This window comes from Arachis stenosperma, chromosome 7 (assembly GCF_014773155.1).
Source record: "Arachis stenosperma cultivar V10309 chromosome 7, arast.V10309.gnm1.PFL2, whole genome shotgun sequence".
NCBI lineage: Eukaryota > Viridiplantae > Streptophyta > Magnoliopsida > Fabales > Fabaceae > Arachis > Arachis stenosperma.
This window is the reverse complement of record NC_080383.1, coordinates 2,124,485-2,184,920: the sequence shown is the minus strand read 5'-3', so window position 1 is coordinate 2,184,920 and position 60,436 is coordinate 2,124,485. Positions and strand designations below refer to the sequence as shown.

Here is a 60,436-nt window from a genome sequence, read left to right as displayed (position 1 = left end):
CAATCTGATTACAACTTGTAAAGTGCTAACCCAACTTACAAGGGGATTCCCACAGAATCATGATACACAACATAGATGAACAAAGGACCTCTAAGACATCTATGGCTTTTTTTCTTTTAATTTTGCTCTCTCTGCCTTTTTCCGCTTTATGGCTTTTTCATACAAACCTCACTTGTTTGCCTTTTTCCATGAGACTCAAGACATGACAAAATTAAACAGAAAAATTACAAAACAAAGAACATTAAAGGAGAAGAGAAAACTATTAGCTCAGGTAGCTCTGAGAACTCTGTGCCTTGCACTCTCAAATTTTCTCCTTGCTTCAAACAGTGATTGTCCACCCTTATTATAGAAGAGGGGAGCCTCCACTTATTGAAGCCAAAACCGAACCAACTTCTTCCTCCTTCAACAAACCGGTTCGGCCACACAAAGAGAGAAGAGATAACTAACATGCAATTACCTCTAGTCCTTCCTTGATCATCACTCTTCATCAATCCGAGCTCTCCATCCTTGGCTTCCTCTCCAAGATGGATTTCTGGCCCTTGATGCTTCATGATGATAATGACTTCATCTGCTTTAATCTCTGCCTTCAACCATCACTTCGCCACTCTAGCTACTCCCTGTGGTGGTTGAGCAGAATCAAAGACAAGCCATGCTTCAAGAATCTCCCTTGCTGGCCGAATCTTCATCTTCCTTTTCTGAGCATGAAGAGCTCGAGATTACCTCACCAAATCTAACCACATTTGGTGAAAATCTCAGCCACAGCTCATTTTTATTTTAGTATGTTTTCTTGCCATCATTAGCTTGATGGTCTTGACGCATGCAACTTCTTCTTTTTCTTTGTTGATGAGCATTGCTTCCATGGTTCTCTGGACAATGACCGAAGAAAGAAGAAGAAAGAGATGAGAGAGAAAAGAGAATCTGAAGAAAAGCAATTCAAAGTGGTTAAACTAATTAATTGAAAGTAGCTTGCTTTTACTTCCCTTAGAGTGGCGTGCATAGTCATAATAGCCATCAATCAATTCAGCTGAATTTTTCTCTCTCATATTCCCCATGCATTAGTTAACAATGTAATAGATTTTGAAATCCATCACATGGTTAAAGGCTTGGTTCCGTTGGAAGCACTTTGCTTTCATTTTTCCTTGGTTTCGGACCAAGTTTGGAACCATACATCACAAATGAGATTTGGGCTTATAGCTTTGAAATTAAAACTGGCCCATTTGGTTAACATTTGCTTTCCTGATGAAATTTTTGTTTCGGATCAAGCATAGGAAGCAAACATGGGCTTATAGCATTAAAACTTATTCTCGGCCCAATATAACTAGCTTTAATCACAAACTCATTTGGACACTCAAAGCTGAACCAATAATGCAACAGTTGGGCTTTGTTAATTTTCTTTTGTTTCAGCCCAACACAAAATCTGCACAACAAAATTATTAATTAAGCACATATGAATTAGGATCAAATTAATAATTTTGTATTTAAATATTTTAATAATGTTTGTTCATCATCAAAATTAAATAAGAGTTTTCCAAACTCATCAGATGTGTTCTTAACTTTTGCCTTTAATTATTGAAGTAAAAGAAAAATAATAATATACTTTGAAATCTGGTATCAAATTAATTAACAATTAAGCACTTCTTATTTGTTATTTTATTTCATCATAATTGAGTAGCATTGACTTAATTTTAAAAGTTATCTCAAAAGATAATCAAAAGAATACTAAATTTATATTCTAAACTATTTAAATCTAATAGATTTTAGCGAAAAATACTTTTCTTTGCACATGAAATGAGTTTTCTTAAACTTAGTTAATAAAGAAATATGCTCCTTTTATTTAAAACAAAGTTTCTCTTATATATGTTTGTTTGAGTGGAAAATGGAAGGAAAGAAAATGGAGGAAAGAAAATGGGAAAGAAAATGATTATTTTTTATTGTTTGGTTGAAGAGGAAAATTGAGGGGAAAGAAAATGGATTGAAAAAAAAGTGGTAGGGCCCACCAATTTTTTTTCTATCCAACATTGGAAAGAAAATGAAGAGAAAACTAATATTTCTCTCTCTACTTCCAATACTACCCCTTCACTTTTTTCAATATATATTATAATATAGGAGTAAAATTGTCTTTTTATAACATTTTTTTCTTCTTATTTTCCTTCCAACCAAACACATCTAAAGAAAATAAAAATCCACTCAATTTCTTTCCTTTCCTTTCTTTCCTTTCTATTTTCTTTCTCTCTATTTCTTTCTTTTCAACCAAACATAAAGATTTATATTTTGAAATTGAGGGATGGAACAGCTATAAAGATAGGAAATCTAGTACACTAAAGATATATATGAAAAAGAAAAGTAGACTAAATAATTAAAATAAATGAGAAGATAACCTTAGCTGACTGACCAAGCGTTTTGCCCATAAATTTACGTTAATAAGATATATGTTTGTTTGGTGTTTGCTGTGTTTCTTCCAAGGCCTAAGGAACAAATTAACACGGGATGTTATATATATACAACCTGAAAGCAAGGTCTATATATAATACAAAATGTTATGTGTGGAAATTCATGGGGACAGGAAATATAAAAGACTTCTAAAACAAAAGAGGCACCATCAAGAGCGAGGTCCATGAAAATGAATGGAAACTACTTATGAAAATAGCGTCATAGATGGGTTAGAACTTAGAATAATTTCATTTCTTTAGCATTTGAATGAGTCAAATGAGAAAAAAGAGTTGGAGTGAGAGGCTTCTATGGTTTTGTTTCTTTGTTCCTATGTGTCATGGAGTGGGAAGCTTGATTTTTTTTTTCCCCTTAGAATTATTAATTATACTCACTGTAACACGCCAATTTGGATAACAAAGAAGCAAAATATACCGAAAGTTATATTGGGAAAGTGTGTAAATCGATGCTGGAACTGCAAGAATGCAGAAGGAGTTGAAAGAAACAGTTTGCTAAAATAGCTTGAATAGCAAGAAAACTGAAATTGCAATTGTGTGTTTTTATTATAGAATATATTGACCTCTCTATACATAAGAGTTGAGTATTTATACAAGAGTAAGTAGATGTTAAGTGAGCTGGCACATAACTAAAGTCTGCTAACTAACTTAACGGCTAATAACAGTAATTCAAGATTCAACACAAGATTCTATTTTGGCCAGTTCACATTGGTTCTCTACCGACCCTCTCAAAGAATGCTGAGGATAATGACTTGGGGAGTATATCTGCTGTTTGAGAATCAGCAGGTATGTGAACTATGTGCAATTGTCCTTTTTAATATAACATAGTCAAGTATATAGGTAACAACATACTCAAGAAACATACAACAATATAATTAACAACTACAACCACAAGCCATAAGATCAGAGTATATATTCTGTTATGTTTCCAAGTCATCACAAATGCATGCAAGTGTGATATATATCTCTTATGCTTTCCCTTTCTATCAACCAAAAACATCAAGTTAGTATCTAGCTTTATTGGCAAACCTGCTTCTTATTTTTCTTTTTTCTTGTTCAACTTCTCATCTCTATAATATACTAACATCTCTTTCTATAGCAATTAGCTTCTCTGCTTTCAGCTGATGGGTTAGTTTATATTAAATAAAGAGATTAGTAAAGAACTTGACAAGTGTGTGCTTGGTTAGGAGTTGGGCACTAAAAACAGTAGAATTAAGTGAAAGAGGTGGAAACTAACTTGTAGTGTTGTTGAATTTGCATGAAAACAGAAAAATATAATATATAGGGGAGACAATTGTACACTACTTTAAAAACATAATTTACTTGCAACATCATCATATATATGTAGCAACACTCTTACAAATTATAAAACAAGATTTGCAGAAATTTAAAAAAAAGAAAAGAAAATTACAATCACAAAATATATATATATATATACAAAGACACAACAGCAATAACCAACATCTGAAACAAATTTCCCATGCAACAATGAACTTGAGAGTGGCCCCAAGAAGAAGAAGAAGTTGTGGCCATTAAGTTGTTCTTGCACGCCGATTTCCACGCCTCCTTCTTTTGATTCTTTTGCCTCCAAACATGATCACAAGCCATTGAGGCTTTCCAATTGAGAAAACATAAAATCCCAAGCCAATTCCAAGCACCATTCCACATGCATATCCTATTGCCACTGGTTTCCAACCAAACCCAAATTTGTCTTCAGCCTCAGAAGAAGGTGGATATTGTTGCAAGGGGACATTGTTGTTGCATTGAACTGACAATGGCAATCCACATAGCCCCATGTTTCCCTCATAGGAATTGTTTGAAAATGTATCAAACTGTTTTCCTCTGGGTATTGGTCCCACCAACTGGTTTTGGGAAAGATTCAAGACTTCAAGAAAGTTCAGATTTGCCAATTCAGTAGGAATATCCCCAGTAAGCATATTTGAGGAAAGATCCAATGATTCAAGATTTGTCAAATTTCCCAAAGAGTGTGGAATATTACCAACAAGTCTGTTATGAGAAAGATTGAGGCCTATGAGTCCATGAAGCTCCCCAAAATCATCTGGAATCTCTCCTTCAAATTTGTTCTCTGACAAATCTATATTTACAAAGGTTGTTGGAATTTTGGCAAAAGGGGTATTGGTTCCTTTCACTGTTGCAATTACGGAATTATCATATTCTGGAAGAATGTTGCCCACTATAGCTCCAAAACTAGTGTCAATATAATCTACCAACCTGCGTTGCACTTCATCACCCACAATTTTCATGGCTTGAAAATTTTGTATGTATGCTTTTGGTAATGAGCCGCTTAAGTTATTACATGATATGTCAAAAATAATCAAAATTGGAAATATATTTTCAGATTTCAAATTGGCAATGGGACCATACAACTTATTGCCTCGTAAGACCAGTATTTCCAAAGTTGATAAATTTTGGAGCCAATTGGGAAATGTATCTTCAAATTGATTATTACCGAGATCTAAATCCACAAGATTTATGGAATTGGACAAAGATTTCGGCAATAAACCTTTGAACTGGTTGCCATTGAGATTCAGTGTTTCAAGTTGATCAAGATGCTTAAAAATATCTGGCAAAGTGTCATGAAGGTTATTCATTTGTAGATCCAAATCCGTAAGGTATGAGCAATTGGCAAGGCACTGTGGAAATGTTCCTGTGAATCTGTTGTGGGACAAGTTGATAACTTCCAAAGAGGTTGTATTACAAAAGAAGGAAGAAATGTCATCATCCATCAAGTTGAAGCTAAGATCAAGGTATTGAAATTGATGCCATGGGAATTGATGACCTATTGAAGTGAACATGTTGTGTGAGAGTTTCAAATGAAATAATGAGTCTATATCATGTATCCATTTGGGTACCTTTCCTTCAAGTTTATTATTGCACAATTCAAGAAATTCCAATTGTGGAAATTTTCCTGAGAACTTTGACCAACCAATGATATTGTTAGAAAATAACTGTAGTGCTTGTAAATTAAAAAAAGTATAATTAATACTTGTTTCAGATTCTAGCAATAATGAATTGCAACCTGAAAGAGAAAGATACTCCAATTTTCGGAGCTTAGAAAAGAGTTGAAAGTGAACAGTACCACTCCAATTGTCTGAGGACAAGCACAAATATGTAAGATTTACAAAATGAAAAATTGATTCTAGAATGTTTTTTTGAAGCTTATTGCCACACAAGAATAGATGTTCTAAGGAATAAGATGTGATTTCACTGCTTATGTGCCCTACGAATCGATTATTTGATAAATCCAAAGCTCTCAAAGACTTGAGGGATAAAATTGATGGCGGAATTGTCCCATTTAATAAGTTGTCTTCTAGGAATAATTCAATGAGATTTGAAAAGGCTACTTGTTTGGGTAGTGGCCCTTCAATTTGATTAGAAGAACAATCTAATTGAGAAAGTTGAGTTAAGGTAAACAATGAAGATGGCAACTTCCCTTGGAATTTATTATTATTAAGAAAGAGAGTTTGCAAGTTGGTTAGCCTATCAAACACATTTGGAATTTGACCACTAAGCTCATTAGCTGAAAGATCGAGGTGAGTGAGACGGTGAAGGTTTAAAAGTGATGACGGGATTGAACCATTGAGTTGATTATACGCCAAATTCAAGAAAGTGAGGTATGTTCGATTAGAGAATGATGAAGAGATAGGCCCTTGGATACCACAACCTGAAAGATCCAAGATACTAAGAGAAGCGGTACAACTCAACTCGGAAAGATGGACTGACAATTCATTCTCTGATAGAATGAGCTGTTGAAGATTGGGTAAACAGAATATGTCACTTGTCAATGAACCCCTTATTCGAGTATAAGAAAGACTGAGAGTAACCAAAGTGGAAGACAAGTTGGCGATCAAAGACAGAGGATTTGGTGTTGGACCAATTAAAGTCATATCTGTTTGATCCAATACAATCTCTCTTAAACATGTTGTGTTTTGCAGGAACCTCTTCCAAGTGGTTTCTTTCCACTTTAAACCATAATTAAAAGAGAGATCAAGTGATTGTAATTTGTAAAGGTGTGAGATTTGGGAAGGAATATCACCTTTGAATTCACAATAAGATAAATTCAAGTGTGTGAGACTCACAAACCCACCAAACTGAGATGACAACTGAGAATTATAGAAATAATTGTAAGCAAAATTGAGTGTTTGGAGATGAGTAAGATGGAAAAGTGTACTGTTAGGATGGATTATACCTACAAGTCCACTGCAACTTAGATCGAGGCCAATCACGTGACCAGACAGAGAATCACACGTGACACCCATCCATGAACAACAATCTGTCCCATTCGCCCACATCCTCATCTTTGGATAAATATAGGGGCAGCGATTAACATAATAATTATCCTCATAAAAGGTAGTGTTAGTAATGAGTTGAGTCCTCAAGTGAAGCAAGGCAGAACTCTCTTCTGGATGGCATGAATGAGAAGCCAAACATGCAAAGTGGAACAGCATAAATATGTGCACACACACCCCCACTCTAACAACCACCAACATCATTATTGATTATTCCTTGATGCTTTTATACGACTCAGATCATAAATCAAGATCTGTCATCTATGTATTTATAGCCAAATTGGAATCACAACTATCTACCCGAACCCATCATATGTATGATTTCGATTTTAAAAACTACCGCCACCAAATAATAATATGCATACTGTCCCAATCTGTCAATGTCCAATAAGACCAAATCAAAGTCTAATAAATAGTTTTGTTCTAATGTCAGATTTAGATATATGTAGTTCTCAACTGAGATAGAATATTATTAATCTGCCTTGGTTAAAGCAATAATGGTATTTCATATTCACTCCAACCATCAAATTTTATAAACCATTATTGCTTTATCATTGTTGCTTAAACCATTGACTACCTTCATATAATACTTACATTTATAGGTACACTATTTTACTTCTTTACGCGATTTTTGACCCAATTATATATGACTGTTTCTACCATTTTCAGTGATTATATTAAGTTATTAACATAATATAATAGACAAACATTTCTTTATATATACAGCATCGCTTTGTCACAATCAACAATATATGCCATAATGCCAAAGGCTATTCAAAACGAACATTTTTTTTTTCCATCCCTTCAACAACGAACGCAATCCCGAGTCTTCCCCATTCCCCAAGCAATCGGTGATGTAAGATTTGTTGTCAACAATATAATAATGCTAGTTCTTTTCATAATCTTGGTTGAGCATTTCTGTGATACTTCAATCATGAAAATGAAAAAAAAAAGAAATGTTTGAAAGAAATATAACTAGAGCAATGTTGGGAAAAACACACTCTTCTAAAACATTAAGAAGGCAGAACCACGTTTTATTGCAAACAGCTGCTTCTTACTTTGCTATTTTCTTGTTCAATTTCTCATCTTTATAATATCTATTTTTGTAACAATTATCTTCTTTATTTTGAGCTTTGATGGCCAAGTTTAAATTAAAATAAAGAAATAGATTACTTAAAATATTGACAAATATGTGGTTGGTTAGGAGTTAGAACACACTAAACAGTAGAATGAAGCAAAAAATGTTGATGTCAACTAGTGTTGTTGGAAATGCACGAAAACAGAAAATATATACTATATTAGAGATATACTTCCAACATCATGTATAGTATATGTAACAACACACTTACAAATATGTAAGAAATAGCAAGTATAAAGTATAAATATCACCAAGACTTGCATACAACACATAATGTAAACAACAGAAATAACCAGATTACAGCCTCAAACAACATATAAAAAGACACAACACCACATGACACAAAATTATTATTGCACATTTACATTACAACCATAAGCTGAAACAGAGTGATTCTTGCACGCCGATTTCCACGCCTCCTTCTTTTGCCTCCAAAGATGACCACAAGCCATTGAGGCTTTCCAATTGAGAAAACACAAAATCCCAACCCAATTCCAAGCACCATTCCAAATGCATATCCTATTGCCACTGGTTTCCAATCAAACCCAAATTTGTCCTCAGCCTCAGAAGATGGATATTGTGGCAAAGGGACATTGTTGTTGCATTGAATTGACAATGGCAATCCACATAGCCCCATGTTTCCCTCATAGGAATCGTTTGAAAATGTATCAAACTGTTTTCCTCTGGGTATTGGTCCCACCAATTGATTTTGGGAAAGATTCAAGACTTCAAGAAAGTTCAGATTTGTCAATTCAGTAGGAATATTCCCAGTAAGCATATTTGAGGAGAGATCCAATGATTCCAGATTCGTCAAATTTCCCAAATAGTGGGGAATATGACCAACAAGTCTATTATGTGAAAGATTGAGATTTTTGAGTATATGAAGCTCTCCAATAACATCTGGAATCTCTCCTTCAAATTTGTTTCCTGACAAATCTATATTTACAAAGTCTCTGGGAATTTTTGAAAAAGTTGTACTAACTCCTTTAATTATTGAAGTCATAGAATGATCTTTTTCTACTTCAATAATTCCGCCTCCCTCAAGCCAACCAGTGTGAATGTAATAATGCGAACTAAGCACTTCATTATCCACAATCTTCATGGCTTGAAAATTTTGTATGTATGCTTTTGGTAATGAGCCACTAAAGTTATTGCATGATATGTCAAAAACAATCAAACTTTGAAACATATTTTCAGACTTCAAATTTGCAATGGTACCATACAACTTATTGCCTTGCAAGACTAGTATCTCCAAACCTGATATATTCTGAAGCCAATAGGGAAATGTATCTTCAAATTCATTATTACCAAGATTTAATTCCTGAAGATCCATGGAATTGGACAAAGATTTTGGCAATAAACCTTTGAGCTGGTTGCAATTGAGAATCAGTGTCCCCAGCTGAAGACCATTTAAAGTATCTGGAAAATTGCCATGAAGTTTGTTCTTTTGTAGATCCAAATGCTCAAGGGTTGAACTATTGGCAAGGCACTGTGGAAATGTTCCTATGAATTGGTTGTAGGACAAGTTGATATCACTCAGAAATGTTGCATTGCAAAAGAAGGAAGAAATGTCGTCATCCATCAAGTTGAAACTAAGATCAAGGTCTTCAAGTTCATACCATGAGAATTGACCCATTGATGACAACAAGTTATTTGATAGAATCAAATGATGTAATGAATCTATACCATGTATCCATTGAGGAACTTTTCCTTCAAGTTTACTATTGGATAATTCAAGAAACTCTAATTCTGAAAAGTTTCCAGAGAATGTTGAATAACCAATAATATTGTTTGAACGCAACTGTAGTGCCTGCAAATTGGAGAAAGTGTAATTAACACTTGTTTCAGAACCTAGCACTAATGAATTGCAGCCAGAAAGGGAAAGATGGCTCAACTTTTGGAGTTTAGAGAAGGGTGAAAAGTGGACAGTATCACTCCAGTTGTGTGGTGATAAGCACAAATTTGAAAGGTTTACAAGATCAAAAATTGATTCTGGAAAGTTTCCTTGGAACTCATTGTTGCACAAGTCTAGATACTCCAAGGAATATGATTTAACTTCATTTATATACCCTGTGAATCGATTATTTGATAGATCCAAAGATCTCAAAGACTTGAGTGATAAAGCCCACCAAGGAATTGTCCCATTTAACAAGTTGTCATGTAGGATTAAGTGGGTGAGATTTGAAAAGGCTACTGTATCAGGTAGTGACCCCTCAATTTTATTTTCAGAACAGTCGAACACAGAGAGTTGACTTAAGGTAAATAATGAGAATGGCAACTTTCCTTCAAAATTGTTCCCCCGCAGAAACAAAGTTTGCAAGTTGGTTAGCCTATCAAACATATTTGGAATTTGTCCACTAAGATTATTGTATGAAAGATCCAAGTAAACAAGATGATGAAGGTTAGAAAATGATGATGGGATTAAACCACTGAGTTTACTCCCTGAAAGATCCAAGTAAACAAGATGATGAAGGTTTGAAAGTGATGACGGGATTAAACCACTGAGTTCTTCCCCTGAAAGATCTAAATGAGTGAGGTGCTGAAGGTTTGAAATTGATGACGGAATTGAACCGTTGAAGAAATTCCTCCTCAAAATCAAGGAAGTAAGATGTGTTAGACTAAAGAATGATGAAGGGATAGGCCCTTCAAAACCCCATTCTGAAAGATCCAAAGTAAGAAGAGAAGTGTTACAATTCAACTTTGGAACATGGAACTGAATGCCATCATTATTGTCACTTAGATTGAGGTGTTGAAGATTTGGTAAACAGAATATATCACTTGTCAAAGACCCACTTAATTGAGTATGAGTAAGACTAAGAGTAACCAAAGTGGAAGACAAGTTGGCAATCAAAGACAAAGGACTTGGTGTTGGACCAATTGAAGACATGTCTGTATCATCCAATACAACCTCTCTCAAAGATGTTGTGTTTTGCAGCAACCTCTTCCAAGTGGTTTCTTTCAAAGATAAAGCATAATTCCAAGAGAGATCAAGTGATTGTAATTTAGAAAGATGTGAGATTTGAGAAGGAATATCACCTTCAAACCAACAATGTGACAAATTCAAGTGTGTGAGACTCACAAGTTGACCAAACTGAGATGACAATTGAGAATCATAGAAATGATTGTAAGCAAGGTTGAGTGTATGGAGATGAGTAAGCTTGAAAAGAGTGCTGTTAGGATCAATATTACCTACAAGTCTTCTGCAACTGAGATCAAGGCCAATCACGTGACCAGACACAGAATGACACGTGACACCCATCCATGAGCAACAATCTGTCCCATTTTGCCATGCCCTCGTCTTTGGATCAGCATGGAGGCAGAGACATTCAGCATACTGATCACATGAGAAGTGTTCATCAAAATTATTGAGTTCGGTCTTGAAGTGAAGCAAAGCAGAACTCTCATCGAGATGGCATGAATGTGAAGACAAACATGCAAAATGGAACATCATAAACATGTGCAAACACAACATCACTCTAAGAACCAACAACATGGAATAACCCATTGATTATTGATTGAAGCTTTTGCTTATTTAATTTTGTGTATATATTGGTATGTCAATCATCAACCAAGGCCCATCTATTTATAGCCATCTAATTATATTGGAATTAATGGATGTTCGTATATTATATATTAAATCTCATTGTTTTTATTGTCTCATATCATCATAATAATAAGCTTAGGTCATAACATTTCCGTGCTTAAAGTACTTAATCATACACAAGATGGACGACTTAAATTTAGACTTTAAAACTAGGTTCTTTTTTTTTTCTTGGTGTCTAAACTTGATTCTTTTATAAGTATATGTACGTACACTATTTTACGTAGCGAATTTTTTACCCACTTATTATATATATGGCTATTTCTTTTTCAGTCATTATATTGACCCAATATAATATACAAACTATTCTGTTACACTTTAATCATGAAAATGAACTTAGCTTGATACATTACTATCAATTATGATGTAATTTTTAGGAGAACATACAATAATCTAAATTTAAATGCTTTGTTTATTGAGTAAATAGTCAAATTAGTCCTTAAAAAATTACTCGTCTTCAAATTGGTGCCCAAAATTTTTTTTAATCAAATTCATCATTTAAAAATTTTAAATAAGTCATGTTAGTCCTTCCGTCACTTTATTTGTTGATGGTGTCAAAATTTACTAACATAACAAGTGACATTCCAACACATACCTAGAAGTCTTAATTGACTATTAACACAATTAGTTTATAAAATTAGATAAAATCAACCCCAAATTTAGAGATTCCAATGCCTCAAGTTCTCTCCACAATTATGTTTTGATTTGATCTAATTTTATAAATTTATTATGTTAATAGTCAATTAAGACTCCTAAGTGTGTATTGGAGTGTCACTTAATGTTTTATGTTAGCAAATTTTGATACTATCAACAAATAAAGTTATGGAGGGATTAACATGACTAATTTAAAATCTTTAAAGAACGAATTTGATTAAAAAAAAAATTTCAGAGACTAATTTAGAGAACAAGTGATTTTTCAGAGACTAATTTGACGATTTACTCTTTATTCATTCATTCGTATTATTTCAAAACTAAAATGAAAAAAAAAAAAGAAATGTTTGGAAGGAAAATAATGTGATCAAAGTTAAGCAATTTCACTGAACCCGTCTATCACTTGCGTACAGCCGTACATTGTTTGTCTATAAAGTCTTTCTTTAGCCGTGTTGTTAATGTTTTGCCTTTAATTATTGAAGTAAAAGAAAAATAATAATATACTTTAAAAATCTGATATCAAATTAACAATTAGGAGAAGCACTTTTTATTAGTTGTTTTATTTAGTCATAATTAAGTAATATTGACTTAATTTTAAAAGTTATATCACAAGAATAAAGACTAATAAATTTATATTCTTAATAATTCAATTTAAATCTAATAAATTTTAGAAAAAAAAAACGCTTTTACATGATGAAATCAGTCTTGTTAAAATTGATTAGTTAAATAAAAAAAAATGCTCCTTCCATTTTAAAATATAAGTTTCTCTTAGTTTGACTGACCAAACGTCTTTTGTCCATGAATTCACGTCAATAGTTTATATGTAAATGATTGGAAATTACATATGGAAATAGCGTCATGGATGGGTGTTGAAAAATAATTTCATTTCACTAGTCTTTGAATGGAGTCAAATGAGAAAGAAGAGTTGGAGTGACTTGTGAATTGTGAGAGATCTTATATGGAATGAGAGTATCAATTCATCAATACAATCTGTTTTGAAAAAAACACATGATTTGTTATTAAAGGGAAATGAAATCATTTATGACAAAAATTAGTTTTAATGCAATTTTTCTTATATTGTAATTATCTACTACAATATTTAATTATGTAATAATAAGAAAGATATATTGGAAATATTCTTTGAATCAAACAAAATAAATTGTGAAGATTTTGGTATTGTTATTATTATCTGTTAATATATTATCAGTTCTTGCTGAGTTTAGCTGGTGTATAATTCGTCCATCGATGAATGTCTTCAAGCTTCTCGTCGGAATGAGTTATACGTCGGCAAGGAGAGAACAAGGGAGTGGGTACCTGCAAAAGACACTCCGACGCTCAAGTCAGTAAGTGTTTAAGAGGTATATAATAATTCTATGAATATAGAATGTAAGACATGAAATGAAAGTTATCATGTGTTATGTTGTGTTTATAATAATTCTATGAATATAGAATGTATTCTTGAAATTAGATATAGAATGTTCTTTTTATAGGCATAAAATTGATGAATAGAATTGACGTTATGACCGTTTGGTCATTAAGATAGAAATGATGGTCATTAAGTCGGTAATGAAAGTGTCAGTTACAAGCAAAAGAATAAATGATAGTTAACGCCGAGTTATAACTCATAATGCATAATAAAGACTGAGTTATAAGGTGACGGATCACAGCCCCTAAGCTTTGTCCGCCGATCATATGATTCAGGCTAAGTTTAGAAAATAAAATGAGTTATAACTCGTTAAAAGATGAGTGAATAATGATATGGTGAGCCCCCAAGCTTAGTCGGGTTATTATGTCGGCACTTATTCAAAAAATAATTGAGTGATAAGAGTCATTCAATCAAGATAGTTGTGTGGGGGATACTTTTCCGCTTAAGAACAATTTTAGCATTTGATTGTATATGAACTGAAAAGTTCAGAGATAGATATCCATTGACGGAATCAATTGTATGATCCGATGATATAATGGTTAATTGTCTTGGGAATTTTCCAGCCCACAACAACTTATTGATAAATTTCTCGCTCAAAGCAATTAGTTATTGAATATTTATAATTTATAGTGAAGGTTTGACATGAATAAGATAAATTGAGAAAATGAATAGGTATAAAGTCGGAACATATATTGAATAATATATATTGTAAAAGTAAAATAGTTCAAAGTAATATATATATATATATACCTTGAAAGTTGATAATTGTAGAGAAGAAGACGACATATATGAATGTCATACATGCCAAATGTGAATATCTAAATTTTGTTTTGTAGGACATGCTTTAATTTGATAATAAAGCAATAAGATAACAGTTATTGAATTATACATTTAGTATAATGTTTCTAGCAGTTACAGTATGACGAGTAAAGGGTATTTACAAATTTGATTAAATAATATTATTAATATTATTAATATTATTATTAATATTATTAATATTATTAATATTAATAAACGGTTACTAACCGTTTTGTACCATTTGGTTGAAGGGACACAACCTTTTAAGAATTGTGTATGTTCAAAACATTGTGTCTATTGGCTAAAGGGACACAACTCTTTAAGAGTTGTATATGTTCAAAACATTGTATCTATTGGCAATAGAAATGACACAACCATTTGTATACGTAACTAATCATAATTGCTACGTGCAATATGTATAAATAAGTCCTTGTCCACTATTTCAGATATGAAGTACTAAGCGTACAATTTACACTACTATTAAGAGATTTTTTTTGTTCAAGAGAGTTGAGAATTTCTTACTATTGCTAATTAAGAAATTCTTAGGTTTCATTGTATCGTGGGAGAGTATTGTCATCAACCCTATAGCAACTAAGTGTGGGGACAAATATCTCTCTAAAGAAAGCGATCTAATCGTGCCTTGAAACCACTACACAAATATAAGATTTTGTCATCTTACCATCTTCATATACCCAACAATTTTAGAGAGATATTATTTGAAGATGGCACAAGATCAAAACACCACGTTCAAGGTCATGAATCAAGAGTTTGTCAAGTTAGATCGCTTTGATGGAATAAACTTCAACCATTGGAAGGACAAGATGATGTTCCTTCTTTCGGTTCTCAATCTTGCATATGTGATTGACCGAAAAACTCCACCAATTGCCAATGCTGCTGGAAGTTCCACAATGGAAGAGGAAGAAAAGATTGTTGAATTGAAGAAGAAACATGATGCAGATACTATTGTATGTTGAGGTCATATGTTAATTCAATCACCATTAGAGATTTGGAAATCTCTGGAAGAAAAGTACAATACCGAACGACAAGGAACAAATAAGTTTATTATGATGAAATATTTTGAATTTATTATGAATGATACTATGCCTATCATGGATCAAATTCATGAATTACAAATCCTTGTAAGTAGACTTCGTGATCTACAAGTGGTGATCCCTGAATCATTACAAGTTGGAGCAATTATTTCAAAATTGCCTTCATCTTAGAATGGTTATAGGAAGAAACTTTTACATCTTGGTGAGGACTTCACAATTGAGAAATTACTAAGGCATATACGTATAGAGGAGGAAACTCGAAAACGTGATGCTGTGTATCTTTCTCAAAGTTCTAAAGTGAATCATATTGGTGAAAACAACACCAATAAGAAGAAAAGAAAGTTCTCTAAAGATTCAAAGCAAGATAAAAAGAGACAAAGAGAGTGTTATCATTGTCACAAGAAAGGACACTATATCAAAGAATGTAGACTTCTGAAAAGGGAAGCACCAAAGACCAACTTAGTGGAAGAGAAGGATCTAATTGCTATGGTTGTAGAAAAAGTACAAAACATGCATATTGGCATGGTTACCGAAGTCAACATAGCAACACAAGGAAAATCACTTGAGTGGTGGTTAGATTCTGGGGCTACTGTTCACGTTTGCAATGATCGCAACCAATTCAAAACATATGAAGAAGTGAACAATAGAGAAGTCTTGATGGGCAATGACAACTCAGCCAAAGTTTGTGGTCAAGGAAGTGTGGAATTAAATTTTACATCTGGAAAGAAATTAAGTTTAATAAATGTACTTCATGTTCCAGATTTGAGAAAAAATTTAGTTTCTGTTAGTCTCTTGTGTAAGAAAGGATTCAAAGTTGTAATGGAATCCGATAAAGTGATCTTGCTTAAGAATGATGTATTCATAGGAAAAGGATATTGTACTGAAGGCATGTTTAAACTTAGTATTAATAAAATGAATGTTTCCTTGTATGTTGTTGATTCTTGTGATTTATGGCATAGTAGATTAGCACACTTAAATTACAAATCAATTGAATATATGCAAAAGAATAATTATATTGATCTTAGTAACAAGGATTTTAGTAAGAAATGTGATATTTGCATACAATCTAAAATTACTAAGAAACCTTTTCCTAAGGTTGAAAGAAATACACATTTATTAGAATTGATTCATAGTGATATTTGTGAGCTAAATGGCAATATTACTAGAGGAGGAAAAAGATACTTTATAACCTTCATTGATGATTGTTCTAGATTTACTTATGTGTATTTGCTTAGAAATAAAGACGAAGCTTTTGAAATGTTTAAGAAATATAAAATGGAAGTAGAAAATATGCATGATAAGAAAATAAAAGTTCTTCGTAGAGATCGAGGTGGAGAATATTTTTCTAATGAATTTGATCACTTTTGTGAATTACATGGTATTGTGCATGAATCTTCCGCTCCATATACTCCGCAACAAAATGGTTTGGCGGAAAGAAAGAACCGTACCTTAGTGGATATGGTTAATTCAATGTTACTAAATGCAAAATTGCCTTACAATTTGTGGGGTGAAGCATTATTGACATCATGTCATATCCATAATAGGATACCATCAAGACATAGAAAGGTTTCTCCTTATGAAATTTGGAAAGGAAGAAAACCTAATTTAAATTATCTTAAAGTGTGGGGGTGTTTAGCCTTTTATCGAGTTCCTGATCAAAAGTGAACCAAATTGGGGCCAAGAACCATAAAAGGCACTTTTATAGGATATGCTCAAAATTCTAAAGCATATAGAATATTAGACTTAGTGTCTAATGTAGTTGTTGAATCAAGAGAAGTAGAATTTATTGAAAATAAATTTATCAATGATTCAACTTCTAATTCAGAGTATCCCCAAAATGATACTAATATTTCACAAGAAATAAATAATCAAAATAATAAACGTCTAAGCAACAAAGAGTTTATTGAACCAAGGAAGAGCTTGAGAGTAAGAAAAGAAAAGGACTTGGGTCCAGATTTTATTTCTTCTCAGGCTATCACCTTTTTGGTAGAAGGAACTAGGAATTCTGTAACAAACAAGATTCCTATTGTTATGAACATAGAGGGTGATCCTCAAACATTCAAAGAGGCTATGGCTTCAAGGGATTCTGCTTTTTGGAAAAAAGCAATAAATGATGAAATGGACTCAATATTATCTAACAATACTTGGGTCTTGGTTGATTTGCCTCCAGGATCAAAGCCTATAGGATGTAAGTGGGTATTTAGAAAAAAGTATAATACTGATGGTTCATTACAAACCTTTAAAGCAAGGTTAGTGGCCAAGGGGTTTAGACAACAAGAAGGTCTAGACTATTTTGATACCTACGCACCTGTGGCAAGAATGACTTCTATTAGGGCTCTTATAGCATTAGCATCCATACATAAGCTTCATATACATCAAATGGATGTTAAAACAGCTTTTCTAAATGGAGACCTTAATGAAGAAATTTATATGGAGCAACCGGAAGGCTATGTGCTACCCGGAAATGAAAAGAAAGTTTGCAAATTAATTAAGTCTTTATATGGGCTAAAACAAGCGCCTAAACAATGGCATGAGAAGTTTGATTCAGTGGTGTTATCAAATGGCTTCTCACATAATAGTGCGGATAAATGTATTTACTCAAAATTTACTAAAGATTATGGAGTAATCATTTGTTTATATGTTGATGATATGTTAATCATCGGAACAAATTTAGAAGGAATTCGTATAACGAAGGAGTATCTAACTTTTAAATTCAAGATGAAGGATTTGAATGAAGTTGATACAATATTAGGCATAAAGGTGCATAAGAATGAAGTTGGCTTTACTTTAAGTCAATCTCATTATATTAAAAAGGTATTGGAAAAGTTTAATCATCTCACAATTAAAGAATCCAATACGCCGTATGATCCTAATCTTAAATTAGAAGGAAACATGGGAAGACCTATAGCACAATTAGAATATGCTAGTGCTATAGGAAGTTTAATGTATGCAATGCATTGTACTAGACCTGATATAGCATTTGCTATGTGCAAACTATCAAGGTTTACAGGAAAGCCTAGCAATCAACATTGGAAAGCTATAATAAGAGTTCTTGGTTATCTCAAGAAAACCATAAACTTGGGATTACATTATAGTGATTATCCCGCAGTTTTAGAAGGTTATTTCGACGCAAGTTGGATTATAAATCTTAGTGATAACAAATCCACTTCATGATGGATTTTCACCATAGGTGGTGGAGCAATAAGTTGGGCCTCAAAGAAACAAACATGTATTACACATTCTACTATGGAGGCTGAGTTTGTAACTTTATCAGCCGCAGGTAAAGAAGCGGAATGGTTAAGAGATTTGTTATATGATATAAAGCTGTGGCCACAGCAGACGACTGCCATTTCAATCTTCTGTGATAGTGAATCAACCATGTCTCGAGCATATAATAAGGTTTATAATGGAAAGTCTAGACATATAAGTTTGAGATATGAATTTGTGAGACAACTAATAGATGATGGTGTAATTACCATCACTTATGTAAGATCTCAAGAAAATTTAGCAGACCCTTTGACTAAAGGTTTGTCAAGGGATAAAATCAAAGAAACTGCTGCTACAATGGGATTAAAACCTATTATTGCTAAATGATGGGAACCCAACCTTATTCTAGTAGACCACTAGTTTCAAGGTTTAATGGGTAATAACAAGTTATTTAGCAATTGGAGCACTAAGGTATAGGATTTAGTGCTATTTACAATAAACTAGGAGGGTGAGTTTAAACTCTTAATGGAATGATAATATTATCTATCAAAAGATTCCACCTATATGAATATAAGAGTGGTGCCGTTCTAATCGAGAATTTTAGAGGTTTTATTCTCGTAAATATTCATGAAACCAGGATGAGCACAAGGCCATATAAGTGCTTAAAATTGTAAACTCTTGAACTTGGAGGGTATAAGTAATGTGCGTGATTTTTGGTACTAGCATATGGAGTATAGGTTTAATTGATTAGACACCTATTACTTCGTTAGAACTTTAAAATTTACACTAAAAGAATGTTTAATCTTAGTGACACATTCTTTATGCATATACTTGTATGACATTTAAATTTTGTAAATAGTGGGGGATTGAAGGGTATTTACAAATTTGATTAAATAATATTATTAATATTATTAATATTAATAAACGGTTACTAATCGTTTTGTACCATTTGGTTGAAGGGACACAACCTTTTAAGAATTGTGTATGTTCAAAACATTGTGTCTATTGGCTAAAGGGACACAACTCTTTAAGAGTTGTATATGTTCAAAACATTGTATCTATTGGCAATAGAAATGACACAACCATTTGTATACGTAACTAATCATAATTGCTACGTGCAATATGTATAAATAAGTCCTTGTCCACTATTTCAGATATGAAGTACTAAGCGTACAATTTACGCTACTATTAAGAGATTTTTTTTGTTCAAGAGAGTTGAGAATTTCTTACTATTGCTAATTAAGAAATTCTTAGGTTTCATTGTATCGTGGGAGAGTATTGTCATCAACCCTATAGCAACTAAGTGTGGGGACAAATATCTCTCTAAAGAAAGCGATCTAATCGTGCCTTGAAACCACTACACAAATATAAGATTTTGTCATCTTACCATCTTCATATACCCAACAACGAGGGATATTCTTCGTGCAATAATAATAAATTGCCTGTTTAATTTTTTACATTAAACAAATAGTAACATAAAATTTAATAGCATAAAGTGAATAGTGTAACAGTTATATACAATTGATATATAATTAATTTTTGATAGAATCAAATTTTAAGATTTAAACTCATCATTATTGTCATTTAATTGTATAAATGAAATTATTAAGCATTAAGAATATAATACATAATGAAATAAAAATGCAATTGACATGGTTGTTATATATTATTATTGTATAGAACATATATTGAGGTTTGAATATAACTAATAAATTAGTAAGTATTAGTTACTCAAAATATAAATGTAAAAATATGTTGAATAAAATATATAATTTTACTTGTGTGAATGGAGAACTTTGAAAAAAATAAGCAAATTTGATAAGTGAATTTGTGCTCAGATTGATTGAAAATCGAGTTTGTCCTCGGATTGATTGAAAGCCGAGTTTGTTCTTGGATTGGTTCATTGATTGATTATGAGATGTGAAATATTATGATACGTAAAAATGAAGCAATTTGAATGTATAAAGTACATATTTTATAAAAAATTACGATAGATTATATTTTGATAAGAGGTATTAAATAAAATCTTAAAAAAGATTGTTAAAATTGGCTCAAAAATTTGAATGTAAATCAAGTTTGATGAACTTAAAGGGAATGGGAACGAATTATTTTATTCGTCCCCACAGACGGCGCCAATTGTTCTTGCTGAGTTTAGCCGGTGTATAACTCGTCCATCGATGAATGTCTTCAAGCTTCTCGTCGGAATGAGTTATACGTCGGCAAGGAGAGAACAAGGAGGTGGGTACCTACAAAAGACACTCCGACGCTCAAGTCAGTAAGTGTTTAAGATGTATATAATAATTCTATGAATATAGAATGTAAGACATGAAATGAAAGTTATCATGTGTTATGTTGTGTTTATAATAATTCTATGAATATAGAATGTATTCTTGAAATTAGATATAGAATGTTCTTTTTATAGGCATAAAATTGATGAATAGAATTGACGTTATGACCGTTTGGTCATTAAGATAGAAATGATGGTCATTAAGTCGGTAATGAAGGTGTCAGTTACAAGCAAAAGAATGAATGATAGTTAACGCCGAGTTATAACTCATAATGCATAATAAAGACTGAGTTATAAGGTGACGGATTAATAAAAACATTTTAAGAGTAGCGATATATATCAAATTATTATAGGAAAAAGTCTACATATTTTATTATTATTATTTTACAATAAGTAGAATAATCATAAATATTATTATCCAATTTACATGAAAGTAATGTGATATAATGATTTCAAAAGGTAAAGAGTTAATTAAAATTTTCTTTTTGGAGTAGTAGTATACTAGATATTATTGTATAAATAATACTTATATTATTATATTTATTTATATTAGCTCCCCAAACCGGATAGTCAAACAGTCAAGCGTGCAGTGAGGAAAGGGTTAGAAAAATTGTAGTAACGAGTCGTATTTGGTGGGATGAATTGATGTGGTCTTAATCTTATTGCAAGATATAAAAAAATTAGAATAAATATTTAAATTGGTATTCAACGATTTTAAATTACAATTTTATTCAGTCACCAAAAAAAAAAATTAAAATTTTATTTTTGAATATTTTTTATTATATTAAAAACTTTTTATAATTATAGAGATATAATTATAAATTTGATAAATTTATAAAGACCAACAGAATAATTAAATCTAAATTTTATTATACAACAATTGAATCCTAAAAAATATTATTATTACACAAGCTAGTTTTTAATACAAAAGAACCGATTCATTTTGAGATCTTTTAAAATAATAATAAATTGTTAAAATTATACAATTAAACTTGGAAATTTACATATTTACTCTGATAAAAAAAAACTTGGAAATTAATCTTTGGTTTTGAAGCTGACTTGGCCCATACAACTTATTAATTTAAAAATTACAACACATTATATCCTTAAAAAAATATTTTTTTTCTTTATTGCAACATATGTAACTTGTAAACTTATATAAAGCTCTTAGCAATAGAAGTATAGAACCATAAACCATTAAAAACACAAAAATACAGCGTCGAGTAGCATACTAATGTCTATGTGGAACAAAAAGTTGCACTGCTTAGTAACCAACAAAAGTTGCACTACAATAAGACTAGACATTTTTCTTTCACAAACTGATAATTAAAAGTCACGACGAACAAAGAAAAACTGATAATTAAAGTAAAAGACGTGCAAATAAATTTGAGTTAGTCTAGTAGTTAACTCACTAATTCACTTAAGTAATTGTGGAAGTTCGATTTTCACTTTGTGCATATAGCATCTATTGGTCAACAACAAACTTTTAAATGGAGCTTTAATCCTTACCCTGTCGAAATGGTCTTTATCCTTGTTTGACATTTTTATTTCCGTAATATCTGTTTTTAATGATTATTATCTTCTGTTTTTGGCTTAGTTTATAAACAGTATGATTAAGTGAAAGAGTTGAAACTAATAAGTGTTGTTTAATTTGAATGATGAAAACATAAAAATATAATATATTGGAGAGACAATTATATACTATAACTACATAATTCACTTCACAACAACTAACACACTCACAAATATAATAAGTACAAATATCACCAAAACTTGCAGACATGTAAAAGAAAAAAAATACACTCTCATGACAAATAAAATATAAAAGCATAAATTATTACATTTTTACATTACAACAAAAGATAAAACAGAATTTCCATGCAGAAGTTGTAGCCATTAAGTTGTTCTTGCATGCCGATTTCTACGGCTTCTCTTTTTTCATTCTTTTGCCTTCAAAGATGATCACAAGCCATTGAGGCTTTCCAATTGAGAAAACACAACATCCCAAGCCAATTCCAAGTACCATTCCACATGCATATCCTATTGCCACTGGTTTCCATCCAAACCCAAATTTGTCTTCAACCTCAGAAGATGGACATTGTTGTTGAGGGACATCATTATTGCATTGAACTGACAATGGCAATCCAGATAGCCCCAAGTTTTCCTCATAAGAATTGTTTGAAAATGTATTAAATTGTCCTCCTCTAGGTATTGATCCCTCGAGATGATTGTTGGAAAGATTCAAGAATGCTAGAAAGTTCATATTGGTCAGTTCAGCAGGAATTTTCCCATCAAACATATTTGAGGAGAGGTCAAATGATTCGAGGTTTGTCAAATTTCCCAGAGAGCGAGGAATAGGACCAATGAGGCTGTTATGTGAAAGGTTGAGGCTTATGAGTGCTTGAAGCTCTCCAAACACATCTGGAATCTCTCCTTCAAATTTGTTTTCTGACAAATCAATAATTGCAAAGCCATTTGGAATTTTCCCAAAAGTGACACTGACTCCTTTAATTCTTGCAATCATAGGATCCTCATAATCTTGATACGTGATTCCCGCCATATTAATAATAGTAAGGTCATAACTATTATTGATTATAGTAAGGCCATAGAATTAAGTGAAAGAGGTCAAAACTAACGAGTAGTGGTTGAATTTGCATGAAAACAGAAATATAATTGATATGACCGTTATGAGTTATAGCTCGGCAAACCTATTCGTAACCGATGTATTAACATCACCGATTTAATGGTATTAAACGACTTTGGTCGGTTACGGCAGAACAATCAATTTATGAGAAAACGGTCGATTATCATCTCCGAATTATAAAAGGAAACAGTCCGAGTTGAAAAGGTAGATCATTGTTCCAAACTAAAAAACTCTTTCTATAATTCTCATTAACTGACTTGAGCGTCGGAGTGCCTTTTGCAGGTACTCCCCCTCCTGTTTCATTCGGTGATCAAGGTGCATTGTGATCCACTCCTTAGGTCGGGACACTCTTTCTTCGGAGCGAAGTATAGCTCGGCCGACCAACCCTCAAAGACGAAGAATAGCTCGGCCACAACCAGGCAGGAACATTTGGCGCCCACCGTGGGGCCGAGCTTATAACACTTTCCTTAACAGGTCCCGAATACCCTATCGTCTGTGAATGGCTGATGCACCTCCCCCTACTCCGTCCGAACTACTTCGGATGGTAACCGAGCTTCAGCAGGCGAATCAGCACATGGCAGAGGCAAATCAACGTATGGCTGAAGAAAATCAAAGAATGCAGCAGCAGATTCAGCAAATAGCCAACGCCCGACTCGAGCACAATGACAACCGTCATGGAGGAAACGCCAATGACGAGAATCAATCTCAGCCGACACATGTTTCGGAGACTCCACAGGATGATGACGGAAGGGATCCTCACAACAATGACGCCTCACTGAAAGACGAGGAAGAGGAGCCTGATAACTCGGCAGGACCTTTCACAGCTGATATTATGAATTTTCAATTACCCCGGCAATTTACGCTGCCGACGACTTTAAATCCATATGATGGTTTAGGCGATCCAAAACAGCACATCAAAAAGTTCCGATCTATCATGATCGTCAACGGTGCATCCGACCCTATTCTATGTCGTTGTTTTCCCTCTTTTTTGGATGGTCCTGCACTTGACTGGTTTTGTTCTTTGCCTGCAGATTCAATTTCACGTTTCTAGGAGTTAGCAAAGCAATTTGAAGATCATTTCGCAGCATCAGCAATATATCTGCATGACTCCGACTACCTAACGACGGTAAAGCAAGGTCCTCAGGAAAGTCTGAAAGACTACATCACCCGTTTTACAAAGATAGCCATGCGCATACCCGACCTTCATCCAGAGGTTCATCTTCACGCCATCAAAAGCGGCCTTCGACCAGGAAAGTTTCAAGAAGCCATTGCAGTGGCCAAGCCGAAGACTTTGGCCGAGTTTCGCGAAAAAGCAAAAGGGCAAATAAACATTGAAGAGCTTCGTCAAGCTCGCAAAGCGGAAAAGTCGGCAGCTACTAAAGAAGATGATAAGCCTCGGGACAATAAGAAGACTTTCAGACCAACCCCTCGCTATGAAACCTACACTCAGTTTAACACAAAAAGAGATGATATTATTAAGGAAATCCTGAATTCCAAGCTGATTAAACCCCCTCGCAAAGCCGACAGTTATCCCGAGCCGAAGAATGTAGACAAATCCAAATACTGCACATTCCATCAGAAGTATGGTCACACAACCGACGAGTGTGTGATCGCCAAAGACCTTTTAGAACGTTTGGCAAGACAAGGACATCTTGATAAGTATATCTCAGGCCACATGCAGAAAAGATCGGCTTCCATTTCAGGCCCACCTCCTGGAGGTCCATCATCATCGTCAAAGGATAAAGAAAAGGCGCCGGCCCAACCTAGGGGTATAATTAATTGCATCTCGGGCGGCTACGCCGGAGGTGGACAAACAAGTTCGGCAAGAAAGCGAACATACAGGGCCATGCTAGCACTAGGAGATACCACCAACAATCCCCAGTCAGTGTTGGAGATTCCAGAGATGACATTTTGCCCAACCGACTTTAATTGCAAGGATACCAACCTTGATGACCCTGTCGTCATCTCCCTTCAGTTGGGCGACCTAATAGTTCGGAAAGTGCTGCTAGACCCAGGCAGCAGCGCTGACGTGCTTTTCTTTACAACATTTGAAAAAATGAAATTAAGTACTAATATTTTGCAGCCATCCGCAGGTGACTTGGTCGGATTCTCCGGAGAGCGCGTTCCGGTGATGGGTTCAGTGTGGTTACAAACCACACTCGGTGAGCAGCCTTTATCTAAAACACATGACATCCAATATCTTGTTGTGGACTGTTTCAGTCCCTATAATCTCATCTTAGGAAGACCTTTTTTAAATAGATTTACTGCAATTGTATCAACTGTTCATCTCTGTGTCAAGTTTCCTGTGCAGGACAACCTTATAGCCACAATTCATGGTGACTTGCAAGAAGCTCGGCATTGTTACAATACAAGCCTAAAACCCATCAAGAGAGGCTGCGAGCGACGTATAAACTCCATCACCTCCGAACAACCAACATTAGCCGAGCTTGACCCTAGAGCCGACTTTCAAGATCGTCCTTTACCAAATGAAGAGCTAACAAAGATTATGCTAACCGATGACCCAACGAAACACACTTTCATTGGAACCTCGGTAAAAGACAAAGAGCGGGAGAAGCTCATCCAATTTTTGCAGAAGAACGCCGATCTTTTTGCTTGGACATCTGGAGACATGCCAGGCATTGATCCATCCATTATTACTCACAAATTGGCAATAAACCCAGCAGCTCGACCAATCTCCCAGAAAAAAAGAAATCTCGGGGCCGAGAAAAGAATGGCATCCATGGTTGAAGCCAAGAAGCTCATCGATGCAAATTTCATCCGGGAAATCAGGTTTACAACTTGGCTGGCCAACGTCGTCATGGTAAAGAAAAATAACGGTAAATGGCGCATGTGCGTCGACTTTACTAATTTAAATAAAGCATGTCCTAAAGATGCTTACCCCCTGCCTTCTATCGATACCCTGGTAGACAACTCTTGTGGTTACGGCACCTTGAGTTTCATGGATGCATACTCTGGTTACAACCAGATCCTTATGCACCCATCAGACCAAGAAAAAACGGCCTTTATTACTGAATATGGTAATTACTGTTACAATGTCATGCCTTTTGGTTTAAAGAATGCAGGTGCAACATATCAAAGACTGATGAATAGGGTCTTCGAGAAACAGATAGGTCGAAATATTGAGGTGTATGTCGATGACATGGTCGCCAAAACAAAGGTCGGCCATTCCCATATTGATGACCTTGAAGAAATATTCGGCCAAATCCGAGCTTATAATATGAGGCTCAACCCGGAAAAATGTGCTTTTGGTGTGATCGGAGGGAAATTCCTCGGTTTCATGCTTACTAGCCGAGGAATTGAAGCCAATCCTGAAAAATGTCAGGCGATCCTTGATATGAATAGTCCAACAAACATTAAAGAGGTTCAACGACTAACAGGGAGGCTGGCGGCTCTCTCCAGATTTCTACCATGCTTGGCGACCAAGTCCTTCAACTTTTTTCGATGTTTACGAAAAAACACAAAGTTCCAATGGGATGACAACTGTGAAATGGCATTTCAAAGTTTAAAACAATTTCTTTCTAAACCACCTGTTTTGCAAAAACCTGACATTGGTGAACCATTGTATTTATATTTGTCGGTTACTGATATAGCGGTTAGCTCTGTTCTTGTTGCAGAAAAAGGAAAAACACAGCAGCCAGTTTATTTTGTCAGCAAATCATTGCAGAATGCCGAGCTTCGTTATCTGAGGTTAGAAAAGCTCGCCTATGCACTTGTTTTGTCGGCAAGACGACTCCGACCCTACTTTCAGAGTCATACAATTTACGTCAGAACTTCTCAACCCCTGCGCCAAATACTCGCCAAGCCCGAGCTTGCCGGGAGGTTGATAAGATGGTCCATCGAACTGTTCGAATTTGATATTCAATATCAACCCAGAGGATCTGTCAAATCACAATACCTGGCCGACTTTGTGGTCGAGCTCACAGGAACAAACACAGACATAGAGGATGCAGGTTGGATATTATTTGTTGATGGAGCCTCTAACCCCCACGGATCTGGGGCAGGAATACTCTTGGAAAATGCCGAGGGCGTCGCTATTGAACACTCTCTGCGATTTTCATTCAAGGCCAGCAACAATCAAGCCGAGTATGAAGCCCTACTCGCGGGGCTCAGGTTAGCAATAGAGCTACATATTGTTAATTTAAAAGTTTATTGTGATTCTCTATTAGTTGTTCAACAAGTAAATCAAAGTTTCCAAACAAAAGATCCAGTTTTATCAAAATACGTAATCCTTGTCAAAAATCTCATGGATCGTTTCTCAAAAATTGAAATTTATCATATAGCACGAGATCAAAATCATAGGGCAGACATATTATCAAAGCTCGCTTCCACTCAATCACACACTGCCTCATTACTACAATCCACCCTCCACGAGCCGAGCATAGACATCCCTAGCATTTCTCATATAGAACAGGAAGTCGGCTGGCAAAAACCATACATTCAATATCTTAAAAGTGGAGAAGTCCCACAAGAAATACAAGATGTAAAAAAGTTCAAACGACAGGCATCATTCTTTACATTATTAAATAACCTGTTGTATAGGCGGGGCTACTCCCGACCATTATTGAAATGCTTAGACAGGACAGAGGCCGACCTAGCCCTAGCCGAGGTCCATGAAGGCGTTTGTGGAATACACTCAGGAGCCAGAAGTCTAGCACAAAAGATTCTTCGTGCTGGTTTTTATTGGCCGACCATATGGGAGGACAGTCGGAAAAAGGTCCGAACTTGCGACCGCTGCCAAAAACATGCCCCGAACATAAACATCCCCGCCGAAGATTTACATCAATCAACGGTAAGCTGGCCCTTTAATCATTGGGGAATAGATATACTGGGACCTTTTCCCACAGCCCCAAGACAGGTAAAATATTTGGTTGTGGCAATTGATTACTTTTCTAAATGGATTGAGGCTCAACCTCTAGCTAGAATCACATCCGTTCAAATGATTTCTTTTGTCTGGCAAAAGATAATTTGCAGATTTGGTATACCTCGTCACATTGTAACCGACAATGGTCGGCAGTTTACTGATCATAATTTTAAGAGCTTTTTACAGAACTTAAAGATTAAACAGCATTTCTCTTCGGTGGAGCATCCTCAATCTAACGGCTTAGCTGAAGCTGCAAACAAGGTCGTCCTGCAAGCTTTAAGGAAGAAACTGGACGATGCCAAAGGATTATGGGCCGAGCTTGTTCCAGAAATTTTATGGGGTTATAATACCTCACCACACTCAACGACTAAAGAAACACCATTTCGTCTGGTTTACGGATCAGAAGCAATGATACCAGTTGAAGTATCACAAAGCTCATTCCGAACACAAGCAGAAGATCATGAGCATGCTCGGCGAGCCGAGCTTGATTTGGTGGAAGAGGTACGAACCATAGCGGCCGTTCGCCACAAAGCTTTACAGCAACGATTAGGCAAACGCCACAGTAAAAGGGTGAAACCAAGATCCTTTAACGTCGGAGACCTGGTATTAAGGAAAACTGAGGAAGCGCGGAAACCGCCCACTCATGGCAAACTCGCAGCCGCATGGGAAGGCCCATACCGAATTCATCAGGTGCTCGGCAAAGGAGCATATCGACTAGAGCAATTAGATGGTACAGTATTACCTAGCACTTGGAATATTAATTCTTTGAAACAATATTATAGTTAACACTTAGAAATGCTGGCACTCTTTTTCCTACCTTGAGATTTTTCCTAAAGTTAGGTTTTGCTCAAGGAGGTTTTAACGAGGCTAGCGACCTTAGTTCAATTTGTAAAGGTCATACATACAAATGAAAGTTATTTTTAGTCAATATATTCTATACTAACATAAAGCTTACTGCTTACCACAATAAACAGTTCCTGTTTAAACTCAGAACCACGCCAATAATAGGTGTGCAAACCGCACTAATGATTCCATATCAGTAATCAGACCCTGAACAGAGGGATACAGATAAGGCAAATATATCCTAAACTTATCAGAAATGCATCAGTGACAAATTTTAACAGATCTTAAAAGGGGACCCATACTGCCCCACTCAAAATAAAAAACAGAAGTTGTTCATACAGCCAAAAAAGCATCAAAAAGCACAGTCACACATCATCAATCCGCCAAGTTATCACCCTTTTCTTCTGGAACTTCTTCATCATCGACCAAATTCCCATCCCGAACAATCTTGCTCGGGTCCATAGCCGCAAAATCTCCATCAGGGCAAAGAAACTTTGCTTGGATAAGGGCACGTTCGAAACCCTCGGCAAAAGCATCAAGGATCTCAGCCTCACGGTTAGTTTTCATCTGTGCCAACTTTAACTCCATTTCAACAAACTGCTCGCCCATATTGGCAATTTCGTTTTCTTTCTTTTTCAATAACTCTGCAGTCTTCTCACACTTTTCCTTCTCAAGCTTTAATTCTTCTTTGGCATCAGAAGCTTCTTTTTCCATTTTTGTCAAAGCAGCTTTTTTAGATTCCAACTGCTCTTTCAATTCGGCACTCACCACAGAACTCTGCAACATCTTTCTATGTCTTTTTTCCTGACTTCGACCTATGCTAGCCAGACGAAAGCCCATAACCTGCGACTTTCAAATATCAACCTTGATAGTAATTATGATGACAGTAGTAAAAAAAAAAAAAAAAAGAAAAAGGGGAAACCACGATTAACCTGCATGAACTGATCCACACCCACATCCCCAACCTCCTCAATACGAGAAATGTCCGAGGCAGATTGAACGACCTCATCAGCAACTACATTGAAGGGATATTTTTTGTCCCAAACGGACGACCCGTCACCCTCCTCTTCAAAAAAATGCAATTTCTCTTGCTTGACCATAAAATTTTCCAACTCACTAAGCCGAAGCATGTTGTTCCCTTCCTCTACCTTCCTCTTCTTGAAAACAATACCCTTTTTCTTTGGCATCGGCTGATTAACTTCGGCCTCGCCATCCACTTTGTCTAGGTTCGATGAAGATCCTTCAAAGTTCTTCATCTTAAACCGCGCCCTTAGGGTTGAAGCCAAAACTCCAGGAAACTTCCCAGCTGAAAGGTTACAAGATAAAAAGTCAGATAAGTATCACTTTGGAAAACCAAACAACATACAACAATTCTATCTCACCAAAATAATTTAATACAGAAGCCCTATCTTCCTCCCATGGAAGCAAGTCTGATACAGATATTAGGCCACCTTGACTAATCATTTCCATCAGAAAGCTTAGTATACATTCATTCCGAGGAGTTATAACCTCAGGACCCAGTATATGATTGGGCTGACAGCACCAGTAAAGGGGAAATTTTTCCCCAAGATTTTCATCCAGATAAAACGGAAATTCCTCTTCTGCAGATTTTACCTTAATAAACATCTCCTTAAAGTCTTTGAAAGAGGATTTGTAAAGTTTAAAAACAGAAAACCCGGGGGTACTGTTCAGGTTAACCCAAACGCCTTTCCAAACACCCTTAGCTTGAAAAAGTGAGAAAAACAATTCCAATTCAGGAATAATCCCCAGAAATTCCATCAAAATTTGAAAACATTTCAAAAACGCCCACCCATTAGGGTGAACTTGGGACGGTGCACAATTCATTTGCTTTAAAATAGCACATTCGAACTGAGTAAACGGCAACCTAACAGATAATTCTTCAAGAACGCAGCTATACATAAAAAAATCCTCCAAATTCTTTTTCCTATGAAATACACGATCCATACGACTGCATGGCATTAGTTTGATATGAAAACCAGGCCTTACTATCCTTGACAGATTAACACTCTCCACACTTTCCTTGTCAACAAAAAGGGAAGCTCTTATCTTCACATCAGCATCAACCCACCCGTACGATCCATCATCCTCAACCTTAAATAAAGCTTTCGCCTTCTTCTCACCCATTGTTCTTTCTCTCACAAATCAGAAAATGGAAAAGCAAAAGAGGAAAAAGAATGCCGTAACTAACCTCTTGTGCTCATCCTAAAAACTTTTCGAACAGCAACAGTTAAAACGCCAAGCCTTTGTTTCGCAAGGATGTAGCTTGAATAAATGTTTGATTAATAAAACCCTTTCAAGTCCCAGATTGAAGTGACAGCCATCCGTTTAGAAGCCCACTTCGAACGGTTCAAAGTCTGCCTAGGAAGTTGAACCCACTTTGGGAAACGGTACATTCATTAATATCTGTCATCAAACTATTCCTTCTCATTTTACTTTATCAAAGCTTACATTTCCCTTAAACAACAAAAACAAAACCAAGCAGAGTATTATTTCAAGTAATGAGTCAAGTTGACCTGGGGGCCCCTCACACCGAACTATAACTCGGTCTAAATGAAAGCTCAACCCACCTCATTCAAAGCTCAGGTTAAGCTTGGGGGCTGTGATATGACCGTTATGAGTTATAGCTCGGCAAACCTATTCGTAACCGATGTATTAACATCACCGATTTAATGGTATTAAACGACTTTGGTCGGTTACGGCAGAACAATCAATTTATGAGAAAACAGTCGATTATCATCTCCGAATTATAAAAGGAAACAGTCCGAGTTGAAAAGGTAGATCATTGTTCCAAACTAAAAAACTCTTTCTATAATTCTCATTAACTGACTTGAGCGTCGGAGTGCCTTTTGCAGGTACTCCCCCTCCTGTTTCATTCGGTGATCAAGGTGCATTGTGATCCACTCCTTAGGTCGGGACACTCTTTCTTCGGAGCGAAGTATAGCTCGGCCGACCAACCCTCAAAGACGAAGAATAGCTCGGCCACAACCAGGCAGGAACAATAATATATAGGGGAGACAATTATATACTACTATGAAAACATAATTTATTTGCAAAATCATCATATATATGTAGCAACACACTTACAAATTATAAAACAAGACTTGCAGACATTTAAAGAAGAAAAAAGAAAAAGCGAAAAGAAAATTACAATCTCAAAATAAATAAAACATAAGAAAGACACAACAGCAATAACCAACATCTGAAACAAATTCTCCATGCAATAATGAACTTGAGAGTGGCCCCAAGAAGAAGAAGTTGTGGCCATTAAGTTGTTCTTGCACGCCGATTTTCACGGCTCCTTCTTTTGATTCTTTTGCCTCCAAAGATGATCACAAGCCATTGAGGCTTTCCAATTGAGAAAACACAAAATCTCAAGCCAGTTCCAAGCACCATTCCACATGCATATCCTATTGCCACTGGTTTCCAACCAAACCCAAATTTGTCTTCAGCCTCAGAAGAAGGTGGATCTTGTTGCAAAGAGACATTGTTGTTGCATTGAATTGACAATGGAAAGCCACATAGCCCCATGTTTCCCTCATAGGAATCGTTTGAAAATGTTTCAAACTGTTTTCCTCTGGGTATTGGTCCCACCAACAGGTTTTGGGAAAGATTCAAGACTTCAAGAAAGTTCAGATTTGTCAATTCAGTAGGAATATCCCCAATAAACATATTTGAGGAGAGATCTAATGATTCCAAATTTGTCAAATTTCCCAAAGAGCTGGGAATATGACCAATAAGTCTGTTATGTGAGAGGTTGAGGTTTTTGAGTGCTTGAAGCTCTCCAATAACATTTGGAATCTCTCCTTCAAATTTGTTTTTTGACAAATCTATATTTACAAAGGCTGTTGGAATTTTCGCAAAAGGGGTATTGGCTCCTTTAATTGTTGCAAATATAGAATTATAATAATCTGGAAGAATGTTCTCCACTCCACTGCCAGCACCAGTGTCAATATAATCTACCAACCTGCTTTGCACTTCATCACCAACAATCTTCATGGCTTGAAAATTTTGTATGTATTCTTTTGGTAATGAGCCACTAAAATTATTGCATGATATGTCAAAAATCATCAAACTTGGAAATATATTTTCAGATTTCAAATTGGCAATGGGACCGTACAACTTGTTGTCTCGTAAGACCAGTATTTCCAACTTTGATAGATTTTGGAGCCAATCAGGAAATGTATCTTCAAATTGATTATTACCGAAATCTAAATCCACAAGATATGTGCAACTGGACAAAGATTTTGGCAATAAACCTTCAAACTGGTTGCCATTGAGATTCAGTGTTTCAAGTTGAAGATGCTTAAAATTATCTGATAAAGTGCCATGAAGTTTGTTCATTTGTAGATCCAAATCTACAAGGGATGAGCTATTGGCGAAGCACGGTGAAAATGTTCCTGTGAATCTGTTGTGGGACAAGTTGATAACTTTCAAAGAGGATGCATTACAAAAGAAGGAAGAAATGTCATCATCCATCAAGTTGAAGCTAAGATCAAGGTATTCAAATTGATACCATCGGAATTGATGACCTATTGATGTGAACATGTTGTGTGAAAGTTTCAAATAAATTAATGAATGTGCATCATGTATCCATTCGGGCACCTTTCCAGCAAGTTTATTATTGGACAAATCAAGATATTCCAATTTGGGAAAATTTCCAGAGAATTTTGAATAACCAATGATATTGTTAGAAAGTAGTTGTAGTTCTTCCAAATTGGAAAAAGTGTAATTAACACTTGTTTCAGATTCTAGCGACAATAAACTACAACCTGAAAGAGAAAGAGAATCCAAATTTTGGAGCTTAGAGAAGAGTGGGAAATGGACAGTACCGCTCCAATTGTCTGAGAACAAGCACAAATAAGTAAGGTTTACGAGATGAAAAATTGATTCTGGAAAGTTTCCTTGGAGCTTATTGTCGCACAAGTCCAGATATTCTAAGGAATAAGATGTGATCTCACCACTTATGTGCCCTGTGAACTGATTTTTTGATAGATCCAAAGTTCTCAGATACTTGAGGGATAAAATTGATGACGGAATCGTGCCATTTAATAAGTTGTCTTCTAGGAGTAATTCAGTGAGATTTGAAAAGGCTACTTCGTTGGGTAGTGGCCCCTCGATTTGATTAGAAGAACAATCCAATTGAGAGAGTTGAGTTAAGGTAAACAATGAAGATGGCAACTTTCCTTGGAATTTATTACCACTAAGAGAGAGAGTTTGCAAGTTGGTTAGCCTATCAAACACATTTGGAATTTGTCCACTAATCTCATTCCATGAAAGATCCAGGTGAGTGAGATGGTGAAGGTTTAAAAGTGATGAGGGGATTGAACCGTTGAGTTGATTTCTCATCAAATTCAAGGAAGTGAGATATGTTAGATTAGAGAATGATGAAGAGATAGGCCCTTGGATACCACATTCTGAAAGATCCAAGATACTAAGAGAAGTGGTACAACTCAACTCGAAAAGATGGATTGACAATTTATTCGATTTTAGAATGAGCTTTTGAAGATTGGGTAAACAAAGTATGTCATTTGTCAAAGAACCCCTTATTTTAGTATAAGAAAGACTGAGAGTAATCAAAGTGGAAGACAAGTTGGCAATCAAAGACAAAGGATTTGGTGTTGAACCAATTGAGGACATATCTGTTTTATCCAATACAATCTCTCTCAAAGATGTGTTTTGCAGCAACCTCTTCCAATTTTTTTCTTCCCACATTAAATCATCATTCCAAGAAAGATCAAGTGATTGTAATTCGGAAAGGTGTGAGATTTGAGAAGGAATTTCACCTTTGAATTGACAATGAGATAAATTCAAGTGTGTGAGACTCACAAGCCTTCCAATCTGAGATGGCAATTCAGACCCACGAATATCATTGAAAGCAAGGGTAAGTGTTTGGAGATGAGTAAGATGAAATAGAGTGCTGTTAGGATGGATATTACCTGCAAGTCTACTGCAAGTGAGATCGAGGCCAATCACGTGACCAGACAGAGAGTGGCACGTGACGCCCATCCATGAGCAGCAATCTATCCCATTATCCCATGTCCTCATCTTTGGATAAACATGGGGGCAGAGATAAGCATATAAATAATCATCCTCATAAAAGGTAGTGTTAGTAAATAGTTCGTTTTTGAAGTGAAGCAATGCAGAGGTCTCCTCTGGATGGCATGAATGAGAAGACAAACATGTCAAAAAGTGGAATAACATAAACATATGCACACACATCACCACTCTAACAAAATACCCCATTGATTATTATTGGTATGCCATTCATCAATCAAGACCCATCTATTTATAGCCGTCTAATTATATTGGAATTAGTATTAGGAAAAGTATATGAAACAACTTTAAATCAGCTAAAAATGGAATAACTTAATTAATTATAAATATAATAATTGTTGTGATAAGATCATATGTGGATGTCCATTTTTAAAGTAACTTAGTTTATCAAGGATGACTCTATTTATTATAGTTTGAAAAATGTCATCTTGTACACCTATAAATAGAGGCTCAAGCCTCTGAATAAAAACACACAACTAAATAATAAGAAATCAATTCCCTTTTATGTTGCAATCAAATACCCTTCTCCTTATATTACTATTACAATTCTTTCTCTTCTTTTATTTCACAACACGTTATCAGCACGAGACTCTGATCAAATTTTTAGGAAGACTCAGGTAATATTTTCATTATGTCGAAGCTCTCTCATCTTGAATTCAATGCTCTAAATATATCTGGAAACAATTATTTATCATGGATATTAGATGCTGAAATCCATCTTGATTCAATGGATCTTGAAGATACCATTAAGGCTGAAAATAATGCATCCCAGAAGGATAAAGCTAAAGCCATGATTTTTCTCCGTCGTCATCTTGACGAAGGATTGAAAAATGAATATCTCACATTAAAAGATCCTGCAGATCTTTGGAAAGACCTTGAAGAAAGGTACAATCATCAGAAAACGGTGATACTTCCTCAAGCCTGGTAGGAATGGACGCATTTGCGTTTACAAGATTTTAAATCTATAAATGAATATAATTCTGCAATGTTTCGAATCACCTCACGAATGAAATTGTGTGGGAAAAAAATAGCTGATCATGATATGTTGGAGAAAACTTTCTCAACCTTCCATGCCTCGAATGTGCTCCTGCAGCAGCAGTATCGAGAAAAAGGGTTTAAAAAATATTCTGAGTTCATTTCTTGCCTTCTTGTTGCCGAACGCAACAATGAGTTGTTATTGAAAAATCATGAAGCGCGCCCAGCTGGCGCCGCCCCATTTCATGAAGTAAATGCGGCAAATCATTACCCCAGAAGAGGTAAATGGCAAGCTTTTAATAACAAGAAAAATTATGGAAGGAAAAAGAATTATGTTCAAAAGAGAGGATCTCACCAGAAGTGGGATAAAGAAAGGAATATCGGGCAAAATAAATCAACCGAGGAGAAGTGTTTCCGCTGTGGTGGAAAGGGCCATTGGTCACGTACCTGTCGTACCCCAAGGCACCTAGTCGATCTTTACCAGGCATCTTTGAAAAAGAACGACAAAGGAAAGGAAACAAATTTTGTTTCAAATGATGCTGAGAACTCCACCACTCATTATGATGTATCTGATTTCTTTGAGGAACCTGAAGGAAATATTGGTCATTTGATCAATGATGGAATAATTTAATATGTGAGATTGTGAAGTATTTATGTAAATAAATAATGTAAAGAACTTATTGTTAAGTTTTATTTTCTATGTATTTAAGTTTCAAATGTGATGTACATAAATAATGAAATATTAATGTTTATGAATTTTGAAATTATTAAATGTGTCAAATTTTAAAATAAAATTTTAGTATATGACATTATTTTATGTACAATGTTTCTTAGAAAAATAATTTTGATCAAGTATTCAATTTAACTGTGCATACTACTCATTTTATTATTATTTGTTTTTGAAGAGAATGGCAAGAATATGTAATGAAGATGTATGCCTTGCGGATAGTGCAAGTTCGCACACTATTCTCAAAAGTGATATATATTTTACCCATCTTGTGCCAAAAGAGGAATATGTTAATACTATTATTGGCTCAGGCAATGTGATAGAAGGCTCCAGAAGAGCTATAATTTTGTTTCCTGGAGGAACAAAATTTATAATAAATAATGCACTATTATCTACCAAGTCTCTGAGGAACTTGTTGAGTTTCAAAGATATTCGCCGAAATGGATATCATGTTGAGACAATGAATGAGGGAAATCATGAGTATTTATGTATCACAACTCATTATTCAAATAAGAAAGTTATATTAGAAAAATTACCCTCACTTTCATCTAGGTTGTATTATACCAAGATTAGTGCAATTGAATCACATGCCATTGTAAACCAGAAGTTTACTAGCCCAAATGAATTCATAACTTGGCACGACCGATTGGGTCATCCGGGAACAACCATGATGAGGAGAATTATTGAAAACTCTCATGGACATTCACTAAAGAACCAGAAGATTCTTAAATCTAGTGAATTTTGTTGTGCTGCATGTTCTCAAGGAAAGTTAATTTTAAAGCCATCACCAGTAAAGATTGGATTTGAGTCCCCTGAATTTCTAGAAAGGATTCAAGGTGATATATGTGGACCTATTCATCCACTATGTGGATCTTTTAGATATTTTATGGTCCTGATAGACGCATCTTCGAGATGGTCACATGTGTGCTTATTATCTTCTCGCAACCTGGCGTTTGCGAGATTACTGGCTCAAATTATTCGATTAAAAGCACAATTTCCAGAAAATTCAATTAAAGCAATTCGTCTTGATAATGCTGGTGAATTTACTTCCCAAGCTTTTAATGCTTATTGTATGGCTAATGGAATAAGTGTTGAACATCTAGTAGCTTATGTTCACACACAAAATGGGTTAGCAGAATCACTTATTAAGCGCCTCCAATTAATTGCTAGACCCTTGCTTATGAGAACAAATCTCCCAACCTCGGTTTGGGGGCATGCTATTTTACATGCCGCAGCACTTATTCGTTTGAGGCCAACGAGTTATCATCAATTCTCTCCTATACAATTAGCTTTTGGCCAGCAGCCAAATGTTTCCCATTTAAGAATATTTGGGTGTGCGATATATGTTCCCATTGCACCACCTAATCGCACCAAAATGGGACCCCAAAGAAAATTGGGGATATATGTTGGATATGATTCTCCCTCTATAGTGAGGTATCTTGAGATACAAACTGGAGATGTATTTAAAGCCCGGTTTGCGGATTGTCATTTTGATGAATCAAAATTTCCAACATTAGGGGGAGAGAATAAGCCTCCTGAAAAGGAACTTAATTGGAATGCATCATCGTTGATGCATTTAGATCCTCGATCAGGGCAATGTGAACTAGAAGTTCAAAAGATTATACATTTGCAAAGAATAGCAAATGAATTGCCTGATGCATTTTCTGATACAAAGAGGATAACCAAATCTTATATACCAGCGGAAAATGCCCCAATTCAAATTGATGTCCCAGTAGGACAAATAGCCACTGAAGCAAATTCACGCCAAAAGCGTGGCAGGCCTGTCGGTTCCAAAGACAAAAATCCTCGAAAGAGAAAAGAGGTAAATAATATTCCTGTTGAAAAAGACATAGTAAAGACACCTGCAGTTGTCCAAAATTCTGATATAACGTCAGAAGACGTTCAGGTACCTGAAAATTGTGAAAATGACGAGATCTCGATAAATTATGTCTTTACAAGAGAGAAATGGGACCGAAATAAGATAATTGTCAATGAAATATTTGCATATAATGTGGCATTAGATATCATGCATGAAAGTAAGGATCTTGAGCCAAGATCAGTCGAAGAATGTCGACAAAGAAATGATTGGCCAAAATGGGAAGAAGCCATGAAGGCTGAATTAGACTCACTTGCAAAACGTGAAGTCTTCGGACCTGTAGTCCGTACACCTGAAGATGTAAAACCTGTTGGATACAAATGGGTATTTGTGAGAAAACGAAATGAGAAAAATGAAGTCGTGCGCTACAAAGCCCGACTTGTGGCACAAGGTTTTTCACAAAGGCCCGGTATAGATTAAGAAGAAACGTATTCCCCTGTAGTGGATGCGATAACATTGCGTTATTTGGTCAGTTTATCTACATATCATAAACTGCATATGCATTTAATGGATGTGGTAACAGCCTATTTATACGGCTCATTAGATCGGGATATCTATATGAAAGTCCCTAAAGGATTAAATATATCTAAACCATCAAATGAATATTCGCAAGGGTTATACTCAGTCAAATTGCAAAGATCTTTATATGGTCTAAAGCAATCTGAACGAATGTGGTATAATCATCTTACTGAGTATCTGACCAAAAACGAATTCAAGAATGATGATATCTGCCCATGTGTTTTCATAAAGAAAACTACATCTGGGTTCATTATAATTGCTGTGTACGTTGATGATTTAAATATCATTGGGACTCCTGAAGAGATTCCAACAATTATAAAAATTCTAAAAAAAGAGTTTGAGATGAAAGATCTTGGAAAGACTAAATTTTGTCTCGGCCTGCAGATCGAGCATATAAAAGACGGAATCTTTATTCATCAAACAACATACACAGAATGTTAGGACTGCGACGATCGAACCGGATGGAGGGCATCCTAGAGGAAAACCCTTCGAGCCAGGATGACTCCCAACCACGTCATCCGGCCTCAGAACACCAGGAAGTCACGAACCAAGCAAAAATAGCAAGTACCATCCACCACACGAACGAACACGTCACCATGGACCCACGACATCCCGAGAAAGCCAGGGACAAAGCGGCACAGATCATCCAGGATCTCTGTCTCCGGGTCCAAGAACTTGAAGGCAAACTGACTAACAGAAAAAAACACAACAACGAACACGGAAGCCAGGCAACTTCCAGGTCAAGATCCCACCGCGGCAGGTCGCCAACCCGGCAACATGATAGGAGAGATGATCGCAGCATCTCACGCAACCACCGACACAAGAAATCGCCAGAACGGCGATACAACAAGAAACACCACCGCAACGCTTCTCGGGATCTAAGTCGTCAACACGATTCGGACGAGGACCAGAGATACCGAAACACCAAACGCACGAGAAGCGACCACACCATAATGGGAGCTACACCCTTCACAGAAAGAATCTTAAGAGCGAAACTCCCCAAAGGTTTCGACAAACCCACCGACATGAAGTATGATGGAACCAAGGACCCTCAGGAACATCTAACGGCCTTCGAGGCCAGAATGAACTTAGAAGGAGCGGCCGACGCAGTCCGGTGCAGAGCCTTCCCGGTAACCCTTGCCGGACCGGCGATCAAATGGTTCAACGCCCTCCCGAATAGATCCATAGCCAGCTTCCACGACATAGCACGAAAATTCATGGCCCAGTTCACGACCAGAATCACCAAAGCCAAACACCCCATCAGCTTGTTAGGGGTCACCCAAAAGCAAGACGAATCCACAAGAAAATACCTCGACCGCTTCAACGACGAATGCCTAACGGTCGACGGACTCACGGATTCCGTCGCAAGCCTTTGCCTGACTAACGGGCTCATGAACGAGGACTTTCGCAAACACCTCACTACCAAACCAGTATGGACCATGCACGAAATCCAGAACGTCGCCAGAGACTACATTAACGACGAAGAGGTCAACCAGGTCGTCGCTGCCAACAAACGGCAGCACGCCCAACACGGCAATTCGGCTCCCCGGCATAACCCAACACCCAAAGAGAATCAACGGGACCACCCCAGGCCGACCAACTGGCCACCAAGAATTGGCAAATTCTCTAATTACACGCCCCTAACTGCACCAATTACGGAGATATACAATCAAATAGCAGATCGAGGCATCATCCCAAGAGCCCGGCAACTCAAAGAGAGGACGGGAGGCAACAAAACCCTCTACTGTGACTACCACCGAGGTTACGGCCACAAAACACAAGATTGCTTCGACCTCAAAGATGCTCTTGAACAGGCCATACGAGACGGCAAACTCTCAGAATTTGCCAAAATCATCAGAGAACCAAGACGCGCGGAGAAAGACAAGTCACCAGAAAGAGAAGGACGTAACCCAAGAACACAAAGGCAACCCACCAGGAAAAGTCCGGAGGAAGACCCGACCATCATAGTAAACGTCATCACAGGCAAGGACGTGTCGAGCAAGTCAAAATTAACAATGAAAAAAGACCTCAAGGTAATGGCCGTCAGAAACCAAGCCCCAATCACCGCCACTGGCAACACGATAACATTCTTACCGGAGGATTGCCTGCACAGCACCTCAGCCGAAGATGCCCCCTTCGTCATCTCAGCCAGGATCGGAACAGGACTAGTACGAAGGATACTGGTAGACACCGGTGCAGACTCCAACATCCTTTTTCGAGGAGCCTTCGATAAGCTCGGGCTCCGCAACTATAACCTCCAAACACACCGCCACGACGTCACGGGACTCGGCGACAACTTTCTCAAACCAGACGGCTCAATTACCCTACCCATCACCATAGGAACAAGCAATCAGAAAAAGACAATCCTATCTGAATTCGTAGTCCTTAAAGACTCCACAGCCTATAACGTGATCCTCGGAAGAAAAACAATCAATGACTTCTCCGCAGTCATCTTCACCAAATACCTCCTCATGAAGTTCAGAACCGACGACGGCTCCATCGGTACCATTCACGGAGACCGAGAGGTCGCAGCCGAATGCGACAACACCAGCCTAGCCCTAAGGAAAAAATCCCGAGATGTGGCCGGAATATTCCTAGCCGACCTAGATGCGCGACAAGACGGCCAACCTAGGCCAGAACCAGAAGGAGACATGGAAAAACTACAAATAGGACTGACCAAAGAAGAATATACCTTCATCAATAGAAACCTCCCACACGATCTTAAAGAAGAACTCTCCCAACTCCTGAAACAAAACAAAGACTTATTCGTATTTACACCAGCCGACATGCCGGGAATTAACCCCGACCTAATGTCCTACCACCTAGCCGTGGACCCCCAAGCTAAGCCAGTAGCACAAAGACGACGAAAAATGTCGCCAGAACGAGCCGCCGAAGTCAAAAAACAAGTCAAAGCCCTACTCGAAGCCAACTTCATCCGGGAACTCCCCTACACGACCTGGCTAGCCAACGTCGTGCTAGTACAGAAAACTAACGGGAAATGGCGAATGTGCGTCGACTACACGGACCTAAACAAAGCTTGCCCGAAGGACGCCTTCCCCCTACCAAACATCGACAGATTAGTGGACGCATATTCCAGCTATAACCAAATCCCGATGCACCGACCAGACGAAGAAAAAACCGCATTCATCACCCCAGATGGAACATACTGTTACACAGTAATGCCATTCGGCTTGAAAAACGCCGGAGCCACCTACCAAAGACTTGTTAACAAGATCTTTCGAGACCTAATCGGAAACAAGTTAGAAGTCTACATAGACGACATGCTCGCCAAGACTGAATCCAGCGAACAACTAATCAACGACCTCAAGGTCATAATGAACACCCTACGAAAGCACCAAATGCGGCTCAACCCGGCAAAGTGCGCCTTCGGAATGGAGGCAGGAAAGTTCCTCGGCTTCATGATCACACAACGCGGAGTTGAAGCAAACCCGGAGAAATGTCGTGCCATCCTCGAAATGACAAGCCCCAAAAACCTTAAGGACATCCAAAAGCTCACCGGCAGACTAACCGCGCTATCACGCTTTCCCGGTGCATCAGCCCAAAAAGCAACCCCTTTCTTCAAACTAATGAAAAAAGGGACCCATTTTAAGTGGGGGACGGAATGCGAAGAAGCATTCCAACACTTCAAGAGGGCCTTATCGGAACCACCAATCCTCGCCAAACCCCAAGCAGGGGAAACACTCTACTTATACCTTTCCATAACAGAAGAGGCACTTGCAGCGGCTCTCATCCATGAAGACGAGAAAAAGGAGCAAAAACCCGTATACTTTATAAGCAAAGTCTTACAGGATGCGGAAACTCGCTATTCACGCTTAGAAAAGCTAGCTTTTGCACTCCTTACAGCCTCCCGACGCCTGCGACAATATTTCCAGGCTCACCCCGTAACGGTCCGAACCGACCAGGCGGTCAAGCAAGTGTTACAGAAACCCGACCTAGCGGGAAGAATGCTAGCATGGTCCATCGAGTTATCCCAATTCCAGATCAGATTCGAACCCCGGAACGCTATCAAGGCACAAGCCTTGACTGATTTCATCGCCGAAATGACTCCAGGAAAACTCACCCCGGAACCATGGAAATTACACGTCGACGGCTCTTCAAACTCCACTCACGGAGGAGCCGGAATCATACTCGAAAACCAAAACGGAATCACAATTGAACAGTCAGTACGGTACGAATTTCCAGTATCAAACAATCAAGCAGAATACGAAGCCCTCTTAGCAGGTCTGACCCTAGCCCGGGAAGTCGGCGTAAAAGCCTTAGAAGTAAATACCGATTCCCAGGTAGTCAGTTCCCAAATCAACGGAAGCTACCAGGCACGAGATCCCCTGCTCCAACAATACCTCACCAAGGTAAACGAACTGAAAAAAGGGTTCGAAAGCATTATCATACAGCACGTTCCCAGGGAACGAAACACCAGGGCAGACCTACTCTCCAAGCTAGCCAGTACCAAACCGGGACACGGCAACAAATCGCTAATTCAGGAGGTCGTTAGGTCACCCTCTGTGTCAACAACAATCAACGCTCATCTGACGATCTCAAGCCAAGGGTCGTGGACGTACCCCATCCTACAATACCTCCTCGACGGAACTTTACCGCCAGACCCGAAAGAAGAAAAGCGAATAAAAAGGGAAGCCGCCAACTATACCATCATAGCGGGACAACTATACAAACGAGGATTCTCGCAACCCCTACTCAAATGTGTCGAACCCGGGGACACGGAGTACATACTCCGCGAAATCCACGAAGGCTGCTGCGGACACCACGTCGGAGGCAAAACATTAGCCCAAAAAATCATCAGGGCTGGCTACTTCTGGCCCACAATCATTCGAGACTCCATACAATTGGTAAAAAGCTGTGACAAATGCCAAAAACACGCCAATGTCCACCAAGCCGCCCCACACCAGCTCAGCACCATATCGGCAGAACGACCATTCGACACTTGGGGGATCGACCTCGTCGGGCCCTTCCCTACAGCTCCCGGCCAGCTCAGGTACCTCATTGTCGCTATAGATTACTACACCAAATGGATCGAGGCCGAACCTCTGGCCTCCATAACGGCGACCCAATGCCGGAAATTTGTCTGGCGACAAATCATCACCCGCTTCGGAATCCCCGAGGTCGTCATATCGGACAACGGAACCCAATTTACCGACAAAAAATTCAAAGAGTTCCTAGGAGGATTACAGATATCCCATCGCTTCAGCTCAGTAGAACACCCCCAAACAAACGGACAGGTGGAATCCGCAAACAAAATAATCGTTAAAGGACTCAAGAAACGGCTCGACGAAGCCAAGGGACTAAGGGCGGACGAATTAGGGTCGGTTCTATGGTCGTACCGAACAACACCCCAAACGACCACTGGGGAAACGCCTTTCCGATTAACGTACGGCGTAGAGGCAGTCATCCCCGTAGAAATCGGGGACCCCAGCCCCAGAAAAACGGTCGGAGGTAACGACGAAGAAGCAGAACGAGACCTCGTTGAAGAAGAAAGAAGCATAGCTCACATCAAAGAATTAGCCATCAAACAAAGAATCAGCCTAAGATATAATCACGGCGTCATCCGACGAGAATTTGCGGCCGATGACCTCGTCCTACGACGAAACGATATCGGTCTCCCAGCGCCAGGAGAAGGAAAGCTCACCCCCAACTGGGAAGGACCATACAGAATCAAAACTGTAATCGGAAAAGGAGCGTATAAACTCGAGCGGCTCAACGGCGACGAAGTCCCGAGGACCTGGAACGCCACCAACTTGCGGCGATATTACGCCTAGTCCGACCTAAATAGGTCGCCCCTTTACTCATTTTTTTTAGCTTTTCTCTATTTTATGTTTCTAGTACTCGTCTTCCCGGTTTACGATTCTTAAAATCGAAACATTTTTTATTTAAGTTCCAATTTCGGGTACTCTTTCCCACCACAACCGGAGGGTTTTAACGAGGCCCAACTTTCAATAAAAAGTTCCATTAATACATCTAAAAGTTCCATTTCGCTAAGAAATATCCCAAATACGGAACAAAAAATACGGCCACAACTGGAGGACTGATCACCCCCCAGGCCCAACAGACGGATATCCACAAAAACCCGACCAAACGACGGTCCGAGGAAACGAAAAAACAAACGGAATTGCTAAAAAACGTATAAAAAGGCCAGAACGGCCAAAAAACACCATAACACAGATCATATAAAAAGGCCCGGACGGCCGAAAATACCATAAAACGGTTCCCAAAGTCACGGCCCTTGGCCATCCAAAATATTCAGAAAACAAACAGAATTCAAAATAGAATTACAGAGACAAAAAAGCTACTCGAGGTCAACAATCTGACCATCACGGACGACCCTAAACGCTCCCATCACGGACACGTCCACGCCCGGAGCCAGCACCAAGGCCTGTGCCTTCATCGTCTCCTCAGTAGCGGCTATCGCACCTTTAGCGTCAGCCAACAACTCCGTCTTTTCCATTTTCAAGGCAGCAACCTCGGCCTTCAGAGCCTCCGACTCAGCGAGAAGTACGGCGGATTGAGAACCCGCATCTGAAGCCCGCTGCCGCTCCTCTGCCAACTTAGAAAGAAGCGAAGTCTCAACACCGGCAAGTCGGAGAATCTCCGCCCCGGCTTCCTCAGAAGACTTCACCGCCCTCTCCTTCGCAGCATTAGCAGCCTCAAGCTCCTCTTTCATCTTAGCCACCTCAGCCTGGGACTGACGGAGCTTCTTATCCAACAAACCAACCTGAGCCATCACAGGCTCGGCTTTTCGAACAACAACGGCAGATCGGAGAAGAGCACGATACACCGACTTGGCCTGAAAAGAGACATCACAGCCATCAAAAAATGGCTCCGTCCCAGGCATCAAATGCTGATCAATAAATCCCGGGGCATCAAAACGTCGGTCCATCACACTAGGTACCAAACCCTCGTCTTCAAAAGTCTCGCTACTCGGCTCTTCAGCTCTCTTCCTCTTCCGAGAAGCCTCGGTAGCCGTCACCACGACGACTTCGGGCGAGCTCGCAGGACCGGGAGGAGCCTGAGCACCGGTACGCGCTCCCGAGGAAACCACCTCTTGAGAAACAGCCTGAGAATCCACGGCCGGATTCGAAACAGGAGTAGCCGGAGACGACGACCCCTCTTCCCGGATCAACGCTGCCTTCAGCCTCGCCAAAGAAGTCAACCCACCGGCCATCTCAACTGAAAAGAACCCAGAGAAAAATAAAAAAAAAAAGCACACACCAATATACGTCCGACAAGCCTCGGGATCCCCCATGACATCTCGAGGATTCAACGGACGCTCGCCGAACAAATGCCACAAAACGCTGGCAATGTCCTTATCCTCCCGAGATAAATCACCATAAGTAACCTTAGTCAGAACCGACGGGCCAGCACCAAAGTTCCAATACGTCGGAAATCAGCGCTCGCCCTCCAAAGTCAGCCAAAACGGACGATGCCCCTGCACGGGACGTACCTTAAAATATTCCCACTTAAAACCATGGAAAGAATCCTCAAACAACCCAAAAATCTGACGATGAGGTTGAGCACAGAAAGACATATATCCTTTCTTATGCTTCCCCTCCTTAGACGGAAGAGTACATAAGAAAAGAAAAAGAAAGACAGGAACAGAAGTCGGAAGGTCGAGATACCGGCACACCAGTTCAAATGTCCGCACGGCAGCCCAACTGTTCGGATGAAGCTGAGACGGTGCCACGGAACACCGACTCAGCAAATCTTGAACAAAAGGTGAAAAAGGGAAACGCACGCCGAGCCGAGTGAACATAGACTCGTAAACCCACATCCAGTCCGGCACGGTGGGCGAATGAAGGTTCAGATAACAGACGCGCTCGTCGGCATCAGGGAGGACGAGCTCATACCGCCCCTCCTCATCACCACCACCACAGATCGCCCCCTGATCACGAAGCCGCTGGAGGTCGTCCTCCGTCATCCGCGACGGAACACCCCACACATCGCTGGTCACCCAACCATAGCGATTAGGAACGCCCCTGGAGGGGGCTACCGGGGCTCCCACACCCTCATTTCTTTGTCGTTGCATACCTAAAACAGGGAGGAGCACCACCATCAGCCTACTAACTCTACGCAGAAGCAAGACAGAAACCTAATACCGCTACCAAACTAGCGCGGTGGCTTACCACCACTATTAAGCAAAACACGGCGGTGCTCAGCCCCTCCAAAACCTCAAATTACCACCTCCCAAAGACACCAAACTCAGTAACAAACAGTACAAGAGTAAACAGGCAGAACAACGCATGGCAAAGGCAGAATAAGTATTTACAAAATAAAAAGAAAGAAAGCATGCCAACCTGGTAATGCAGAAAGGAAGCTTGACGAAAGCCAGAAAAACAGAAGAAGCAAAGCAGCACCAAAAAAGCAAAAACCACAGAAAGCTTCCCTTCAGACGAAGAGTCTTTTAGATGAGAAAATGGAGAAGAAGATAAAAACAAGCGAAGAGAACTGAAACAAAAGCAAAGAAAAAACAGTTTCAAAACGAGGCAAAAGGACACAACTAACCCTAGGCACAACGAAGACTCGTAGGGGTAAAAGAGGAAAAATGTCCCCTCGCAATAAATACCCCCCATCGAAAAAAGTAACGCCTCGAAGAACGCAACGGGCGCAACTGATACGGAAGAGTCACGTCAGACCTAAACGGTCAGACGAATCTTCCACGACACGAAACCAAGACACCGACCTCACCGCGTAGGGACCAGACGGGCACCCGAGAAGAAAACAAACGTCACCCAGCGGCAGCCCGATCTCGCTCGCTCTCCCGCTGCGGGGGCAACTGTTACGGATCCAACCCACGGATCCTACGCACCCGGTTTCTCGGGTTAAACCCATTTCGACCTGAAGGCCCAAAACCGACCCTTCAGAGCTCCTAACCAACTTTCGAATTCAAACACTTCTCTTATCTCGGCCAAACAAGATAAGATAAGATAACTATCATCACCTATAAATAAGAGGACCCAGATCCCTCCAGGTACTCATTCATTCCTCACACTTTCTACCTCTTAGATCTATTCTGACTTGAGCGTCGGAGTGTCTTTGCAGGTACCTTTCCCCCGCTCTGCTCGAACCGTCCGACATCCGCCTCGACCCGCAGGTCCCCGATCCTCCACTCAACCCGTACCAGAGTCATCTTGTACACATTACATTCAAATTAGAAAGAGATACGTTTGGTATCATTGCAGCGTGAATCACGGAAACTGATTCAATTAGCTTCTGTCTCTTCACACTCCTTTCCTCTCCAAATACCTAAAACATGATAAATCAAAAAATAGATTCAGAACCATACAATTTACAAAGAAAAGAAACATCCTAATGCTTAGTATAAACACCATCCACGTAGAGATTTTGAATTCATCGAAAAGCATTTAATTGGTTTTTAGCTGATACCCTCTTGATTTCCTAACATTGTTGTTATCAATAATATAATATGAACTTAATTAGAGGGTTAATTTTGTTAGTTAATATCAACTATTTTTTTTTAAATTCTGAATTTTAAATTTTAAATTCTATATCCTAAATTCTAATCATCAGAAATCTTAAATCTCTAAAAATAAAAGTTGAAAAAATAATTTTATAATAAGAAATGACTAATACTAATCACTTAAAAGAGACAAATGACAAATAATTTAGAGAGAGATAAAAACATGACTAAAATATAATAATAATTTTAACGTGCTTTTTAATGATAATTTTCTTGTATATTAATTATCCACAACTATATTTAATTATAAATGTTAATAAGAAAATTAAATTGAAAGTATTTTTCAGATCAAACACAATAAATTGTGTTTTTTTAATATAATTATGGTTACCTATCAATATAGATTAAGATTAAATAATACTTATATTATTTTATTTATTTACATTAGCTCCCTAATCCTGATAGTCATGCATGCATTGACGAAAGGGTTGGAAAAATTGTACATTTAAAGACTTTGTAACAAGAACGTATTTGGTGGGATGAATTGATGGTATGATATTGTGCTACAACTCATGCTTATTGTAGTTGCAGCTACTCTGCACTTTCCAACATGTTCGTTCTTATATAGGTTTTTGGTAACGGGTCATTGAAGTTATTGCATGGTATGTCCAAAATAATTTGCCCCTACAAGTTTTTAAGTTAGACATTACAACACATTATATGCCTTAAAAAAATAATTTTTTTATTTATTTCATTTTACAACAGATGTGTGTTATAAAGCTCTTGGCAATAGAACCTTTAATAGCCCAAACTAATAACTCAAGTAAGATTGAAAGCTGCAATATGGTTTCTACTTCAACTTCGCAAGTGGTAACTAACTTGAATAAATAAAAGGAAATGCCACAAAGGAACATATTATGAGAAAAAAAAACCTCCTTAATATGTTATTTCCAGTTTCATAACCGATTCATTTTGTTAATACGTTCACACCTTTTTTGTTACATTAATGGAGAGGACTGTTTTTTTAACAGTAGACGAAAAAGCATGATTTTACTAAACACATTTTTCTATCAAAACTTTTCAATGACAGAAGAATCATGAGCACCACTAATCAGATTGTAAACTAGTTGAATAAAGGGAGAAAACTATATACTTTCACAATTTTGTTTGCAACATACTTAAGAAACATACAACAATATAATTAATTAACAACTACAACCACAAGACTTAAGAGTATATATTCTGTTATTTTTCACAAATCCATGCAAGTCTAATATTGATGTGTCTTATGCTTTCCCTTTCTCTCAACCAAAAACACTAAGTTAGAATCCAGCTTTACTGGTAAAACTGCTTCTTACTTTCCTTTTTTCTTGCTCAACTTCTCATTTCTGTAATGTACTAAACATGTCTTTGTATAGCAATTAGCATCTCTGCTTTCAGCTGATGGCTTAGTTTGTATTAAATAAAGAGATTAGTAAAGATATTGATATTGACAAGTGTGTGCTTGTTTAGGAGTTGGGACACTAAACATAGAATGAAGTGAAAGAGGTGGAAACTAAGGAGTAGTGTTGTTGAATTTGCATGAAAACAGAAAAATATTAGGGGAAACCAATTATATACTACTATAAAAACATAATTTACTTGCAACATCATCATATATAAGTAGCAACACACTTACAAATTATTAAACAAGACTTGCAGACATTTAAAGAAGAAAAAAGAAAAAGCGAACAGAAAATTACAATCTCAAAACAAAAAAAAAAATTATAAAAAGACACAACAGCAATAACCAACATCTGAAACAAATTTCCCATGCAACAATGAACTTGAGAGTGGCCACAAGAAGAAGAAGTTGTGGCCCTTAAGTTGTTCTTGCACGCCGATTTCCACGCCTCCTTCTTTTGATTCTTTTGCCTCCAAAGATGATCACAAGCCATTGAGGCTTTCCAATTCAGAAAACACAAAATCCCAACCCAATTCCAAGCACCATTCCACATGCATATCCTATTGCCACTGGTTTCCAACCAAACCCAAACTTGTCCTCAGCCTCAGAAGATGGATATTGTTGCAAAGGGACATTGTTGTTGCATTGAATTGACAATGGCAATCCACATAGCCCCAAGTTTCCCACATAGGAATTGTTTGAAAATGTATCAAACTGTTTTCCTCTAGGTATTGGTCCCACCAGTTGGTTTTGGGAAAGATTCAAGACCTCAAGAAAGTTCAGATTGGTCAGTTCAGCAGGAATATTCCCATCAAGCATATTTGAGGAGAGGTCCAATGATTCGAGGTTTGTCAAATTTCCCAACGAGCGGGGAATAGGACCAATGAGGCTGTTATGTGATAGGTTGAGGCTTATGAGTGCTTGAAGCTCTCCAAACACATCTGGAATCTCTCCTTCAAATTTGTTTTCTGACAAATCGATCATTGCAAGGACTCTTGGAATTTTTGCATAAGGGTTATTGGTTCCTTTAATTGTTGCAGTTATAGAATCATGATATTCTGGTTGAATTCTGCCTTCTCCAGAAATACCAGCACCAGTTTGAATATAATAACTCCAACTATGCTCTTTATCACCAGGAATCTTCATGGCTTGAAAATTTTTTATGTATGATTTCGGTAATGAGCCACTAAAGTTGTTCCTTGATATGTCAAAAATAATCAAACTTGAAAACATCTTTTCAGATTTCAACTCAGCAATAGGACCGTGCAACTTATTGCCTCTTAAGACCAGTATTTTCAAATTTAATAGATTCTGAAGCCAATTGGGAAATGTATCCTCAAATTGATTGTTTCCAAGATTCAAATCCACAAGCTCTGTGCAATTGGACAAAGATTTCGGCAATAAACCTTCAAACTGGTTGCCATTGAGATTCAGTGTTACAAGAACAAGATGCTTAAAAGTATCTGGCAAAGTGCCATGAAGTTTGTTCATTTGTATATCCAAAGCCAAAGGCAATGAGATATTGAACAAACATTGTGGAAATGTTCCAGTGAAATTGTTGTGGGACAAGTTGATGTTACGCAAATTAGTTTCATTGCAAAAGAAGGAAGAAATGTCATCAACCATTGAGTTGAAACTAAGATCAAGGAATTCAAGTCTATGCCATGGGAATTGACCTATTGATGTGAAGGAGTTGTGTAGAGATTCAAATGAAGTAATGAATCCATATCCTGTATCCATTTGGGCACTTTCCCATCAAGTTTATTATTGGATAATTCAAGATACTCAATCTGTGGAAAGACTCCATAGAATGTTGAATGACCAATAATATTGTTTGAAAGCAATTTGAGTGTCCGCAAATTGGAGAAAGTGTAATTAACACTTGTCTCAGAATTTAGCAACAATGAATTGCAACCTGAAAGGGAAAGATGCACCAAGTTCTGAAGCTTAGAAAATAGTGGGAAATGAAGAGTACCGCTCCAACTACTGTGTGATAACAAGCACAAATCTGTAAGGTTTACAAGATCAAATATCGATTCTGGAATATTTCCATGGAGCTCATTGTTGCACAAGTCAAGATACTCCAAAGAATAAGATTTAATTTCATTTATATGTCCTGTGAATCGATTATCTGATAGATCCAAATATCTCAAAGACTTGAAGGATAAAACCCACCAAGGAATTGTCCCATTTAACAGGTTGTCATTTAGGATTAACTTGGTGAGATTTGAAAAGGCTGCTTTGTCGGGTAGTGGTCCCACAATTTTATTGTAAGAACAATCCAACACAGAGAGTTGAGTTAATGTAAACAATGAGGGTGGCAACTTCCTTCCAAAATAGTTACTTTGAAGAAGGAGAGTTTGCAAGTTGGTTAGCCTATCAAACACATTTGGAATTTGTCCACCAAGCCTATTCGATGAAAGATCCAAGTAAGTAAGATGATGAAGGTTTGAAAATGATGAAGGGATTGAACCTTTGAGTCTGTTCCCTGAAAGATCTAAATGAGTGAGATGCTGAAGGTTTGAAAGTGATGACGGGATTGAACCGTTTAAGTTACTTTCTACCAAATTCAAGGAAGTGAGGTATGTTAGATTTGAGAATGATGAAGGAATAGGCCCTTGGAAATAACATCTAGAAAGATCCAAAAATCTAAGAGAAGTGGTACAATTCAAGTTTAGAACATGGATTTGAATGCCTACATTGCCACCCCCTCGAGTGCTACTTAGACTGAGGTATTGAAGATTGGGTAAACAAAGCATGTCACTAGTCACATACCCGTTTATCAAAGTATAATCAAGACTAAGAGTAACCAAAGTGGAAGACAAGTTGGTGATCAAAGAGAAAGGATTTGGTGTTGGACCAATTAAACTCATATCAGTTTTATCCAATACAATCTCAGATAAAGCTGTTGCGTTTTGCAACATTCTCTTCCAAGTGCTTTCTTTCCACTCTAAATCATGATTCCAAGAGAGATCAAGTGATTGTAATTTGTAAAGGTGTGAGATTTGGAAAGGAACATCACCATAGATAAAATTGTAAGCAAGGCTAAGTGTTTGGAGATGAATAAGGTGGAAAAGAGTGCTGTTAGGATGGATATTACCTACAAGTGCACTGCAACTGAGATCGAGACCAATCACGTGACCAGACAGAGAGTGGCACGTGACACCCATCCATGAGCAGCAATTTGTCCCATTCCCCCACGTACTCATCTTTGGATAAACATGGGGGCAGAGATCAGCATAATCACGATCATACTCATAAAAGGCAGTGTCAGTAATGAGTTCTGTCTTGAAGTGAAGCAATGCAGAGGTCTCCTCTGAATGGCATGAATGAGAAGACAAACATGTAAAAAAATGGAATAACATAAACATATGCACACACATCACCACTCTAACAAAATACCCCATTGATTATTACTATGCCTTATTATGCCACAACAAACTAAGTGTTTATGGTATTGGTATTGGTATGCCATTCATCAATCAAGACCTATCTATTTATAGCCATCTAATTATTTGGAATTAATCTTATGGGCTTTATTATTAGTCTCATATCATCATAATTCATAAGCTTTGCTCGTATCATTAATCTGTGTTTAACTTAAGTACTTAACCGTATACAGGATGGACGACTTAAATTTAGACTTCCAAATAAGGGTCATTTGGAAAGTATATATGCGTGCCCTATAATTTGACTATTTCTTTCATTTTCGGTCATTACATTGACACAATATAATAGATATTATAATATGGGAAGTTCTATGGTTGGTTTTAGTGACTAAGATGGCATAAATTTAGACTTATGTCACTCTTAACCACCAAAATCAATGCCACCATAAAACTATCTTATAATATATGTATTATAACATATGAATATCTATATACATTCAATACAATAAAATTAACTATGAATAAAAAGATTATGCCATTTGAACTATTATTCATTGACGTGCTATGCCTAATTTATTTGGTCAGATTTGGCAAATTTGTATAATAATTTGTATGTCATAAATTTGTCTATAAATAGGCTATGAAATACTTTATGGTATACATCAAATACAAAGCAAACCAAAGTGTATTTTGTATTTGTAAAGAGTGATTAATATAATGACTATATTATTATAAAGAGTGTATGATATATAAATTCAAGTATATTTAGTGATACTATATTGATAATAAATTTCTTGTTCTCTCTACATAATTTTGTATCTACTTCTCTTCTATCATCATCATCATTATCATACAACAATAGTAGACAAAACATTTCTTTATATATACACTATCGTTCCATTATTATCAATAAATATAATATGAGTTTAATTAGTGAGTTACTTTTTTCAGTTAATATTAACTTTTTTTATTTTAAATTTTATATTCTAAATTTTAATCATAAAAAAGTTAAAAATAATTTCACAATAAAAAAATTAACTAATGTTAATCGCTTAAAAATTAATTTCATGTAATTTTTGATATAGTATACGCCAAACACTATTCTAAATGAGCTTTAATTTTTGTTTGTCCAACCCTTCAACAACATTACATCATCTCAAGTCTTCCCCATTCCGCAAGCAATTCATGTAAGATTTGTGATTAACAAAATAATAATGCAAAAACTAATGTCACGGTGGATACCTTTAGAAAAATGTCGCTTGGTTAGTGACGAGAATGTTGGGCTATCATCGGAAATTCTTGACGAAAATTTTGAAGAGAAATCAAATGAAATAATATAAGATGAGAAGACATTATATCTAACTCAAAATCTTAAGGTAATAAGTTAACGAGTCTCTCATCTTATAAACTTTCCACTTTTTTTATTTTTTTTATGTGAAACTAATTTCATACGCTCTTCACACTAACATTAATAGAGAATGCATGGGATAATCGAGAAACAAAGTCCAAAGTCAAAAGAAAGTAGAACCTAAGTCATGCAAGCAGACACAAGGGAAGGTGTTGTAGAAGAAATGTCCATTGACTTTGAAGATTTTCTAACGTCTTTGCTGGGATATATATAAAATGAAATGTAATTTAGTTTTATTAAAAATTTTAGAGATAATAAATAATTATTTAATTAGAATGCATGCACTATAATTATTTTTTCTTCTTCTAATAATTGATGACATTTGATAGAGATTGAATTATTTTATTAGTCTTTATAATTTATTTAAATTTGTATTAAAGGTCTCTATATATACTTTAAAAAAAATTAATTGAAAACCTACACTGATTTTAAATTTGTTATTAGATGAAATTTTTAGGAGAACAATCATCTAAATTTAAATGATTTGTTCATTCTTATTATTTCAAAACTAAAATGAAAAAAAAAAGAAATGTTTAGAAGGAATATAATGTGATCATAATTAAGCAATTTCACTTAACCCATCTCTTGCATACATTGTTTGTCTCAAATCTTTCTCTAGCTGTGTTGCTAATTTTTGCCTTTAATTATTGAAGTAAAAGAAAAATAATAATATACTTTGTAATCTACCTAATATCAAATTAAAAATTAAGAGTTGCATTTTTTATTAGCTGTTTTATATTTAGTCATAATTAAGTAATAGTGAATTAATTTTAAAAGCTATCTCACAAGAATAAAAACTAATAAATTTGTATTCTTAATGATTTAAATCTAATAAAATTTAGGGGAAAAAAAACTCTTTTACATGATGAAATCAGTCTTGTTAAAATTAATTAGTTAAATAAAAAAAATGCTCCTTCTATTTTTAAATATAAGTTTCCCTTAGCTTAATTGACCAAGCGTCTTTTGTCCATGAATTCACGCTAATAGCGTCGTGGATGGGTGTTGAAAAGTCTTTGAATATGATGGAGTCAAATGAGAAAGAAGAGTTGGAGTGACTTGTGAGTTGTGAGAGTTCTTATATGGAATGAGAGTATCAATTCAATACAATTTGTTTTGAAAAAATAACACAGGATTTGTTATTAAAGGGAAATGAAATCATTTATGATAAAAATTAGTTTTAATGCAATTTTTCTTATATTGTAATTATCTACTACAATATTTAATTATGTAATAAGGAAGTTATACATTGGAAATATTCTTTGAACCAAACAAAATAAATTGTGAATTTTTTTGTATTGTTATTGTTATCTGTTAATATGTTATCAAATTAATAAAAGCATTATAAGAGTAGTGATATATATCAAATTATTATAGTAAAAAGTCTACATATTTTTTTATTACGTTTTTTTTACAATAAATAGAGTAGTGATAAATATAATTACCCAATATACTTGGAAGTAATGTATAATGATTTTAAAAGGATATTTTTTATTTAAATAAATAAAAAAATATTTTATTTCTCAAAATATACTATTTATAGCATTTTTACCAAAATTCATCACATGTCTTATCTTATTTACACTGTAAATGAATAAAACCGTTACATAACATGATTGACATTTACATACCGGGTGCATGTAAATATTTTTTATGAATTTTGATAAAATATTATAAATAGTATATTTTGATAAATAAAATATTTTTTATTTATTTAAAAATAATCCTTTTAAAAGGTCATAAGAGTTAATTAAATTTTTCTTTTTAGAGTAGTATATTAGATATTATTGTATAAATAATATTATTATTGTAAAATCTCTACAATACTCCTTATTCCTCTTTTTTTTCAAACCAAATCCTAATCCTCTTCTAACACATTCACTCACCTCTCACTATCGCACACACTCTCACTCTCCTCACACCCTCTTTCTCACAGCACACACACAGACTCTGACGAAAAAAAAGAAGAAAGAAAAAGGAAAGAGAGAAAGGGGAGACCGTGAGAAGAGAAGGGAGGAGGAAGGCGGGAGCTGTCCACGCTGAGCCAGCATGCGAGAAGAGAAAGAGTCGCACCTCATCACTGTCGGCCTAGAGCACGCCGTTCGTGTCCCATCGCGTCGCCACCAGCCGTGTCCAGCTCGCTGCAGTTGCGTCGTCATCAGAGGCCAGAACCGAGAGAAATGTGTCCGAGAGGGGGGACAAGTGCGAGAGAGGAGACGCGGAAGAAGGACTGCCGCCGTTCTGCCTCGCCGCCGTCGAACTGCTACAGCCACCGCGCCTTGTCTCTGTCGCTGCTAAGCTTCAACCGCCGCCATTCTCTGTTGGGGCTCATCGTCATTGCTGAATGAAGAGGGAGAGTTTAAGTTGGTCAGTGAAGGGAGGAAGAAAGAGTCGTGATGGAGGAGCCGTTCACCATCGTCGCGTCTGCTGTTGTCATCAACAGAGCTCGTCGTCAGGGGAGCATCACCGACGTCACTGCTAATGAACCGTCTCCGTCCCTATTGTGATCTTGCTCAACCCGACACCCCCTTCATTCTTGTCTTTAAATCAGCACAATTTTTCTCCTGTTCTGACTCCATTTATGAAACTGTAACGCTTCTACCTTTATTCTGCTATATTTTCTTCTTTTCTTACATGCTCTGGTTTTAATTGCGATAATATGTCTCTATTTTAGTAGTATCGCCCTACTTTTGTAGCGTTTCTGCTGGAAATTATCTTGAGTACTGATATTAGTACTATCATGGAACGGTTGGAGCTGTTGATGTTATGATTACATCTACGATGTAGCCGTGGAAGTTGCTGCCACCGTCTCTATCCAAATTCTGCGCTCATTCGTTTCATTTTACTTCAATCCTCCTTTTCTTGGATTTTGGCATTTCGGGTTCGATATCTTCGGTCCCTTAGGACCATGTTGTGAGTAGGCTTTACATTTATAATTATTTGGCTTTGCTATAATTATTTTGATATACGGTGATTGAGTTTATATTATACTTACAAAGATTTTTATCAAAAGATTTTAAATTAGTTTGAATGATTGATTTATTAGAACTAAATATTTATCTTTGTTAAGCTCATTTTAATATGCACATGAGACTATACGTTTTCATGAGACTATATGTATGTTTGAAGAAGTTTTATATTATTTTAAAGCATTTGATTTTACTCGATTATGTATTTTTGAAACATTGAAGTATTTGTTGGTATTCACTTATTTTGAAATTGTGAAATATATTTGAAATGCCTTAAGATTGAGAAAATATAATTGAATATGATTTAGATGAGAAAGTATTATTTGATTTGATTTGATACCTCGTGTTTGAAAGACCGAAGAATTTGTTATATTTGAAATTATATGTTTGAATTGGTTTAGGAGGCTCGTATTTGAAAACCGTAGTTAGCGGCGGTTATGACGTTAACCTAGATGCATCTGGCTCAGACCTCAGCTAGCAGGGGCGTTGCTAGCCTAACGTGTAGGCCACACGTTGGATCTGTTATTCCGTACGGACACATGAGAGGAAAGGGCTACCCTTAGAAGTGGAGCCGCCCAAATGTAGACTATTTGATTTGATTTCTGTATGAGAATTCCCTTATTGATTCACTCATTCATATAAATTGTTATTTTTTTAAATAAAATTATTTTTTTTATAATAATGTTTATATGGTCTCATGTGAATTATAGATGTACTGTCTAGTCACTGGGTTGCAAAATTCACTCTGTTTTTTTTTTAAATATTTTTTAGGAATAAATATTTGATTATGTGAGTATTTCTATTCAAGAGTAATGATCTGCAATGGGTATTTATTTTTTTTTGAGTTCTTAGATATTATCTGCTCCATATGTCACAGACATGACTCATTCATATTTATTTATTTTATTTTTATAAAAAATATGTGTAACCTTTTTATTTATCTTATATTCGAATCAATTATATTTGCTGGGGAATTATTTTGTTGAGCGCCAGTGATAACTCATTTTAGGCTGTGATAATTATTATATTTATTTATATTTAGCTCCCCAATTCCCGTAATCAAGCAGTCAAGCATGCAGTGAGGAAAGGGTTGGAAAAACTGTAATAACGTTGTATTTGTTGGGATGAATTGATGTGATCCTATTGCAATAAGATATATAAAAAAATTATATTAAATATTTAAATTGGTGTTCAATAATTTTAAATTTCAAATTTTACTTTTTTAAATTTTAAATTTTATTATTTTAAATATTTTTTTATGATTATTCTCATTGGTTAAATTGGTCCTTTTGTGCTTTAAACAAAAATCTAATATTTGTATTGTATAAATAAATTTTTAGTAAATTTTATTATACAATAATTAAGTCCTAAAAAAATATTATTATAACATAAATTAGTCTCTGATAGAAAAGAATCAATTCGGTTTGAGATTTTTTAACATGATAAAAATTTATTAAAAATGATGAAATTAAACTTGAAAATTTAAATATTTACTCTGATAAAAAAATAAATTTAAAATTTTATCTTTGCAATAAATTGCTGCATGCATAAAGCGGGATTTAAATTTTCTACACTTGTTTAAACAAACAAGTAAGCTAATCATTCGACCCAAGTTAATTTTTTTTTTTCTCTTTATTGCATAAAGCTCTTAGCATAGAAGTATAGAACTATTAAAAGTCCAAAAATACAGCTTCGAGTAGAGGTGTCCAAGATCCGTCCCGATATATTTTGTCGGGTTCGAATTTCTATTTTTTACCCAGTGTTATGTTTGGGTCGGATTTGGGTTTTGATTTGAGTCATCCAATCCGGTCCGAAATTATCTTTTACAATAATATATATATATATATATATATATATATATATATATATATATAAAAGTTAATTAGTAATGTTATATTATATTTTTATAATTCAATTAATATTTTTTATATTATATGGTATTATTTTTATTTTAAAATAATTTATTTTAATATAAATATGATATAATATTTATTAAAAAAAAAATTTTAAAATAAAATTTTATTATTTTAATATATAGAACTTACAAATTTGTATATACTAATGTTTTATTGGGTTAACTTGATTTAATTCAATTTCTTTTCAAATCACTTCAGGTTGAGTCAAAATAAACCTATTATCCTTTTAAAGTTAAGTCTAAGTCTACTTAAACTCGATCCAGTCCGACCATAAACAACCCTAGCGTTGAGTAACATACCAATGCCTATGCGAAAAAAAGAAAAAGCAAAGTCATGTTTTTGCTTTTAAGAGTCAACAAAGGTTGCGCTGCTTAGTAACCAATATAAGTTGCACTGCAAGGAAAAGTCTA

General features: G+C 36.5%; 6 protein-coding genes and 1 pseudogene across 7 annotated transcripts; 2 read left to right on the top strand and 5 right to left on the bottom strand.

The window, feature by feature from the left end:
• Positions 1 to 3,829: 3,829 nt before the first annotated feature.
• On the bottom strand, positions 3,830 to 6,976 carry LOC130941696 (receptor-like protein 18). Of its 2 annotated transcripts, XM_057870275.1 has the most exons (2): positions 6,655 to 6,976; positions 3,830 to 5,244 (listed from the first exon to the last, which is right to left on the bottom strand). In XM_057870275.1, the coding sequence occupies exons 1-2, from the start codon at positions 6,956 to 6,958 to the stop codon at positions 3,977 to 3,979; spliced, it is 1,572 nt and encodes a 523-aa protein (XP_057726258.1). In that variant the 5' UTR covers positions 6,959 to 6,976; the 3' UTR covers positions 3,830 to 3,976. The 2 variants fall into 2 exon arrangements, with proteins under 2 accessions (XP_057726258.1, XP_057726257.1); XM_057870274.1 differs by having other exon boundaries at positions 3,830 to 6,976.
• Positions 6,977 to 8,148: 1,172 nt separating this feature from the next.
• On the bottom strand, positions 8,149 to 11,397 carry LOC130941178 (receptor like protein 27-like). The gene is made up of 2 exons (XM_057869592.1): positions 10,707 to 11,397; positions 8,149 to 10,415 (listed from the first exon to the last, which is right to left on the bottom strand). Exons 1-2 carry the CDS (start codon positions 11,395 to 11,397, stop codon positions 8,254 to 8,256), a joined length of 2,853 nt encoding a protein of 950 aa, XP_057725575.1. The 3' UTR covers positions 8,149 to 8,253.
• Positions 11,398 to 22,835: 11,438 nt separating this feature from the next.
• LOC130941177 (receptor like protein 27-like) lies at positions 22,836 to 23,474 on the bottom strand. Its single transcript, XM_057869591.1, has one exon. It carries the CDS (start codon positions 23,472 to 23,474, stop codon positions 22,836 to 22,838), a length of 639 nt encoding a protein of 212 aa, XP_057725574.1.
• A 583-nt stretch (positions 23,475 to 24,057) lies between these two features.
• Positions 24,058 to 29,494, top strand: LOC130941176 (uncharacterized). The gene is made up of 4 exons (XM_057869590.1): positions 24,058 to 24,498; positions 24,610 to 26,395; positions 26,486 to 29,175; positions 29,432 to 29,494. Exons 1-4 carry the CDS (start codon positions 24,058 to 24,060, stop codon positions 29,492 to 29,494), a joined length of 4,980 nt encoding a protein of 1,659 aa, XP_057725573.1.
• Positions 29,495 to 32,550: 3,056 nt separating this feature from the next.
• On the bottom strand, positions 32,551 to 35,391 carry LOC130939170 (receptor-like protein 35). The gene is made up of 2 exons (XM_057867271.1): positions 34,892 to 35,391; positions 32,551 to 34,753 (listed from the first exon to the last, which is right to left on the bottom strand). Exons 1-2 carry the CDS (start codon positions 35,347 to 35,349, stop codon positions 32,569 to 32,571), a joined length of 2,643 nt encoding a protein of 880 aa, XP_057723254.1. The 5' UTR covers positions 35,350 to 35,391; the 3' UTR covers positions 32,551 to 32,568.
• Positions 35,392 to 40,051: 4,660 nt separating this feature from the next.
• On the top strand, positions 40,052 to 45,247 carry LOC130941175 (uncharacterized). Its single transcript, XM_057869589.1, has one exon. The coding sequence runs from the start codon at positions 40,052 to 40,054 to the stop codon at positions 45,245 to 45,247; it is 5,196 nt and encodes a 1,731-aa protein (XP_057725572.1).
• Positions 45,248 to 50,764: 5,517 nt separating this feature from the next.
• Positions 50,765 to 53,754, bottom strand: LOC130941174 (receptor-like protein 9DC3; annotated as a pseudogene).
• Between the last annotated feature and the right edge of the window lie 6,682 nt (positions 53,755 to 60,436).

Coding starts and splice junctions, on each gene's coding strand:
- LOC130941696 (XM_057870274.1), bottom strand. CDS start 6,958: ATGATGTTGGTGGTTGTTAGAGTGGGGGTGTGTGTGCACATATTTATG.
- LOC130941178 (XM_057869592.1), bottom strand. CDS start 11,397: ATGGGTTATTCCATGTTGTTGGTTCTTAGAGTGATGTTGTGTTTGCAC. Junction 10,416..10,706: donor TTCCACTTTGGTTACTCTTA/GTCTTACTCATA, acceptor TCACTCATTTAG/ATCTTTCAGGGGAAGAACTC.
- LOC130941177 (XM_057869591.1), bottom strand. CDS start 23,474: ATGGCGGGAATCACGTATCAAGATTATGAGGATCCTATGATTGCAAGA.
- LOC130941176 (XM_057869590.1), top strand. CDS start 24,058: ATGGCTGATGCACCTCCCCCTACTCCGTCCGAACTACTTCGGATGGTA. Junction 24,499..24,609: donor AGTTCCGATCTATCATGATC/GTCAACGGTGCA, acceptor TCACGTTTCTAG/GAGTTAGCAAAGCAATTTGA. Junction 29,176..29,431: donor TAGAGCAATTAGATGGTACA/GTATTACCTAGC, acceptor GTTTAAACTCAG/AACCACGCCAATAATAGGTG.
- LOC130939170 (XM_057867271.1), bottom strand. CDS start 35,349: ATGAGGACATGGGATAATGGGATAGATTGCTGCTCATGGATGGGCGTC. Junction 34,754..34,891: donor TTGTCTTTGATTGCCAACTT/GTCTTCCACTTT, acceptor TTTCGAGTTGAG/TTGTACCACTTCTCTTAGTA.
- LOC130941175 (XM_057869589.1), top strand. CDS start 40,052: ATGGACCCACGACATCCCGAGAAAGCCAGGGACAAAGCGGCACAGATC.